Raw genomic sequence first — 56,823 nt, 5'->3', positions numbered from 1 at the left:
ATATAGCTCAGCCTGGAAGAAAGAGATTAAAAATCCGTTCTTCACATTTTTTATTTACACTGAAGGGCCTTTCATTTAAGGGTCTTACGATGTGTCGCTCTGGCCACATAGACACACAATAAAATCCCACTGGTGACCACTGAGGCCTCACATTGCTTGGCTACTTATCAGGCCAATGTAAACTTCACATTCAATAAAGTTGCTCGGCTTTTGAATACGCACCTGCTGAGGATTTTAAAATAACAATCGACACGACGTCACCTCAACTCTATTGAAAAAAGCAAAGATATATATTGTCTCCAGTACGGAGTCCATTTTTGTGCTGACCTCCTATGTCGTTAAACGAGAAAAGGCTACAAAAAAATGGACGCCACTGAGATTCAGTGATGAAGGCTGTTCGTCCTCTAGTGCCAAGACTGAAGAGATGGAAAAGGGGCGTGTTCTTACGGTAAGCCTTGTGGGTGTGACCAGGGGGCGGGGACATCGGGACAGGTGCGCAGTTCTCGCGAGAGGCGGTGACTGGAGCGGCCGGAGGAGGCGGGCAGCGCTCAGTGCGGGGTCTGGCGAGCGGCGAGAGAGGACGTCAGTGCGGAGAGATCACAGAGCAGGTACGTGCGCCGGAATAGTCCGCTCAGGGCTCGGCTGTCGGCTCCTCTGCTTCCTGTCACTGACTGCGGACACTTTATTGTTTGTTTACATTTTTACTCCCTGACACAGTGTAACAAAGGAGCAGCTGTGAGAGGGAAGGTGACCAGTGACTGACAGCAAGCAGGGGTATTAACAATGGGGATATAACGGGCCTCTTTCTGCAGGACCCCCAGTGTGTGTGTATACTGAGGGCATGCTGGGACTTGTGGTGTCACACTGCAGGTTAGGGGCTAATGCTCACTATATAACATGTCTACTATTTAAAGGGCCACACACCCTGCTGACTGCAAGCCGTTCACCACCTCCCCCGCCAATCACATCAGTGCGTGACGCAGGATGGAGGTATTCATGCCCCACGTGGCGGCACAGTGTGTACACCTGGTACCGTAATCGTGACGCGGCCTCACATACCTGCACCGTGACTCCGACCGCCCTGTGTAATCACTGACTGTATACACCTCCGGGCCACCACTACTGAGGTATATACCGTATACACCTCCGGGCCATCACTACTGCGGTATATACCGTATACACCTCCGGGCCATCACTACTGCACTATATACCGTATACACCTCCGGGCCATCACTACTACGGTATATACCGTATACACCTCCGGGCCATCACTACTACGGTATATACCGTATACACCTCCGGGCCACCACTACTGCACTATATACCGTATACACCTCCGGGCCACCACTACTGCACTATATACCGTATACACCTCCGGGCCACCACTACTGCGGTATATATCGTATACACCCCCGGGCCATCACTACTGCGGTATATACCGTATACACCTCCGGGCCACCACTACTGCACTATATACCGTATACACCTCCGGGCCATCACTACTGCGGTATATACCGTATACACCCCCGGGCCACCACTACTGCACTATATACCGTATACACCTCCGGGCCATCACTACTGCACTATATACCGTATACACCTCCGGGCCACCACTACTGCGGTATATACCGTATACACCTCCGGGCCATCACTACTGCACTATATACCGTATACACCTCCGGGCCACCACTACTGCGGTATATACCGTATACACCTCCGGGCCACCACTACTGCACTATATACCGTATACACCTCCGGGCCACCACTACTGCTGTATATACCGTATACACCTCCGGGCCATCACTACTGCGGTATATACCGTATACACCTCCGGGCCACCACTACTGCGGTATATATCGTATACACCTCCGGGCCACCACTACTGCACTATATACCGTATACACCTCCGGGCCGTCACTACTACGGTATATATCGTATACACCTCCGGGCCACCACTACTGCACTATATACCGTATACACCTCCGGGCCGTCACTACTGCGGTATATACCGTATACACCTCCGGGCCATCACTACTGCACTATATACCGTATACACCTCCGGGCCACCACTACTGCGGTATATACCGTATACACCTCCGGGCCACCACTACTGCACTATATACCGTATACACCTCCGGGCCATCACTACTGCACTATATACCGTATACACCTCCGGGCCACCACTACTGCACTATATACCGTATACACCTCCGGGCCACCACTACTGCACTATATATCGTATACACCTCCGGGCCATCACTACTGCGGTATATACCGTATACACCTCCGGGCCATCACTACTGCGGTATATACCGTATACACCTCCGGGCCACCACTACTGAGGTATATACCGTATACACCTCCGGGCCACCACTACTGCACTATATACCGTATACACCTCCGGGCCGTCACTACTACGGTATATATCGTATACACCTCCGGGCCACCACTACTGCACTATATACCGTATACACCTCCGGGCCGTCACTACTGCGGTATATACCGTATACACCTCCGGGCCATCACTACTGCACTATATACCGTATACACCTCCGGGCCACCACTACTGCGGTATATACCGTATACACCTCCGGGCCACCACTACTGCACTATATACCGTATACACCTCCGGGCCATCACTACTGCACTATATACCGTATACACCTCCGGGCCACCACTACTGCACTATATACCGTATACACCTCCGGGCCACCACTACTGCACTATATACCGTATACACCTCCGGGCCACCACTACTGCACTATATACCGTATACACCTCCGGGCCATCACTACTACACTATATACCGTATACACCTCCGGGCCACCACTACTGCGGTATATACCGTATACACCTCCGGGCCACCACTACTGCACTATATACCGTATACACCTCCGGGCCACCACTACTGCGGTATATACCGTATACACCCCCGGGCCATCACTACTGCGGTATATATCATATACACCTCCGGGCCACCACTACTGCACTATATACCGTATACACCTCCGGGCCACCACTACTGCAGTATATACCGTATACACCTCCGGGCCATCACTACTGCGGTATATACCGTATACACCTCCGGGCCACCACTACTGCGGTATATACCGTATACACCTCCGGGCCACCACTACTGCACTATATACCGTATACACCTCCGGGCCATCACTACTGCACTATATACCGTATACACCTCCGGGCCACCACTACTGCACTATATACCGTATACACCTCCGGGCCACCACTACTGCACTATATATCGTATACACCTCCGGGCCATCACTACTGCGGTATATACCGTATACACCTCCGGGCCATCACTACTGCGGTATATACCGTATACACCTCCGGGCCACCACTACTGAGGTATATACCGTATACACCTCCGGGCCACCACTACTGCACTATATACCGTATACACCTCCGGGCCGTCACTACTACGGTATATATCGTATACACCTCCGGGCCACCACTACTGCACTATATACCGTATACACCTCCGGGCCGTCACTACTGCGGTATATACCGTATACACCTCCGGGCCATCACTACTGAGGTATATACCGTATACACCTCCGGGCCACCACTACTGAGGTATATACCGTATACACCTCCGGGCCACCACTACTGCACTATATACCGTATACACCTCCGGGCCGTCACTACTACGGTATATATCGTATACACCTCCGGGCCACCACTACTGCACTATATACCGTATACACCTCCGGGCCGTCACTACTACGGTATATATCGTATACACCTCCGGGCCACCACTACTGCACTATATACCGTATACACCTCCGGGCCGTCACTACTGCGGTATATACCGTATACACCTCCGGGCCATCACTACTGCACTATATACCGTATACACCTCCGGGCCACCACTACTGCGGTATATACCGTATACACCTCCGGGCCACCACTACTGCTGTATATACCGTATACACCTCCGGGCCACCACTACTGAGGTATATATCGTATACACCTCCGGGCCATCACTACTGCACTATATACCGTATACACCTCCGGGCCACCACTACTGCGGTATATACCGTATACACCTCCGGGCCACCACTACTGCACTATATACCGTATACACCTCCGGGCCATCACTACTGCACTATATACCGTATACACCTCCGGGCCACCACTACTGCACTATATACCGTATACACCTCCGGGCCACCACTACTGCACTATATATCGTATACACCTCCGGGCCATCACTACTGCGGTATATACCGTATACACCTCCGGGCCATCACTACTGCGGTATATACCGTATACACCTCCGGGCCACCACTACTGAGGTATATACCGTATACACCTCCGGGCCACCACTACTGCACTATATACCGTATACACCTCCGGGCCGTCACTACTACGGTATATATCGTATACACCTCCGGGCCACCACTACTGCACTATATACCGTATACACCTCCGGGCCGTCACTACTGCGGTATATACCGTATACACCTCCGGGCCGTCACTACTGCACTATATACCGTATACACCTCCGGGCCACCACTACTGCGGTATATACCGTATACACCTCCGGGCCACCACTACTGCACTATATACCGTATACACCTCCGGGCCATCACTACTGCACTATATACCGTATACACCTCCGGGCCACCACTACTGCACTATATACCGTATACACCTCCGGGCCACCACTACTGCACTATATACCGTATACACCTCCGGGCCACCACTACTGCACTATATACCGTATACACCTCCGGGCCATCACTACTACACTATATACCGTATACACCTCCGGGCCACCACTACTGCGGTATATACCGTATACACCTCCGGGCCACCACTACTGCACTATATACCGTATACACCTCCGGGCCACCACTACTGCGGTATATACCGTATACACCCCCGGGCCATCACTACTGCGGTATATATCATATACACCTCCGGGCCACCACTACTGCACTATATACCGTATACACCTCCGGGCCACCACTACTGCAGTATATACCGTATACACCTCCGGGCCATCACTACTGCGGTATATACCGTATACACCTCCGGGCCACCACTACTGCGGTATATACCGTATACACCTCCGGGCCACCACTACTGCACTATATACCGTATACACCTCCGGGCCATCACTACTGCACTATATACCGTATACACCTCCGGGCCATCACTACTGCGGTATATACCGTATACACCTCCGGGCCACCACTACTGCGGTATATACCGTATACACCTCCGGGCCACCACTACTGCACTATATACCGTATACACCTCCGGGCCATCACCTGGGATAACGGGGTCTGCAGGTAACGACTGTTTTTAGTGACTCTCAGGCAGCACAATCCCCTGCCCCATCCTGTGTACACAGGTGTCAGACGAGGGCGAGGTGTAATAACGTAATACCGCAATCCACTGTCTGCTAAAACTCCACTCCACATCTGCAGTGTTAGGGTACCGTCACACAGTGGCATTTTGATCGCTACAACGGTACGATTCGTGACGTTCGAGCGATATAGTTACGATCTCGCTGTGTCTGACACGCTCCTGCGATCAGGGACCCCGCTGAGAATCGTACGTCGTAGCAGATCGTTTGAAACTTTCTTTCGTCATCTAGTGTCCCGCTGTGGCGGCATGATCGCATGGTGTAACATATATCGTATACGATGTGCGCATAGTAACCAACGGCTTCTACATCGCACATACGTCATGAAATTATCGCTCCAGCGTCGTACATTGCAAAGTGTGACCGCAGTCTACGACGCTGGAGCGATATTGTTACGATGCTGGAGCGTCACGGATCGTACCGTCGTAGCGATGAAAATGCCACTGTGAGAACCTGGAAATTATAGGCCAGTAAGTCTAACCTCTATTGTTGGTAAAATATTTGAAGGGTTTCTGAGGGATGTTATTCTGGATTATCTCAATGAGAATAACTGTTTAACTCCATATCAGCATGGGTTTATGAGAAATCGCTCCTGTCAAACCAATCTAATCAGTTTTTATGAAGAGGTAAGCTATAGACTGGACCACGGTGAGTCATTGGACGTGGTCTATCTCGATTTTTCCAAAGCGTTTGATACCGTGCCGCACAAGAGGTTGGTACACAAAATGAGAATGCTTGGTCTGGGGGAAAATGTGTGTAAATGGGTTAGTAACTGGCTTAGTGATAGAAAGCAGAGGGTGGTTATAAATGGTATAGTCTCTAACTGGGTCGCTGTGACCAGTGGGGACCGCAGGGGTCAGTATTGGGACCTGTTCTCTTCAACATATTCATTAATGATCTGGTAGAAGGTTTACACAGTAAAATATCGATATTTGCAGATGATACAAAACTATGTAAAGCAGTTAATACAAGAGAAGATAGTATTCTGCTACAGATGGATCTGGATAAGTTGGAAACTTGGGCTGAAAGGTGGCAGATGAGGTTTAACAATGATAAATGTAAGGTTATACACATGGGAAGAGGGAATCAATATCACCATTACACACTGAACGGGAAACAACTGGGTAAATCTGACAGGGAGAAGGACTTGGGGATCCTAGTTAATGATAAACTTACCTGGAGCAGCCAGTGCCAGGCAGCAGCTGCCAAGGCAAACAGGATCATGGGGTGCATTAAAAGAGGTCTGGATACACATGATGAGAGCATTATACTGCCTCTGTACAAATCCCTAGTTAGACCGCACATGGAGTACTGTGTCCAGTTTTGGGCACCGGTGCTCAGGAAGGATATAATGGAACTAGAGAGAGTACAAAGGAGGGCAACAAAATTAATAAAGGGGATGGGAGAACTACAATACCCAGATAGATTAGCGAAATTAGGATTATTTAGTCTAGAAAAAAGACGACTGAGGGGCGATCTAATAACCATGTATAAGTATATAAGGGGACAATACAAATATCTCGCTAAGGATCTGTTTATACCAAGGAAGGTGACGGGCACAAGGGGGCATTCTTTGCGTCTGGAGGAGAGAAGGTTTTTCCACCAACATAGAAGAGGATTCTTTACTGTTAGGGCAGTGAGAATCTGGAATTGCTTGCCTGAGGAGGTGGTGATGGCGAACTCAGTCGAGGGGTTCAAGAGAGGCCTGGATGTCTTCCTGGAGCAGAACAATATTGTATCATACAATTATTAGGTTCTGTAGAAGGACGTAGATCTGGGGATTTATTATGATGGAATATAGGCTGAACTGGATGGACAAATGTCTTTTTTCGGCCTTACTAACTATGTTACTATGTTACCCTTATAGTAGTTATATTCTTGTACATAGGGGGCAGTATTATAGTAGTTATATTCTTGTACATAGGGGGCAGTATTATAGTAGTTATATTTTTGTACATAGGAGCAGTATTATAGTAGTTATATTCCTGTACATAGGGGCAGTATTATAGTAGTTATATTCTTGTACATAGGGGGCAGTATTATAGTAGTTATATTCTTGTACATAGGGGGCAGTATTATAGTAGTTATATTCTCGTACATAGGAGCAGTATTATAGTAGTTATATTCTTGTATATAGGAGCAGTATTATAGTAGTTATATTCTTGTACATAGACGGCAGTATTATAGTAGTTATATTCTTGTACATAGGGGCAGTATTATAGTAGTTATATTCTTGTACATAGGAGCAGTATTATAGTAGTTATATTCTTGTATATAGAAGCAGTATTATAGTAGTTATATTCTTGTACATAGGGGCAGTATTATAGTAGTTATATTCTTGTACATAGGAGCAGTATTATAGTAGTTATATTCTTGTATATAGAAGCAGTATTATAGTAGTTATATTCTTGTACATAGGGGCAGTATTATAGTAGTTATATTCTTGTACATAGGGGCAGTATTATAGTAGTTATATTCTTGTACATAGGGGCAGTATTATAGTAGTTATATTCTTGTACATAGGGGGCAGTATTATAGTAGTTATATTCTTGTATATAGGAGCAGTATTATAGTAGTTATATTCTTGTATATAGGAGCAGTATTATAGTAGTTATATTCTTGTACATAGGAGCAGTATTATAGTAGTTATATTCTTGTACATAGGAGCAGTATTATAGTAGTTATATTCTTGTACATAGGGGCAGTATTATAGTAGTTATATTCTTGTACATAGGGGGCAGTATTATAGTAGTTATATTCTTGTACATAGGGGCAGTATTATAGTAGTTATATTCTTGTACATAGGAGCAGTATTATAGTAGTTATATTCTTGTACATAGGGGCAGTATTATAGTAGTTATATTCTTGTACATAGGGGCAGTATTATAGTAGTTATATTCTTGTACATAGGTACAGTATTATAGTAGTTATATTCTTGCACATAGGGGGCAGTATTATAGTAGATATATTCTTGTACATAGGTACAGTATTATAGTAGTTATATTCTTGTACATAGGGGCAGTATTATAGTAGTTATATTCTTGTACATAGGAGCAGTATTATAGTAGTTATATTCTTGTACATAGGGGCAGTATTATAGTAGTTATATTCTTGTACATAGGGGGCAGTATTATAGTAGTTATATTCTTGTACATAGGGGCAGTATTATAGTAGTTATATTCTTGTACATAGGAGCAGTATTATAGTAGTTATATTCTTGTACATAGGAGCAGTATTATAGTAGTTATATTCTTGTACATAGGGGCAGTATTATAGTAGTTATATTCTTGTACATAGGTACAGTATTATAGTAGTTATATTCTTGCACATAGGGGGCAGTATTATAGTAGATATATTCTTGTACATAGGTACAGTATTATAGTAGTTATATTCTTGTACATAGGGGCAGTATTATAGTAGTTATATTCTTGTACATAGGGGCAGTATTATAGTAGTTATATTCTTGTACATAGGGGCAGTATTATAGTAGTTATATTCTTGTACATAGGGGCAGTATTATAGTAGTTATATTCTTGTACATAGGTACAGTATTATAGTAGTTATATTCTTGTACATAGGGGCAGTATTATAGTAGTTATATTCTTGTACATAGGAGCAGTATTATAGTAGTTATATTCTTGTACATAGGGGCAGTATTATAGTAGTTATATTCTTGTACATAGGAGCAGTGTTATAGTAGTTATATTCCTGTACATAGGAGCAGTGTTATAGTAGTTATATTCTTGTACATAGGGGCAGTATTATAGTAGATATATTCTTGTACATAGGGACAGTATTATAGTAGTTATATTCTTGTACATAGGGGCAGTATTATAGTAGTTATATTCCTGTACATAGGAGCAGTGTTATAGTAGTTATATTCTTGTACATAGGGGCAGTATTATAGTAGATATATTCTTGTACATAGGGACAGTATTATAGTAGTTATATTCTTGTACATAGGGGCAGTATTATAGTAGGTATATTCTTGCACATAGGGGCAGTATTATAGTAGTTATAATCTTGCACATAGGGGCAGTATTATAGTAGTTATATTATTTGACATAAGGGCAGTATTATAGTATTTGGATGACTAGCATTGTGCTGCCTCCTGTATTACATGAGGTGCGGTGATATTCGGGTGCTGGTTCCTTCTGTGGTCTCCGTCCTGTTACACTGTGACGCTGGCCAGCAGTTGATGCTGTGATCACACAGTTCTGGGTTGGTCCTGGTTCATTCTTCTCTGTGCGCTCTGTTGGTCCAGGCACATGGGGGTCCTAGCCGTCCCGTCCCCCCACCCCACCCTCCCACCGGTGCTGCTGCCTGTGGGAACATTTCTCTCTGGGCGTCTTATATGAATGTTACGGTGTCTCTAGTTGCTGCCACTTTCGGGGTCTTCCGTCTCCTTTGCTGTGGGTGATCTTGCTGTGATTCCGGGGCAGAGGGTGGTCCGGGCAGGGACTGTATACGGGGGGATTACTGCTCCCACCGTCCTTATTACGTCGCTCCGCTGGGGATTTGCAGATTTCCTTTCTCGGTCGCTTTTTCCACTTTATTCATCAAATGACTAAAAATAGCTGCAAAGTAGACGAGGGGGCGGCCGAGGAAGCCCCCCGGAGCCACGTCATGTCTGGTGGGAGGACAATGCTGGGACTTGTAGTCCTGCAGTAGCTGCTGATGGGAGACTCCTGTACTTTCCTGGGCACTGTGTCTTCTCTGGTTCATGCTGGGAGTTGTTGTCCTACTCCACCAGTGTGGGGCGCTCTGCCAGCCCAGTCTGTGTAAGAGCGGCCATGGTGGTGGTCACCCAGCTTACTATATGTGGCTGCCCCCCACAGTGTAGAGCGGCCCCCGCAGGACACATGGACTTGTCACATACCGCACCTGGGTGTAAGAACCTGACCGCGGCTCTGAGGGGGCACAGGGGCTTCCTCCTGGAGCCGGAAACTAAAGACCCTTGGGGACCACTGTGGGCAGTGGCTGATACCAGAGAACAGTCGCTGGCAGTCAGGAGGAGATAGACAGCCCCTTACCATAGTGTTATGAGAGGGGGCGCGGGGGCATCTGCACTGCATTGGGGCCCCAGAGGGGCATGCTGGGAGTTGTAGTTGTGCAGCGGATGACCTTCTGGTACTAGGACCAAGGTTATTGACAGAAAGGCAGTGTAGCAATTGGTGGGCCTGTGCTTGTCGGGTGCCCCCTCTGGTGGACTGGTGTTGAGTCAGGTGCCCCCTCTGGTGGGCCGCTGCCGGGTCGGGTGCCTCCTCTTGGGTGGGCCGCTGCCGGGTCGGGTGCCTCCTCTGGTGGGCCGCTGCCGGGTCGGGTGCTCCCTCTTGGGTGGGCCGCTGCCGGGTCGGGTGCTCCCTCTTGGGTGGGCCGCTGCCGGGTCGGGTGCTCCCTCTTGGGTGGGCCGCTGCCGGGTCGGGTGCTCCCTCTCGGGTGGGCCGCTGCCGGGTCGGGTGCCTCCTCTTGGGTGGGCCGCTGCCGGGTCGGGTGCTCCCTCTCGGGTGGGCCGCTGCCGGGTCGGGTGCTCCCTCTCGGGTGGGCCGCTGCTGGGTCGGGTGCTCCCTCTCGGGTGGGCCGCTGCTGGGTCGGGTGCTCCCTCTTGGGTGGGCCGCTGCTGGGTCGGGTGCTCCCTCTTGGGTGGGCCGCTGCCGGGTCGGGTGCTCCCTCTTGGGTGGGCCGCTGCCGGGTCGGGTGCTCCCTCTTGGGTGGGCCGCTGCCGGGTCGGGTGCTCCCTCTTGGGTGGGCCGCTGCCGGGTCGGGTGCTCCCTCTTGGGTGGGCCGCTGCTGGGTCGGGTGGGCCGCTGCTGGGTCGGGTGCTCCCTCTCGGGTGGGCCGCTGCTGGGTCGGGTGCTCCCTCTTGGGTGGGCCGCTGCTGGGTCGGGTGCTCCCTCTTGGGTGGGCCGCTGCCGGGTCGGGTGCTCCCTCTTGGGTGGGCCGCTGCCGGGTCGGGTGCTCCCTCTTGGGTGGGCCGCTGCCGGGTCGGGTGCTCCCTCTTGGGTGGGCCGCTGCCGGGTCGGGTGCTCCCTCTTGGGTGGGCCGCTGCTGGGTCGGGTGGGCCGCTGCTGGGTCGGGTGCTCCCTCTTGGGTGGGCCGCTGCCGGGTCGGGTGCTCCCTTTCAGTGCCCCCGCTGGACATTTCCTCTTGTCGTAATCTTTTTTGTTTTGTTTTTTTTGTCTTTTCCAGCGCTCGTTACTATGGCAATGACCGCCACGAACGCCACCGCCTTCCCCATGAGTAATCACACCCGGGAGCGGGTGACCGTGGCCAAACTGACTCTAGAGACCTTCTACAGCAACCTGATCCTGCAGCACGAGGAGCGCGAGACCAGGTACCGGGGTCGTACCCTGCAGCACTACAACTCCCAGCATGCTCTAACAGCTGAAAGCTTCCAGGGCATGTTGGGAATTGTAGTTTGCAAACAGCTGAAGTCTGGTTGCGATGTAATAAATTGCTAATAGCCCGGAGCCGCTGGAATATAACGGAGATTCCCTTTCCAACAGGCAAAAGAAGTTGGAAATCGCCATGAACGAAGAGGGACTGGCAGACGATGATGTGAGTCTGCCCTCTGGTGCCAGGACTGAGAACTGCTCCCTCCATTAGTCCCATGTCGCCCTCTGGTGTCAGGACTGAGAACTGCTCCCTCCATTAGTCCCATGTCGCCCTCTGGTGTCAGGACTGAGAACTGCTCCCTCCATTAGTCCCATGTCGCCCTCTGGTGTCAGGACTGAGAACTGCTCCCTCCATTAGTCCCATGTCTGCCCTCTGGTGTCAGGACTGAGAACTGCTCCCTCCATTAGTCCCATGTCGCCCTCTGGTGTCAGGACTGAGAACTGCTCCCTCCATTAGTCCCATGTCTGCCCTCTGGTGTCAGGACTGAGAACTGCTCCCTCCATTAGTCTCATGTCGCCCTCTGGTGCCAGGACTGAGAACTGCTCCCTCCATTAGTCCCATGTCTGCCCTCTGGTGTCAGGACTGAGAACTGCTCCCTCCATTAGTCCCATGTCGCCCTCTGGTGTCAGGACTGAGAACTGCTCCCTCCATTAGTCTCATGTCTGCCCTCTGGTGCCAGGACTGAGAACTGCTCCCTCCATTAGTCCCATGTCTGCCCTCTGGTGTCAGGACTGAGAACTGCTCCCTCCATTAGTCCCATGTCGCCCTCTGGTGTCAGGACTGAGAACTGCTCCCTCCATTAGTCTCATGTCTGCCCTCTGGTGCCAGGACTGAGAACTGCTCCCTCCATTAGTCCCATGTCGCCCTCTGGTGTCAGGACTGAGAACTGCACCCTCCATTAGTCCCATGTCGCCCTCTGGTGTCAGGACTGAGAACTGCTCCCTCCATTAGTTTCATGTCGCCCTCTGGTGTCAGGACTGAGAACTGCTCCCTCCATTAGTCCCATGTCGCCCTCTGGTGTCAGGACTGAGAACTGCTCCCTCCATTAGTCCCATGTCGCCCTCTGGTGTCAGGACTGAGAACTGCTCCCTCCATTAGTCCCATGTCGCCCTCTGGTGTCAGGACTGAGAACTGCTCCCTCCATTAGTCCCATGTCGCCCTCTGGTGTCAGGACTGAGAACTGCTCCCTCCATTAGTTTCATGTCGCCCTCTGGTGTCAGGACTGAGAACTGCACCCTCCATTAGTCCCATGTCGCCCTCTGGTGTCAGGACTGAGAACTGCTCCCTCCATTAGTCCCATGTCGCCCTCTGGTGTCAGGACTGAGAACTGCTCCCTCCATTAGTCTCATGTCTGCCCTCTGGTGCCAGGACTGAAAACTGCTCCCTCCATTAGTCCCATGTCGCCCTCTGGTGTCAGGACTGAGAACTGCTCCCTCCATTAGTCTCATGTCGCCCTCTGGTGTCAGGACTGAGAACTGCACCCTCCATTAGTTTCATGTCTGCCCTCTGGTGCCAGGACTGAGAACTGCTCCCTCCATTAGTCTCATGTCGGCCTCTGGTGTCGGGACTGAGAACTGCTCCCTCCATTAGTCTCATGTCTGCCCTCTGGTGTCAGGACTGAGAACTGCTCCCTCCATTAGTCCCATGTCTGCCCTCTGGTGTCAGGACTGAGAACTGCTCCCTCCATTAGTCCCATGTCGCCCTCTGGTGTCAGGACTGAGAACTGCTCCCTCCATTAGTCCCATGTCTGCCCTCTGGTGTCAGGACTGGAAACTGCTCCCTCCATTAGTCTCATGTTGCCCTCTGATGTCAGGACTGGTGTCAGGACTGAGAACTGCTCCCTCCATTAGTCCCATGTCTGCCCTCTGGTGTCAGGACTGGAAACTGCTCCCTCCATTAGTCTCATGTTGCCCTCTGATGTCAGGACTGGTGCCAGGACTGAGAACTGCTCCCTCCATTAGTCCCATGTCTCCCCTTTGGTGTCAGGACTGAGAACTGCTCCCTCCATTAGTCCCATGTCGCCCTCTGGTGTCAGGACTGAGAACTGCTTCCTCCATTAGTCTCATGTCTGCCCTCTGGTGTCAGGACTGAGAACTGCTCCCTCCATTAGCCCCATGTCGCCCTCTGGTGTCAGGACTGAGAACTGCTCCCTCCATTAGTCTCATGTTGCCCTCTGGTGTCAGGACTGAGAACTGCTCCCTCCATTAGTCTCATGTTGCCCTCTGGTGTCAGGACTGAGAACTGCTCCCTCCATTAGTCTCATGTCTGCCCTCTGGTGTCAGGACTGAGAACTGCTCCCTCCATTAGTCTCATGTCTGCCCTCTGGTGTCAGGACTGAGAACTGCTCCCTCCATTAGTCTCATGTCTGCCCTCTGGTGTCAGGACTGAGAACTGCTCCCTCCATTAGTCCCATGTCTGCCCTCTGGTGTCAGGACTGAGAACTGCTCCCTCCATTAGTCTCATGTCGCCCTCTGGTTCCAGGACTGAGAACTGCTCCCTCCATTAGTCCCATGTCTGCCCTCTGGTGTCAGGACTGAGAACTGCTCCCTCCATTAGTCTCATGTCGCCCTCTGGTTCCAGGACTGAGAACTGCTCCCTCCATTAGTCTCATGTCGCCCTCTGGTGTCAGGACTGAGAACTGCTCCCTCCATTAGTCTCATGTCGCCCTCTGGTTTCAGGATTGAGAACTGCTCCCTCCATTAGTCTCATGTCGCCCTCTGGTGTCAGGACTGAGAACTGCTCCCTCCATTAATCTCATGTCGCCCTCTGGTTCCAGGACTGAGAACTGCTCCCTCCATTAGTCTCATGTCGCCCTCTGGTGTCAGGACTGAGAACTGCACCCTCCATTAGTCTCATGTCGCCCTCTGGTTTCAGGATTGAGAACTGCTCCCTCCATTAGTCCCATGTCTGCCCTCTGGTGTCAGGACTGAGAACTGCTCCCTCCATTAGTCTCATGTCTGCCCTCTGGTGTCAGGACTGAGAACTGCTCCCTCCATTAGTCCCATGTCGCCCTCTGGTTCCAGGACTGAGAACTGCTCCCTCCATTAGTCCCATGTCTGCCCTCTGGTGTCAGGACTGAGAACTGCTCCCTCCATTAGTCTCATGTCTGCCCTCTGGTGTCAGGACTGAGAACTGCTCCCTCCATTAGCCCCATGTCGCCCTCTGGTGTCAGGACTGAGAACTGCTCCCTCCATTAGTCCCATGTCGCCCTCTGGTGTCAGGACTGAGAACTGCTCCCTCCATTAGTCTCATGTTGCCCTCTGGTGTCAGGACTGAGAACTGCTCCCTCCATTAGTCTCATGTCGCCCTCTGGTGTCAGGACTGAGAACTGCTCCCTCCATTAGTCTCATGTTGCCCTCTGGTGTCAGGACTGAGAACTGCTCCCTCCATTAGTCTCATGTCGCCCTCTGGTGTCAGGACTGAGAACTGCTCCCTCCATTAGTCTCATGTCTGCCCTCTGGTGCCAGGACTGAGAACTGCTCCCTCCATTAGTCCCATGTCGCCCTCTGGTGTCAGGACTGAGAACTGCTCCCTCCATTAGTCTCATGTCGCCCTCTGGTGTCAGGACTGAGAACTGCTCCCTCCATTAGTCCCATGTCTGCCCTCTGGTGTCAGGACTGAGAACTGCTCCCTCCATTAGTCCCATGTCTCCCCTTTGGTGTCAGGACTGAGAACTGCTCCCTCCATTAGTCCCATGTCTGCCCTCTGGTGCCAGGACTGAGAACTGCTCCCTCCATTAGTCCCATGTCGCCCTCTGGTGTCAGGACTGAGAACTGCTCCCTCCATTAGTCTCATGTCGCCCTCTGGTGTCAGGACTGAGAACTGCTCCCTCCATTAGTTTCATGTCTGCCCTCTGGTGTCAGGACTGAGAACTGCTCCCTCCATTAGTCCCATGTCGCCCTCTGGTGTCAGGACTGAGAACTGCTCCCTCCATTAGTCTCATGTCGCCCTCTGGTTCCAGGACTGAGAACTGCTCCCTCCATTAGTCTCATGTCGCCCTCTGGTGTCAGGACTGAGAACTGCTCCCTCCATTAGTCTCATGTCGCCCTCTGGTTTCAGGATTGAGAACTGCTCCCTCCATTAGTCCCATGTCGCCCTCTGGTTCCAGGACTGAGAACTAGAGTTGAGCGACCTTGACCTTTTTAGAGTCGAGCCGGGTTTTGCGAAACCCGACTATGTCCAAAGTCGGGTCGAGTGAAATCGGCCGATTATGACGTAAAGTCGGGATCGACCGAAACACGAAACCCAATGCAAGTCAATGGGGCAGCATAGTCGGCAGTGAGTGGGGGCCAGGAAAACACCTAGAGTGGCCATTTTAATGTCAAAACCATCCATTCTTCTTAATGAAGCTTGTCAAGCGTAATTTACCTTATAATAATTGGAAGGCATTTGAAATTGGGGGTCATTTGGCTAAAGTTGTGGGGGGTAGGGCTGGTTCAAGTAATTAGTGGGCCCAGGAAATCTGGACCACGTCACGGCAGTGGAGCAGGGAGAGGTAAGTATTTCAACTTTGCAAGTGCTGTGAACCTGAGCAAGCAGGGGGGGCCCACTCGTTGGCATTGGCACTGGCACAGGGCCCCTCAAAGTACAGCGGTGTGTTTGCACGGCGGGGGCGCCTCCCACCGGCAGCAACACTTTTGCGTACTATGAGAGGCCCTGTGCCAGTGACGTCGCCAACTAGTATTCCTCCCCCCACCTGATGAAGGAACCTGCACTTTCATCTGCACCTTCCTCTTTGTCCCCGTGTAAGGTGGTATGGTATGCGGGAAGAGCAACCTGACTTTCAGCAGGGTCACAATGTTGTTGTGTAGCGTGCACGGGGAATGTTGCGTTATGGGTCAATGTACCAGCAGACTCATCTATCACTGGCTGGGCAATGGGCACGATGAAGTGGAAACACAGATATAGGCCCAAAGAAGAAAGTGGGCTAAATGCAGTTCAAAATTGGTAACACAGGAATAACCAGGGGGCATTGCAGTGGAGGACAACTGGAATGAGAGGCTGACACAGAGAGTAGGGCCAAATCAGTAAGTAGTCGAAATGCAGTTCAAAATTGGCAACCGTAGTAAACAGGCGGCACAGCTTTGTTCAGTGGAGGAGAACAGCAAGGAGTGGCAGACACCGATAGTAGGCCCCAAACCAACTAGTACGCCAAATGCAGTTGTTCCATTTAACCACAATTTAATGAGAGCCTGAAGATAGAAGCTCAGGAAAGGCAACCTGGGGAACACCTTGGAGTGTAACACACCATCTCTCTCCACCCCATACCCATTTTGTATGGCCTAATGCAGTGTACTTTTCTACAACTACTAAACGAGAGTCGGAAGACCGAAGCAATGGCAAGGAAACCTGGGGAACACCTTAGAGTGTAACACACCCTCTCTCTACACCCCATACCCAATTTGAAGGCCTAATGCAGTGTAGTTTCCAAGAACTACTAAACGAGAGCCGGAAGATCGAAGCTCAGGAAAGGCAACCTGGGGAACACCTTGGAGTGTAACACACCCTCTCGCTACACCCCATACCCAATTTGAAGGCCTAATGCAGCGTAGTTTCCAACAACTACTAAACGAGAGCCGGAAGATCGAAGCTCAGGAAAGGCAACCTGGGGAACACCTTGGAGTGTAACAAACCCTCTCTCTACACCCCATACCCAATTTGTAGGCCTAATGCAGCGTAGTTTCCGACAACTACTAAACGAGAGCATGAAGATCGAAGCTCAGGAAAGGCAACCTGGGGAACACCTTGGAGTGTAACACACCCTCTCTCTACACCCCATACCCAATTTGTAGGCCTAATGCAGCGTAGTTTCCGACAACTACTAAACGAGAGCCGGAATATCGAAGCTCAGGAAAGGCAACCTGGGGAACACCTTGGAGTGTAACACACCCTCTCTCTACGCCCCATACCCAATTTGTAGGCCTAATGCAGCGTAGTTTCCGACAACTACTAAACGAGAGCCGGAATATCGAAGCTCAGGAAAGGCAACCTGGGGAACACCTTGGAGTGTAACACACCCTCTCTCTACACCCCATACCCAATTTGAAGGCCTAATGCAGTGTAGTTTCCAAGAACTACTAAACGAGAGCCGGAAGATCGAAGCTCAGGAAAGGCAACCTGGGGAACACCTTGGAGTGTAACACACCCTCTCGCTACACCCCATACCCAATTTGAAGGCCTAATGCAGCGTAGTTTCCAACAACTACTAAACGAGAGCCGGGGGGGGGCGTGGCTATGTAAGCCAAGAGAGAAGACGCACCTTTTGGAGGCTCCCATTATCCTGATCTGAATCCGGCCATTTATCCCCCTGAACTGCAGCTGCACCGGCTGAGGCGGTGCTCTGAAAGCTCGGGAGACCGGCGACCCCCCCGGGTGGCGGCGGTGGAACGCTGGAGAGCCGATATCTGTGGCGGCCTGGAGGAGCGGCGAGGTCCCTGGGCTGCGGCGGCCATCTTTAAGCGCGGCTCCGACGGGCGGGACGCAGTGCCGGCGGCGGCTGAAGCCGGGTGGATCCCCCGGGGGGCACGGCAGGCACTTACATACAGCGGGGACGCTGTGGAACATCGAGGAGCAGGAGACAGGTGCCGGGTCTGGAGCGGCGGGCGGGCCCTGGGAGACGGCGGCCATTACCACAGCGCACTCTCCAGCAGCAAGGAGAGAGGCGCTATATAGCAAGACTGCGGTGCATTCAGGAGGTGAGCTACCGGCCTGAAACACTAAAAGGGGCAGAGCGGTGTGCGCCCTGGAAAATTGGGCCCTGCACTCCCCTTATCAAAACCCCTGCTTGCACCATTACTTTGGAGGGATCGTTCCCCCCTCCCTGCTGTTCTTCCTGGGGAACTGTGGCTGCTCTGGGACACAGTGCCTGGGCAAACTCCTAAATTGATACATTTGCAGATATCTGAGACTCTTTGCTTGGTTTGCTGCCTCTCGGGGGTGCATCCCGGTGTTTGGCCCTGTCCGGTCTGCTAGTGGAGAATAGACTGCCATAATAATAAATTTGGTCATTTGGTGGGGATCTTCTGCCAATCACCATGCATCATCCTAAAGGAGCGGGGGCTGCTGACAAGTTGAGGAAATATGCCAGAGAAGATGCCCCAGATAATACACGCTCTCTCAGAAATAATCCCACGCAGAGTCAACGCAAAAATCGTCTTTCTGACTAAACGAGAGCCGGAAGATCGAAGCTCAGGAAAGGCAACCTGGGGAACACCTTGGAGTGGAACACACCATCTCTCTACACCCCATACCCAATTTGAAGGCCTAATGCAGAGTAGTTTCCAAGAACTACTAAACGAGAGCCGGAAGATCGAAGCTCAGGAAAGGCAACCTGGGGAACACCTTGGAGTGTAACACAACGTCTCTCTACACGACGGAAGGGCTGATTCTTAGGAAGGAAGGCTGTTGGAAATAAGCATTGCGCGTCCGAGGGTGATTATATTCTTATTAGGTATATACTCACCCTCGGACGCGCCCTGCTTCTTTATTTGGAATGAATGTTTATTTGCAATGTGGTGTTGACTTTCTCTATTATTTTGGTAATTAATGATTTTATTATTTTCATTATTTTGCATCTTCTCGGCAATAATATAAAGAAGACGCGACAGGACAACACTCGGTGGATGCCATATGTGTGTTTTCAATTTAAAAAAACTTTCAGTTAACTACTTGCAGGAGAAAGTAATTGTAGCTGGTGGCCATTTTTAGTACTGTACCAGATTTTAGTTGTGTGTTTGTTTTTAATGTTAAAATGTCTGCATTTGATATCTCACCAGTATTTTCTTTTTTATAAGCAAAATACTTATTTTTATATTTTCTGATGTTGGTTCCAGGGGTACACGGCCAGCAGTGCCCTGGTCAGTGTAGTAGTAGTTGAAAGAATGGACCGCAGACAGGCATCGAAGGCCTAAAATAATAACACATGGCTGTAGGCAATTTTAAATTGGTTCCAGGGGTACACGGACAGCAGTGGTGTGGTCAGTGGAGGCCTAGTGGAAGGAGTGACCGCAGACAGGCATCGAAGGCCTAAAATAATAACACATGGCTGTAGGCAATTTTAAATTGGTTCCAGGGGTACACGGGCAGCAGTGACCTGGTCAGTGTAGTAGTAGTTGAAAGAATGGACCGCAGACAGGCATCGAAGGCCTAAAATAAAAAAATTGGGCTGGCTGTAGGCAATTTTAAATTGGTTCCAGGGGTACACGGGCAGCAGTGGTGTGGTCAGTGGAGGCCTAGTGGAAGGAGTGACCGCAGACAGGCATCGAAGGCCTAAAATAATAACACATGGCTGTAGGCAATTTTAAATTGGTTCCAGGGGTACACGGACAGCAGTGGTGTGGTCAGTGGAGGCCTAGTGGAAGGAGTGACCGCAGACAGGCATCGAAGGCCTAAAATAATAACACATGGCTGTAGGCAATTTTAAATTGGTTCCAGGGGTACACGGACAGCAGTGACCTGGTCAGTGTAGTAGTAGTTGAAAGAATGGACCGCAGACAGGCATCGAAGGCCTAAAATAAAAAAATTGGGCTGGCTGTAGGCAATTTTAAATTGGTTCCAGGGGTACACGGACAGCAGTGGTGTGGTCAGTGGAGGCCTAGTGGAAGGAGTGACCGCAGACAGGCATCGAAGGCCTAAAATAATAACACATGGCTGTAGGCAATTTTAAATTGGTTCCAGGGGTACACGGACAGCAGTGACCTGGTCAGTGTAGTAGTAGTTGAAAGAATGGACCGCAGACAGGCATCGAAGGCCTAAAATAAAAAAATTGGGCTGGCTGTAGGCAATTTTAAATTGGTTCCAGGGGTACACGGGCAGCAGTGGTGTGGTCAGTGGAGGCCTAGTGGAAGGAGTGACCGCAGACAGGCATCGAAGGCCTAAAATAATAACACATGGCTGTAGGCAATTTTAATTTGGTTCCAGGGGTACACGGACAGCAGTGGTGTGGTCAGTGGAGGCCTAGTGGAAGGAGTGACCGCAGACAGGCATCGAAGGCCTAAAATAATAACACATGGCTGTAGGCAATTTTAAATTGGTTCCAGGGGTACACGGGCAGCAGTGACCTGGTCAGTGTAGTAGTAGTTGAAAAAATGGACCGCAGACAGGCATCGAATGCCTAAAATAATAACACATGGCTGTAGGCAATTTTAAATTGGTTCCAGGGGTACACGGGCAGCAGTGACCTGGTCAGTGTAGTAGTAGTTGAAAGAATGGACCGCAGACAGGCATCGAAGGCCTAAAATAAAAAAATTGGGCTGGCTGTAGGCAATTTTAAATTGGTTCCAGGGGTACACGGACAGCAGTGGTGTGGTCAGTGGAGGCCTAGTGGAAGGAGTGACCGCAGACAGGCATCGAAGGCCTAAAATAATAACACATGGCTGTAGGCAATTTTAAATTGGTTCCAGGGGTACACGGACAGCAGTGGTGTGGTCAGTGGAGGCCTAGTGGAAGGAGTGACCGCAGACAGGCATCGAAGGCCTAAAATAATAACACATGGCTGTAGGCACTTTTAAATTGGTTCCAGGGGTACACGGGCAGCAGTGGTCTGGTCAGTGGAAGTCTAGTGGAAGGAGTGACCGCAGACAGGCTTCGAAGGCCTAACATAACAAAATTGGGCTGGCTGTAGGCACTTTAAATTGGTTCCAGGGGTACATGGGCAGCAGTGTATGGTCAGTGGAAGTCTAGTGGAAGGAGTGACGGCAGACAGTCTTCGAAGGCCTAACATAACAAAATTGGGCTGACTGTAGGCACTTTTAAATTGGTTCCAGGGTAACACGGCCAGCAGTGGCCTGGTCAGTGTAGTAGTTGTAGAAAGAAGGGACTGCAGACAGGCTTCGAAGGCCTAACATAACAAAAATGTCAAAACAATGGTATTGTCAGTGCCAGGCATTGAAGGATGTCAGCGGCTAGACTACACATTGGTGAAGCTGTGAGAGATAATTTTGCTAGTGGTAGAGCACTGTTTGAGCTGGGGGGGGGAACTGTCTTGTGGCCGGCGGTACAGGCACAGGGCCCCTCATATTACAACGGTGTGTCTGACGTTGGGTGCGCACCACCACCGCCAGAGACACTTTATTGTACTATGAGGGACCCAGTGGCAGTGCCGTCGACCAAAAGCGGCCACACCCACCTCTTCAGACAAACAGCACTCTCAAGGGTCCAAGCGCAAAGTGGCGATAGCACGGCCCCGTGTGGGGAGTTTGGCCATTTCGTGAGGTGGAAACATGTCGTATGCTGGACAATCAGGTGAAGAAAATTACGAGATTGGAAAAGTCATTCAGAAAAGTCCACAGGCAAGACCTTTTCATAGGAAAGCTAGGTGTCAGCCGGGCAGGGTGGGGCAAAAGATTTTGAAATCCAGTTGTGGTTCATTTTAATGAAGGTTAGATCATCTACATTTTGGGTAGCCAGACGAGTCCTTTTTTCTGTTAGTATTGAACCTGCAGCACTGAATACTCTTTCTGATAGGACACTAGCTGCCGGGCAAGCAAGCTCCTGCAATGCATATTCTGCCAATTCTGGCCAGGTGTCTAATTTGGATGCCCAGTAATCAAATGGGAATGACGGTTGAGGGAGAACGTCGATAAGGGATGAAAAATAGTTTGTAACCATACTGGACAAATGTTGTCTCCTGTCACTTTGAATTGATGCTGCAGTACCTGTCCTGTCTGCGGTCATAGAAAAATCACTCCACAACCTGGTCAGAAAACCCCTCTGTCCAACGCCACTTCTGATTTCTGCCCCTCTAACACCTCTGGTCTGCTGGCCCCTGGAGCTCGTGTGAGAACGATCACGGGCGCTGTGTGCAGGGAATGCCAGAAGCAAACGGTCAACAAGAGTTGATTGTTTTGTTGCTAATATTAGTTCCAAGTTCTCATGTGGCATAATATTTTGCAATTTGCCTTTATAGCGAGGATCAAGGAGGCAGGCCAACCAGTAATCGTCATCGTTCATCATTTTTGTAATGCGTATGTCCCTTTTGAGGATACGCAAGGCATAATCCGCCATGTGGGCCAAAGTTCCCGTTGTCAAATCTGCGGTTGTGCTTGGTTGAGGGGCAGTTGCAGGCAAATCTACGTCACTTGTGTCCCTCAAAAAACCAGAACCCGGCCTTGCCACGCCACCAATTTCCCGTGCCCCCGGGAAAGCTTCCTCATTAAAAATATACTCATCCCCATCATCCTCCTCATCCTCCACCTCCTCTTCGCCCGGTACCTCGTCATGTACACTGCCCTGACCAGACAATCGCTGACTGTCATCAAGGCTTTCCTCTTCCTCTGGTGCAGACGCCTGATCCTTTATGTGCGTCAAACTTTGCATCAGCAGACGCATTAGGGGGATGCTCATGCTTATTATGGCGTTGTCTGCACTAACCAGCCGTGTGCATTCCTCAAAACACTGAAGGACTTGACACATGTCTTGAATCTTCGACCACTGCACACCTGACAACTCCATGTCTGCCATCCTACTGCCTGCCCGTGTATGTGTATCCTCCCACAAAAACATAACAGCCCGCCTCTGTTCGCACAGTCTCTGAAGCATGTGCAGTGTTGAGTTCCACCTTGTTGCAACGTCTATGATTAGGCGATGCTGGGGAAGGTTCAAAGAACGCTGATAGGTCTGCATACGGCTGGAGTGTACAGGCGAACGGCGGATATGTGAGCAAAGTCCACGCACTTTGAGGAGCAGGTCGGATAACCCCGGATAACTTTTCAGGAAGCACTGCACCACCAGGTTTAAGGTGTGAGCCAGGCAAGGAATGTGTTTCAGTTGGGAAAGGGAGATGGCAGCCATGAAATTCCTTCCGTTATCACTCACTACCTTGCCTGCCTCAAGATCTACAGTGCCCAGCCACGACTGCGTTTCTTGCTGCAAGAACTCGGACAGAACTTCCGCGGTGTGTCTATTGTCGCCCAAACACTTCATAGCCAATACAGCCTGCTGACGTATGCCAGTAGCTGCCCCATAATGGGAGACCTGGTGTGCAACAGTGGCAGGTGCGGATGGAGTGTTTGTGCGACTGCGGTCTGTGGACGAGCTCTTGCTTCTGCAGGAGGACGAGGAGGAGGAGGGGGTGCGAACGGCTACAGACAACTGTTTACTAGACCGTGGGCTAGGCAGAACTGTCCCAAACTTGCTGTCCCCTGTGGACCCTGAATCCACCACATTTACCCAGTGTGCCGTGATGGACACGTAACGTCCCTGGCCATGCCTACTGGTCCATGCATCTGTTGTCAGGTGCACCTTTGTGCTCACAGATTGCCTGAGTGCATGGACGATGCGCTCTTTAACATGCTGGTGGAGGGCTGGGATGGCTTTTCTGGAAAAAAAGTGTCGACTGGGTAGCTCGTAGCGTGGTACAGCGTAGTCCATCAGGTCTTTGAAAGCTTCGCTTTCAACTAACCGGTAGGGCATCATCTCTAACGAGATTAGTCTAGCTATGTGGGCGTTCAAACCCTGTGTACGCGGATGCGAGGCTAAGTATTTCCTTTTTCTAACCATAGTCTCATGTAGGGTGAGCTGGACTGGAGAGCTGGAGATCGTGGAACTAGCGGGGGTGCCGGTGGACATGGCAGACTGAGAGACGGTGGGAGATGGTATTGTTGCCGCCGGTGCCCTAGATGCAGTGTTTCCTACTACGAAACTGGTGATTCCCTGACCCTGACTGCTTTGGCCTGGCAAAGATACCTGCACAGATACAGCAGGTGGTGCGCTAAATGGTGGTCCTACACTGCCGGAAGGGATGTTGCGTTGATGACTAGCTTCATTGGCCGAGGGTGCAACAACCTTAAGGGACGTTTGGTAGTTAGTCCAAGCTTTCAAATGCATGGTGGTTAAATGTCTATGCATGCAACTAGTATTGAGACTTTTCAGATTCTGACCTCTGCTTAAGGAAGTAGAACATTTTTGACAGATGACTTTGCGCTGATCAATTGGATGTTGTTTAAAAAAATGCCAGACTGCACTCTTTCTAGCATCGGATACCTTTTCAGGCATTGCAGACTGAGCTTTAACCGGATGGCCACGCTGTCCTCCACCAGGTTTTGGCTTTGCCACGCGTTTTGGGCAAGATACGGGCCCGGCAGATGGAACCTGTGGCGATGTTGATGCCTGCTGCGGCCCCTCCTCCTCCTCTGCTTCAGAACTGCTGCCGCCTGCACCCTGTTCCCCCAATGGCTGCCAATCGGGGTCAAGAACTGGGTCATCTAATAACTCTTCTTGTACCTCCTGCGCAACTTCGTCTGTGTCACCGTGTCGGTCGGTGGTATAGCGTTCGTGATGGGGCAACATAGTCTCATCAGGGTCTGATTCTTGATCAGCACCCTGCGAGGGCAATGTTGTGGTCTGAGTCAAAGGACCAGCATAGTAGTCTGGCTGTGGCTGTGCGTCAGTGCACTCCATGTCAGATTCAATTTGTAATGGGCATGGACTGTTAACTGCTTCACTTTCTAAGCCAGGGACGGTATGTGTAAAGAGCTCCATGGAGTAACCCGTTGTGTCGCCTGCTGCATTCTTCTCTGTTGTTGTTTTTGCTGAAGAGGACAAGGAAGTGACTTGTCCCTGACCGTGAACATCCACTAACGACGCGCTGCTTTTACTTTTACCAGTTTCACGAGATGAGGCAAAAGAGCTAGAGGCTGAGTCAGCAAGATAAGCCAAAACTTGCTCTTGCTGCTCCGGCTTTAAAAGCGGTTTTCCTAATCCCAGAAAAGGGAGCGTTCGAGGCCTTGTGTAGCCGGACGACGAACCTGGCTCCACAGCTCCAGACTTAGGTGCAATATTTTTTCCCCCACGACCACCTGATGCTCCACCACTACCACTACCCTCATTACCAGCTGACAATGAACGCCCCCGGCCACGACCTCTTCCACTAGACTTCCTCATTGTTTTAGAAACGTTACCAAACTAACGGTATTTGTTGCAGTCACACAACTTACACGGTGAGCTATAACTTCAGTATGATTTAGCTACCCCTTTACAGGTTGGTGAGACCACAGCGAAAATCAGGCCCAATGTTACACACTCTTTTTTTGGTGGCTGCAAATTAGAGAGATGCCCCACACGCAGGACTGTCACTGAAGCACAAATGTTAATATTAATGTCACACTATTATTTTTTTTTTATTTTTATTTTTTTCAGGAACACTTTAGAAACCCCCCAAAAAAAAAAAAATAGATTTTTGCAGGGAGAATTTAGAAAACAAATGTAACAAACTATATGCTTTCTATGGGCCACTGAGTGAGAGATGACGCACACAGGAATCAGGAGTGGCACACAAGCCCAGAGGCCAATATTTTTCTACCAATGATTGATGGAGTTATTTTCTCTGGTAGATTTTGGAACCCAAATCAAGGAAAAAAAATGTAGGCTTTCTATGGACCACAATTGGAGAGAGAGAGAGAGAGAGATGGCACACCCAGGAGTCAAGACTGGCACACAAGCAGAAAGGCCAATATTAATCTCCCACTGTTTTTTTTTTGTTTTTGTTTTTTTTTTTTTTTTCAGGGAGACTTTAGAAAAAAAAAATAATAAAAAAAATATGATTTTATCAGGAAGAATTTAGAAACCAAATAAAATAAAATGATTTTTTCAGGGAGAATTTATAAAACAAATAAAAACAAAAATAGGCGTTCTATGGCCCACTGACTGAGAGATGACGCACACAGGAGTCAGGAGTGGCACACAAACCCAGAGGCCAATATTTTTCTACCAATGATTGATGTAGTTATTTTCTCTGGTAGATTTTAGAACCCAAATCAAGGAAAAAAAATATAGGCTTTCTATGGACCACAATTGGAGAGAGAGAGAGAGAGAGAGAGAGAGATGGCACACCCAGGAGTCAAGACTGGCACACAAGCAGAAAGGCCAATATTAATCTCCCACTGTTTTTTTTGGTTGTTTTTTTTTTTTTTTTTTTTCAGGGAGACTTTAGAAAAAAAAATAATAAAAAAAATATGATTTTATCAGGAAGAATTTAGAAACCAAATAAAATAAAATGATTTTTTCAGGGAGAATTTATAAAACAAATAAAACCAAAAATAGGCGTTCTATGGCCCACTGACTGAGAGATGACGCACCCAGGAGTCAAGACTGGCACACAAGCAGAAAGGCCAATATTAATCTCCCACTGTTTTTTTTGGTTGTTTTTTTTTTTTTTTTTTTCAGGGAGACTTTAGAAAAAAAAATAATAAAAAAAATATGATTTTATCAGGAAGAATTTAGAAACCAAATAAAATAAAATGATTTTTTCAGGGAGAATTTATAAAACAAATAAAACCAAAAATAGGCGTTCTATGGCCCACTGACTGAGAGATGACGCACCCAGGAGTCAAGACTGGCACACAAGCAGAAAGGCCAATATTAATCTCCCACTGTTTTTTTTTTTTTTTTTCAGGGAGACTTTAGAAAAAAAAATAATAAAAAAAATATGATTTTATCAGGAAGAATTTAGAAACCAAATAAAATAAAATGATTTTTTCAGGGAGAATTTAGAAAACAAATAAAACCAAAAATAGGCGTTCTATGGCCCACTGACTGAGAGATGACGCACACAGGAGTCAGGAGTGGCACACAAACCCAGAGGCCAATATTTTTCTACCAATGATTGATGTAGTTATTTTCTCTGGTAGATTTTAGAACCCAAATCAAGGAAAAAAAATATAGGCTTTCTATGGACCACAATTGGAGAGAGAGAGAGAGAGAGAGAGAGAGATGGCACACCCAGGAGTCAAGACTGGCACACAAGCAGAAAGGCCAATATTAATCTCCCACTGTTTTTTTGGTTGTTTTTTTTTTTTTTTTTTCAGGGAGACTTTAGAAATAAAAATAATAAAAAAAATATGATTTTATCAGGAAGAATTTAGAAACCAAATAAAATAAAATGATTTTTTCAGGGAGAATTTAGAAAACAAATAAAACCAAAAATATGCGTTCTATGGCCCACTGACTGAGAGAGAGAGAGAGATGGAACGCTTAGTACTGGCACACAAGCCCAAAGGGCAATATTAATCTCCCTTTTTTTTTCCAGGGAGAATTTCTGAAACCCAAAAAAAAAATAAAATAGGCTTTCTATGGCCCACTATTTGTGAGAGAGATGGGACGCTCAGGACTGGCACAGATGGCACGCTCAGGACTGGCACAGAAGCCCAGAGGCCAATATTAATCTCCCTTTTTTTCTGGGAGAATTTATAAAACCAAAAAAATATTTAAATAGGCTTTCTATGGCCCACTATTTGTGAGAGAGATGGCACGCTCAGGACTGGCACAGATGGCACGCTCACAACTGGCACACAAGCCCAGAGGCCAATATTAATCTCCCTTTTTTCAGGGAGAATTTCTAAAACCCAAAAAAAAAATAAAATAGGCTTTCTATGGCCCACTATTTGTGAGAGAGATGGGACGCTCAGGACTGGCACAGATGGCACGCTCAGGACTGGCACAGAAGCCCAGAGGCCAATATTAATCTCCCTTTTTTTCTGGGAGAATTTATAAAACCAAAAAAATATTTAAATAGGCTTTCTATGGCCCACTATTTGTGAGAGAGATGGCACGCTCAGGACTGGCACAGATGGCACGCTCACAACTGGCACACAAGCCCAGAGGCCAATATTAATCTCCCTTTTTTCAGGGAAAATTGATAAAACAAAAAAAAAAATTAAATAGGCTTTCTATGGCCCACTATTTGTGAGAGAGATGGCACGCTCAGGGCTGGCTGGCACAGATGGCACGCTCAGGACTGGCACACAAGCCCAGAGGCCAATATTAATCCCTTTTTTTCTGGGAGAATTTATAAAACCAAAAAAATATTTAAATAGGCTTTCTATGGCCCACTATTTGTGAGAGAGATGGCACGCTCAGGACTGGCACAGATGGCACGCTCACAACTGGCACACAAGCCCAGAGGCCAATATTAATCTCCCTTTTTTCAGGGAAAATTTATAAAACAAAAAAAAAAATTAAATAGGCTTTCTATGGCCCACTATTTGTGAGAGAGATGGCACGCTCAGGGCTGGCACAGATGGCACGCTCAGGACTGGCACACAAGCCCAGAGGCCAATATTAATCTCCCTTTTTTTCAGGGAGAATTTATAAAACCAAAAAAAAAAATAAAATAGGCTTTCTATGGCCCACTTTTTGTGAGAGAGATGGCACACTCAGGACTGGCACACAAGCCCAAAGGCCAATATTAATCTCCCACTGTATTTTTATCAGGGAGAATTTATACACCCCACAAAAAAAAATACAGAAAAATGAAAAGGCTTTCTATGGCCCACTATGTGAGAGAGATGGCACACACAGGGATGGCACTCTAGCAGAAATGCCAAATTGCCAATCTTAATCTCCCACCAAAAAAAAAAAAAAAAACAGGGAATGTCCTACAATTACTATCTCCCTGCCTGCAGTAATCTCAGCCAGGTATGGCAGGCAGCAATAAGGAGTGGACTGATGCACAAATGAAATAAAAAGTGTGGACAAACAAAAAAGATAGCTGTGCAGAAAGGAAGGAACAAGAGGATTTGTGCTTTGAAAAAAGCAGTTGGTTTGCACAGCGGCGTACACACAGCAATGCAGCTATCAGGGAGCCTTCTAGGGCAGCCCAATGAGCTACAGCGCTGAGGGGAAAAAAAAAAAAAAAAAAACTTCCACTGTCCCTGCACACCGAGGGTGGTGTTGGACAGTGCAAATCGCTGCAGCACAAGCGGTTTGGTGGTTAATGGACCCTGCCTAACGCTATCCCTGCTTCTGACAAAGCGGCAGCAACCTCTCCCTAAGCTCAGATCAGCAGCAGTAAGATGGCGGTCGGCGGGAACGCCTCTTTATAGCCCCTGTGACGTCGCAGACAGCAAGCCAATCACTGCAATGCCCTTCTCTAAGATGGTGGGGACCAGGACCTATGTCATCACGCTGCCCACACTCTGCGTTTACCTTCATTGGCTGAGAAATGGCGCTTTTCGCGTCATTGAAACGCGACTTTGGCGCGAAAGTCGCGTACCGCATGGCCGACCCCGCACAGGGGTCGGATCGGGTTTCATGAAACCCCGACTTAGCCAAAAGTCGGCGACTTTTGAAAATGTTCGACCCGTTTCGCTCAACCCTACTGAGAACTGCTCCCTCCATTAGTCCCATGTCTGCCCTCTGGTGTCAGGACTGAGAACTGCTCCCTCCATTAGTCTCATGTCTGCCCTCTGGTGTCAGGACTGAGAACTGCTCCCTCCATTAGCCCCATGTCGCCCTCTGGTGTCAGGACTGAGAACTGCTCCCTCCATTAGTCCCATGTCGCCCTCTGGTGTCAGGACTGAGAACTGCTCCCTCCATTAGTCTCATGTTGCCCTCTGGTGTCAGGACTGAGAACTGCTCCCTCCATTAGTCTCATGTCGCCCTCTGGTGTCAGGACTGAGAACTGCTCCCTCCATTAGTCTCATGTTGCCCTCTGGTGTCAGGACTGAGAACTGCTCCCTCCATTAGTCTCATGTTGCCCTCTGGTGTCAGGACTGAGAACTGCTCCCTCCATTAGTCTCATGTCGCCCTCTGGTGTCAGGACTGAGAACTGCTCCCTCCATTAGTCTCATGTCGCCCTCTGGTGTCAGGACTGAGAACTGCTCCCTCCATTAGTCTCATGTCTGCCCTCTGGTGTCAGGACTGAGAACTGCTCCCTCCATTAGTCTCATGTCTGCCCTCTGGTGCCAGGACTGAGAACTGCTCCCTCCATTAGTCCCATGTCGCCCTCTGGTGTCAGGACTGAGAACTGCTCCCTCCATTAGTCTCATGTACCCCTCTGGTGTCAGGACTGAGAACTGCTCCCTCCATTAGTCCCATGTCTGCCCTCTGGTGTCAGGACTGAGAACTGCTCCCTCCATTAGTCCCATGTCTCCCCTTTGGTGTCAGGACTGAGAACTGCTCCCTCCATTAGTCCCATGTCTGCCCTCTGGTGCCAGGACTGAGAACTGCTCCCTCCATTAGTCCCATGTCGCCCTCTGGTGTCAGGACTGAGAACTGCTCCCTCCATTAGTCTCATGTCGCCCTCTGGTGTCAGGACTGAGAACTGCTCCCTCCATTAGTTTCATGTCTGCCCTCTGGTGTCAGGACTGAGAACTGCTCCCTCCATTAGTCCCATGTCGCCCTCTGGTGCCAGGACTGAGAACTGCTCCCTCCATTAGTCCCATGTCGCCCTCTGGTGTCAGGACTGAGAACTGCTCCCTCCATTAGTCTCATGTCGCCCTCTGGTGTCAGGACTTAGAACTGCTCCCTCCATTAGTCCCATGTCTCCCCTTTGGTGTCAGGACTGAGAACTGCTCCCTCCATTAGTCCCATGTCTCCCCTTTGGTGTCAGGACTGAGAACTGCTCCCTCCATTAGTCCCATGTCGCCCTCTGGTGCCAGGACTGAGAACTGCTCCCTCCATTAGTCCCATGTCTGCCCTCTGGTGTCAGGACTGAGAACTGCTCCCTCCATTAGTCTCATGTCGCCCTCTGGTGTCAGGACTGAGAACTGCTCCCTCCATTAGTCTCATGTCGCCCTCTGGTGTCAGGACTGAGAACTGCTCCCTCCATTAGTCCCATGTCTGCCCTCTGGTGTCAGGACTGAGAACTGCTCCCTCCATTAGTCCCATGTCGCCCTCTGGTGTCAGGATTGAGAACTGCTCCCTCCATTAGTCCCATGTCGCCCTCTGGTGTCAGGACTGAGAACTGCTCCCTCCATTAGTCCCATGTCGCCCTCTGGTGTCAGGATTGAGAACTGCTCCCTCCATTAGTCTCATGTCGCCCCCTGGTGTCAGGATTGAGAACTGCTCCCTCCATTAGTCTCATGTCGCCCTCTGGTGTCAGGACTGAGAACTGCTCCCTCCATTAGTCTCATGTCGCCCCCTGGTGTCAGGACTGAGAACTGCTCCCTCCATTAGTCTCATGTCGCCCTCTGGTGTCAGGACTGGAAACTGCTCCCTCCATTAGTCTCATGTCGCCCTCTGGTGTCAGGACTGAGAACTGCTCCTTTCACTTAAATTGTGATTAATTTCTGCAGAAAAGGCTGCGGCGGTCTCAGCACGCACGGAAGGAGACTGAATTCCTGCGCCTGAAGAGGACCAGGCTGGGCCTGGATGACTTTGAGTCTCTGAAGGTTATCGGGAGAGGAGCCTTCGGGGAGGTGCGTCCAGTAATAGAGCTCCGGCCGTTCACTAGTGATCGCGCATGGGGAAAGTAATATTCTCCCATTGTAGGTGCGACTTGTTCAGAAGAAGGACACGGGACACATCTATGCAATGAAGATCCTCAGGAAAGCCGACATGTTGGAGAAGGAGCAGGTGAAGCACGGCGGGGTCTATAGGTCACTGCTGTCCGTTACTGTGGGATTTGTCTACAGTCATTACCTGATCCTGAACAAGTCACAGTCTCCTCATCCCCCATAGGTGGCGCACATCCGAGCCGAGAGAGACATCCTGGTGGAAGCCGACGGGGCCTGGGTGGTGAAAATGTTCTACAGCTTCCAGGACAAAAGTAACCTGTATCTGATCATGGAGTTCTTACCTGGAGGTAGTGTCCTCAATTACATCCTGCATTATCCTCCAGAGCTGCACTCACTATTCTGCTGGTGCAGTCACTGTGTACATACATTACATTACTGCTCCTGAGTTACATCCTGTATTATACCTCAGAGCTGCGCTCACTATTCTGCTGGTGCAGTCACTGTGTACATACATTACATTACTGATCCTGAGTTACATCCTGTATTATACTCCAGAGCTGCACTCACTATTCTGCTGGTGCAGTCACTGTGTACATACATTACATTACTGCTCCTGAGTTACATCCTGTATTATACCCCAGAGCTGCGCTCACTATTCTGCTGGTGCAGTCACTGTGTACATACATACATTACTGATCCTGAGTTACATCCTGTATTATACCCCAGAGCTGCACTCACTATTCTGCTGGTGCAGTCACTGTGTACATGCATTACATTACTGATCCTGAGTTACCTCCTGTATTATACTCCAGAGCTGCACTCACTATTCTGCTGGTGCAGTCACTGTGTACATACATTACATTACTGATCCTCAGTTACCTCCTGTATTATACCCCAGAGCTGCACTCACTATTCTGCTGGTGCAGTCACTGTGCACATACATTACATTACTGATCCTGAGTTACATCCTGTATTATACCTCAGAGCTGCGCTCACTATTCTGCTGGTGCAGTCACTGTGTACATACATTACATTACTGATCCTGAGTTACATCCTGTATTATACTCCAGAGCTGCACTCACTATTCTGCTGGTGCAGTCACTGTGTACATACATTACATTACTGCTCCTGAGTTACATCCTGTATTATACCCCAGAGCTGCGCTCACTATTCTGCTGGTGCAGTCACTGTGTACATACATCACATTACTGATCCTGAGTTACATCCTGTATTATACCCCAGAGCTGCGCTCACTATTCTGCTGGTGCAGTCACTGTGTACATACATTACATTACTGATCCTGAGCTACATCCTGTATTATACCCCAGAGCTGCACTCACTATTCTGCTGGTGCAGTCACTGTGTACATACATCACATTACTGATCCTGAGTTACATCCTGTATTATACCCCAGAGCTGCGCTCACTATTCTGCTGGTGCAGTCACTGTGTACATACATTACATTACTGATCCTGAGCTACATCCTGTATTATACCCCAGAGCTGCACTCACTATTCTGCTGGTGCAGTCACTGTGTACATACATTACATTACTGATCCTGAGTTACCTCCTGTATTATACCCCAGAGCTGCGCTCACTATTCTGCTCTGCGGTGTGTAGGTGACATGATGACGCTGCTGATGAAGAAGGACACGCTGTCGGAGGAGGAGACGCAGTTCTACATTGCAGAGACTGTTTTGGCCATTGATGCCATTCACCAGTTGGGCTTCATCCACCGAGACATCAAGCCGGACAATCTCCTGCTGGACGCGAAGGTGAGATCCGGTGCAGCCGCAGCTTTACTATCGCACACTGTAATCTCGCCCTTGTGCTAAACTCCAGCATTCCTATCTAACATCATAGGTAATAAGCTATTGCTCGCTGTAATCTACCGCTACAGTTGGGGGGAGCTGTTATGTATTGTGGAGACCTCCAACGCTTCTCCTACTTGCAGGGTCACGTCAAGCTCTCAGATTTTGGGCTCTGCACAGGCCTGAAAAAAGCTCATCGGACCGAATTCTACCGGAATCTCAGCCACAATCCGCCCAGCGACTTCTGTAAGTACTAGGATGTAACACACTGATACACAGCTCCAGATCTCCAGCTCAGGAACAGCTATGTGCAATCTGTCTGCCAACAGCCACCAGTAGAGGAAGCTCACTGCCTGATTTATAATGAACCGTATACAAGGAGCTCCCCCTAGTGGTGGCTGCAGACAGGATCTTATCATTATCTCTGTATACAGGGAGCTCCCCCTAGTGGTGGCTGCAGACAGAATCTTATCATGTATCTCTGTATACAGGGAGCTCCCCCTAGTGGTGACTGCAGACAGAATCTTATCATGTATCTCTGTATACAGGGAGCTCCCCCTAGTGGTGGCTGCAGACAGGATCTTATCATGTATCTCTGTATACAGGGAGCTCCCCCTAGTGGTGGCTGCAGACAGGATCTTATCATGTATCTCTGTATACAGGGAGCTCCCCCTAGTGGTGGCTGCAGACAGGATCTTATCATGTATCTCTGTATACAGGGAGCTCCCCCTAGTGGTGACTGCAGACAGGATCTTATCATGTATCTCTGTATACAGGGAGCTCCCCCTAGTGGTGGCTGCAGACAACGTATTATCATGTATCTCTGTATACAGGGAGGTCCCCCTAGTGGTGGCTGCAGACAGAATCTTATCATGTATCTCTGTATACAGGGAGCTCCCCCTAGTGGTGGCTGCAGACAGGATCTTATCATGTATCTCTGTATACAGGGAGCTCCCCCTAGTGGTGGCTGCAGACAGGACCTTATCATGTATCTCTGTATACAGGGAGCTCCTCCTAGTGGTGGCTGCAGACAGGATCTTATCATGTATCTCTGTATACAGGGAGCTCCCCCTAGTGGTGGCTGCAGACAGGATCTTATCATGTATCTCTATATACAGGGAGCTCCCCCTAGTGGTGGCTGCAGACAGGATCTTATCATGTATCTCTGTATACAGGGAGCTCCCCCTAGTGGTGGCTGCAGACAGGATCTTATCATGTATCTCTGTATACAGGGGGCTCCCCCTAGTGGTGGCTGCAGACAGGATGTTATAATGTATCTCTGTATACAGGGAGCTCCCCCTAGTGGTGGCTGCAGACAGGATCATCTTATGTATCTCTGTATACAGGGAGCTCCCCCTAGTGGAGGCTGCAGACAGGATCTTATCATGTATCTCTGTATACAGGGAGCTCCCCCTAGTGGTGACTGCAGACAGGATCTTATCATGTATCTCTGTATACAGGGAGCTCCCCCTAGTGGTGGCTGCAGACAGGATCATCTTATGTATCTCTGTATACAGGGAGCTCCCCCTAGTGGAGGCTGCAGACAGGATCTTATCATGTATCTCTGTATACAGGGAGCTCCCCCTAGTGGAGGCTGCAGACAGGATCTTATCATGTATCTCTGTATACAGGGAGCTCCCCCTAGTGGTGACTGCAGACAGGATCTTATCATGTATCTCTGTATACAGGGAGCTCCCCCTAGTGGTGGCTGCAGACAGGATGTTATAATGTATCTCTGTATACAAGGAGCTCCCCCTAGTGGTGGCTGCAGACAGGATCATCTTATGTATCTCTGTATACAGGGAGCTCCCCCTAGTGGTGGCTGCAGACAGGTTCCTATCATGTATCTCTGTATACAGGGAGCTCCCCCTAGTGGTGGCTGCAGACAGGATCTTATCATGTATCTCTGTATACAGGGAGCTCCCCCTAGTGGTGAATGCAGACAGGATCTTATCATGTATCTCTGTATACAGGGAGCTCCCCCTAGTGGTGGCTGCAGACAGGATCTTATCATGTATCTCTGTATACAGGGAGCTCCCCCTAGTGGTGGCTGCAGACACTCTATCAGATATACTGAGCTGCAATCAGTATAAAGTTAGATGAAAATTAATTTGTTTTCTGTAAACTTCTTTATTTTTCAGCTTTTCAGAATATGAACTCAAAGAGGAAAGCAGAGACTTGGAAGAAGAATCGTCGGCAGCTGGTAGGTCGCTCTCATACTTTGCTGTGGACACGTTACTGGACGTGTGTCGCTGTTCCTCGGTCTCCTGGGTTTTGTAGTGCTGCTGTGGATGGGATGCAGCAGAGACCACCAGATGTCGGACCCCCAATGTTTGACAGTTACGGTGTGATGTCCTTTGTGTTTGCACACAGGCCTATTCTACGGTCGGGACCCCTGACTACATCGCTCCGGAGGTCTTCATGCAGACGGGATACAACAAGCTGTGTGATTGGTGGTCTCTCGGGGTCATTATGTACGAGATGCTGATAGGTACGGACCCCCCATAATTTACTACTGAGGTGTGACGAGACCCCTCCTGTCGTGTTGAGCTGTCACTATAACCCGTGCGCTCATCAGTGTTTCGCCTCCCGCAGGATATCCTCCGTTCTGCTCGGAGACTCCCCAAGAGACATATCGGAAAGTGATGACCTGGAAAGAGACCCTCGTGTTCCCTCCGGAGGTGCCGATCTCCGAAAAGGCCAAAGACTTAATCCTCAGGTGCGGGTGAAGCCGTAAGCGCCGGGACCGCGGACCCTCCGTGATTGCTGGCGCCATCCCAGGATACATAGTTAATACACTGAAGGAATTAGGACTTGTCTGCCCCCAATATTACAGCCTTTATTTTTCTCCAAACAGGTTTTGCAATGACGCGGACAACCGAATTGGTGCAATTGGAGTAGAGGAAATAAAAACTCATCCGTTTTTCGAATGTGTGGACTGGGGACATATCAGGTACAAGGGATCTGCCACTAGACATCTGCAGCCACCACTAGGGGGAGCTCCCTGTATACAGAGATACATAAGATCCTGTCTGCAGTCACCACTAGGGGGAGCTCCCTGTATACAGAGATACATGATAAGATCCTGTCTGCAGTCACCACTAGGGGGAGCTCCCTGTATACAGAAATACATGATAAGATCCTGTCTGCAGCCACCACTAGGGGGAGCTCCCTGTATACAGAGATACATGATAGGAACCTGTCTGCAGTCACCACTAGGGGGAGCTCCCTGTATACAGAGATACATGATAAGATCCTGTCTGCAGCCACCACTAGGGGGAGCACCCTGTATACAGAGATACATGATAGGAACCTGTCTGCAGCCACCACTAGGGGGAGCTCCCTGTATACAGATACATGATAAGATCCTGCCTGCAGCCACCACTAGGGGGAGCTCCCTGTATACAGAGATACATGATAAGATCCTGCCTGCAGCCACCACTAGGGGGAGCTCCCTGTATACAGAGATACATAAGATCCTGTCTGCAGTCACCACTAGGGGGAGCTCCCTGTATACAGAGATACATGATAAGATCCTGTCTGCAGCCACCACTAGGGGGAGCACCCTGTATACAGAGATACATGATAGGAACCTGTCTGCAGCCACCACTAGGGGGAGCTCCCTGTATACAGATACATGATAAGATCCTGCCTGCAGCCACCACTAGGGGGAGCTCCCTGTATACAGAGATACATGATAAGATCCTGTCTGCAGTCACCACTAGGGGAAGCTCCCTGTATACAGAGATACATGATAAGATCCTGTCTGCAGCCACCACTAGGGGGAGCTCCCTGTATACAGAGATACATGATAAGATCCAGTCTGCAGTCACCACTAGGGGGAGCTCCCTGTATACAGAGATACATGATAAGATCCTGTCTGCAGCCACCACTAGGGGGAGCTCCCTGTATACAGAGATACATGATAAGATCCAGTCTGCAGTCACCACTAGGGGGAGCTCCCTGTATACAGAGATACATGATAAGATCCTGTCTGCAGTCACCACTAGGGGAAGCTCCCTGTATACAGAGATACATAAGATCCTGTCTGCAGCCACCACTAGGGGGAGCTCCCTGTATACAGAGATACATAAGATCCTGTCTGCAGCCACCACTAGGGGGAGCTCCCTGTATACAGAGATACATGATAAGATCCTGTCTGCAGCCACCACTAGGGGGAGCTCCCTGTATACAGAGATACATGATAAGATCCTGTCTGCAGTCACCACTAGGGGAGCTCCCTGTATACAGAGATACATGATAAGATCCTGTCTGCAGTCACCACTAGGGGGAGCTCCCTGTATACAGAGATACATGATAAGATCCTGTCTGCAGTCACCACTAGGGGGAGCTCCCTGTATACAGAGATACATAAGATCCTGTCTGCAGCCACCACTAGGGGGAACTCCCTGTATACAGAGATACATGATAAGATCCTGTCTGCAGCCTCCACTAGGGGGAGCTCCCTGTATACAGAGATACATGATAAGATCCTGTCTGCAGCCACCACTAGGGGGAGCTCCCTGTATACAGAGATACATGATAAGATCCTGTCTGCAGCCTCCACTAGGGGGAGCTCCCTGTATACAGAGATACATGATAAGATCCTGTCTGCAGCCACCACTAGGAGGAGCTCCCTGTATACAGAGATACATGATAAGATCCTGTCTGCAGTCACCACTAGGGGGAGCTCCCTGTATACAGAGATACATGATAAGATCCTGTCTGCAGTCACCACTAGGGGGAGCTCCCTGTATACAGAGATACATGATAAGATCCTGTCTGCAGCCACCACTAGGGGGAACTCCCTGTATACAGAGATACATGATAAGATCCTGTCTGCAGCCTCCACTAGGGGGAGCTCCCTGTATACAGAGATACATGATAAGATCCTGTCTGCAGCCACCACTAGGAGGAGCTCCCTGTATACAGAGATACATGATAAGATCCTGTCTGCAGTCACCACTAGGGGGAGCTCCCTGTATACAGAGATACATGATAAGATCCTGTCTGCAGTCACCACTAGGGGGAGCTCCCTGTATACAGAGATACATGATAAGATCCTGTCTGCAGCCACCACTAGGGGGAGCTCCCTGTATACAGAGATACATGATAAGATCCTGTCTGCAGCCACCACTAGGGGGAGATCCCTGTATACAGAGATTCATGATAAGATCCTGTCTGCAGTCACCACTAGGGGGAGCTCCCTGTATACAGAGATACATGATAAGATCCTGTCTGCAGCCACCACTAGGGGGAGCTCCCTGTATACAGAGATACATGATAAGATCCTGTCTGCAGCCACCACTAGGGGGAGCTCCCTGTATACAGAGATACATGATAAGATCCTGTCTGCAGCCACCACTAGGGGGAGATCCCTGTATACAGAGATACATGATAAGATCCTGTCTGCAGCCACCACTAGGGGGAGCTCCCTGTATACAGAGATACATGATAAGATCCTGTCTGCAGCCACCACTAGGGGGACCTCCCTGTATACAGAGATACATGATAAGATCCTGTCTGCAGCCACCACTAGGGGGAGCTCCCTGTATATAGAGATACATGATAAGATCCTGTCTGCTCTCTCTATATACAGTTGTATACATTTCTCACGTTGTCATGTTGAGTCTTTTGTGTTTTCCTGATACAGGGAAAGACCAGCAGCGATTAACATTGAAATAAAGAGCATTGACGACACGTCCAACTTTGATGAATTCCCAGAATCGGATATTTTGCAGCCAGGTAAGTGTAAGTATGATCCACTCCGTGCATTTCTGTAGTGAAAATAAGTGACTTTTTTGCGCTCGTGTACCCCATTAAAGCTTTTGTCTGGGAATAACTTATTGAAGGCTCTCTTTGCCCGCCGCCTCCTCTCCCTCGCTCTTGCCTCCTCTCTCTCGCCTCCTCTCCCTCTCTCTCGCCTCCTCTCCCTCTCTCCCTCTCCCTCGCCTCTTCTCCCTCGCCTCCTCTCCCTCGCCTCCTCTCCCTCGCCTCTTCTCCCTCGCCTCTTCTCCCTCGCCTCTTCTCCCTCGCCTCCTCTCCCTCTCCTCCTCTCCCTCTCCTCCTCTCCCTCTCCTCCTCTCCCTCGCCTCCTCTCCCTCGCCTCCTCTCCCTCGCCTCCTCTCCCTCGCCTCCTCTCCCTCGCCTCCTCTCCCTCGCCTCCGCCGCTCTCTCGCCTCCGCCTCTCCCTCGCTCTCTCGCCTCCGCCTCTCCCTCGCTCTCTCGCCTCCGCCTCTCCCTCGCTCTCTCGCCTCCGCCTCTCCCTCGCTCTCTCGCCTCCGCCTCTCCCTCGCTCTCTCGCCTCCGCCGCTCTCTCGCCTCCGCCTCTCCCTCGCTCTCTCGCCTCCGCCTCTCCCTCGCTCTCTCGCCTTCTCTCTCTCTCGCCTCCTCCCCCTCCCTCGCTCTCTCTCGCCTCCTCTCTCTCTCGCCTCCTCTCTCTCTCACCTCCTCTCCCTCCCTCTCTCTCTCGCCTCCTCTCCCTCCCTCGCCTCCTCTCCCTCCCTCGCTCTCTCTCGCCTCTTCTCCCTCCCTCGCTCTCTCTCGCCTCTTCTCCCTCCCTCGCTCTCTCTCGCCTCCTCTCCCTCCCTCGCTCTCTCTCTCACCTCCTCTCCCTCCCTCGCTCTCTCTCGCCTCTTCTCCCTCCCTCGCTCTCTCTCGCCTCCTCTCCCTCCCTCGCTCTCTCGCCTCTTCTCCCTCCCTCGCTCTCTCTCGCCTCCTCTCCCTCCCTCGCTCTCTCTCGCCTCCTCTCCGTCCCTCGCTCTCTCTCGCCTCCTCTCCCTCCCTCGCTCTCTCTCGCCTCCTCTCCCTCCCTCGCTCTCTCTCGCCTCCTCTCCCTCCCTCGCTCTCTCTCGCCTCTTCTCCCTCCCTCGCTCTCTCTCGCCTCCTCTCCCTCCCTCGCTCTCTCTCGCCTCCTCTCCCTCCCTCGCTCTCTCTCGCCTCTTCTCCCTCCCTCGCTCTCTCTCGCCTCCTCTCCCTCCCTCGCTCTCTCTCGCCTCTTCTCCCTCCCTCGCTCTCTCTCGCCTCCTCTCCCTCCCTCGCTCTCTCTCGCCTCTTCTCCCTCTCTCGCCTCCTCTCCCTCCCTTGCTCTCTCTTTTTAATTTGCACTTTTCTTTTGTTTATTTTAGTGCCAAACACGACGGAGCCTGACTACAAATCCAAGGACTGGGTTTTCCTGAATTACACCTACAAGCGCTTCGAGGGTCTGACGCAGCGCGGCTCCATCCCGTCCTACATGAAGTCTGGGAAGCTATGAGATGTCTGCTGCTTTTTTGACTTCAGCTGAGAATGAGAAAAAATATAACAAAAAAGATTGTCTGGTATCTGCCAAAGTCGGACTCGGTCGGCACGAACTGCGCAGGAGCGACAGACGCCAAGGAAATCCTGCAGGCCCTGGATTTCTCGCATGATGGCCGCGCGCCCGGATCCTTCCTTTCCCTCCTTTTTGTATTTAGGAACAAAGGAGGGGCTTAAATTGTTATGCAATCACCGCGGGGGTCATTTTTTAAACTTTTTCTTTATTGCCATTTTTTTGCACTGTGAGACCCCAGAGCTGCAATCTGCTGCCGATCACTGTCACTGCGGGATCTGACGACGACCGTCCCATGACGGGATTACCGGGATGATGGCGATTGTAGGGGCTGTGTTTTGTTTTAAAGGGGCAGCTGCCGGTCGGTGGAGAAAACCATGAATTTTATTGTTACTACTATTTTTATTTTTTTTTTGTACATTTTTAATTTTATGATTATTTATTCTATGGTGTCTGGTTCGTATTTAATCTTCATTTCTTTTCCTCTGTCGGGGGTCCGGCGTCCTTCTAATGTTCGTTACCGACCTCCAGATGGAAGAGGCTGTGTCTAATAATGGATGAAAAAGTAGAAAAAAAGCAATATACATTAAAATATTTGATCCGTATCAGCTCTGTATTGTCTAATTTATCTGAGGGTTTGTTACAGTTGTATTCACGCTCAGGGGTTGGCAAACTGCAGCACTACAGTTCTTGCAAAACTACAACTCCCAGCATGCCCCGGCAGTGGAAGCAAAATAAAAGACCGCTGCGAAAGAGATGAATATTCACTGCACTCCTTACATAGATTTATACAGCCACCACTAGGGGGAGCTCACTACATACATATTTATATATACAGCCACCTCTAGAGGGAGCTCACTACATACAGATTTATATATACAGCCACCACTAGAGGGAGCTCACTACATACAGATTATACAGCCACCACTAGGGGGAGCTCACTACATACAGATTAATATATACAGCCACCACTAGAGGGAGCTCACTACATACAGATTTCTATATACAGACACCACTAGAGAGAGCTCACTACATACAGATTTATATATACAGTCACCACTAGAGGGAGCTCACTACATACAGATTTATATATACAGTCACCACTAGAGGGAGCTCACTACATACAGATTTATATATACAGCCACCACTAGAGGGAGCTCACTACATACAGATTATACAGCCACCACTAGGGGGAGCTCACTACATACAGATTAATATATACAGCCACCACTAGAGGGAGCTCACTACATACAGATTTCTATATACAGACACCACTAGAGGGAGCTCACTGCATACAGATTTATACATACAGCCACCTCTAGAGGGAGCTCACTACATACAGATTTATATATACAGCCACCTCTAGAGGGAGCTCACTACATACAGATTATACAGCCACCACTAGAGGGAGCTCACTACATACAGATTTATATATACAGCCACCACTAGAGGGAGCTCACTACATACAGATTTATATATACAGCCACCACTAGGGGGAGCTCACTACATACAGATTTATATATACAGCCACCACTAGAGGGAGCTCACTACATACAGATTTATATATACAGCCACCACTAGAGGGAGCTCACTACATACAGATTATACAGTCACCACTAGAGGGAGCTCACTACATATAGATTTATATATACAGCCACCACTAGAGGGAGCTCACTACATACAGATTTATATATACAGCCACCACTAGAGGAAGCTCACTACATACAGATTATACAGTCACCACTAGAGGGAGCTCACTGCATACAGATTTATACAGTCACCACTAGGGGGAGCTCACTACATACAGATTATACAGTCACCACTAGAGGGAGCCCACTACATACAGATTTACACAGCCATCACTAGGAGCCTGTAGTCTGTGGAGGAAGGTGCTGTTCTGTTTGCTCCAGGAGAGTCACCAGTTTTTCACCCAGGAATCCCCCCCCTCTCTGACCCAGGAAAGAGAGGGGTGTAGTGGATGGACTGTGGGGCTGAGTCCCCGTCTCCCACCCCTCGGTCTAGGCCGGCGAGGGGTGGGAGCTCATTGCTACCGGCAAAGAGGGTCACCAGATCCGGCAAGGCCCAGAACATGGTGGAGCCCAGGAAGACCCAGGAGGGCTGCAAAGCCCCTAAGGCTGAGGCGAGGGCCACTGCGGTGTCTCCTCCCGGAGGTGAGCGGAGTACTCGCAGAGGTGCAGCGGTGCCGAAGGATTGGGGCACTAGGGCCGCACGGGAGCCGGTTGACAGCTATGCCTCCCGTGTCCATGCGTACCTCAGCGAGCATAAGGAGGCTGGGAAGACCCTCAGGGGACTCCGGGAGGAGATGAAGGAGGTGAGGCAAGCTGCAGACAGAGCCTCCCGCACAGAGAAGTCTGCCCTAACAGCCAGGATATCCAGCCTGGGGATATGCATTGAGGGCATGGAAGCCCGGAGAGCGGCGATATTGAATAACAGCGGGCCCTTCCGGGAAAAGCTGGAGAATGACGACCGATTCCACAACATGGCTGCTTCAAAGGAGCCAGAGGGGTCTCGGCGTCCGACCCAGGTGGAGGAGGTGGACCATGAGGAGATGGAGGAGGCACCGTACCCACCTGGGGGCTTGGTAAGTGATCTCCAGGCCACACACAGCGGGATAGATCCAGTGCAGGTCCCACTCCCATCAGACCATAGTATTTCAGAGGATGATGGGGGTGATGCGGATGATAGCAGCAGCGAGAACAGCAGCAGTGGGGGTTGCCTCGTCTTGCAGCAGATCCGTCAGCTAGAGTCCCCAGTAAATTATGCCCACCTGAAGTTTGGGGATGAGGTCTGCGGGGACGAGGCAACCGGGAGGGGGAAAAAGAAAAGAAAAAAAAAGGAAGAAAACATCGGAGGAGAGGTTGGTGTTTGTCCCCCTTCCTGGGACCCCCCGATCCCGCTGTGTGGAGCCCGCTACCCACCCCGGCCCGGGACCTGCAGTGGGTCCGGTGCGAGGGAGCGGGGAGAGTACAAGTCATATGGCGCAGGTCGCCGTCTCTGCTGGCGGTAGCAGAGGGGGCGAGAGTGTGCATGGTCTGGAGAGTGGCCCTGTGGCGGGCAGTAATAAAACCTGTGGAGGTGTCCAGGCCCGATCCTCTGTGGAAACGGGGGAAGGCCTGGTGCCTGCTGCACCCGCTGACGCTCGGGGGGTAGGGGCTGTGGGTACCTTGCCGGTGGTCACCGCTCCCCGCAGTGTTGGCGGTGCGCTGTCAGCCGGGGCCGCATCATCGGCGGCGTGTGCTGTGGTGTCGGGGTCCCCCACATGCAGATCCGATGCTGGGTCAAAGTCCGGGACCCCGGCACCGGTTATCAACTCGGATGCAGCTGTAATGGCTGCGGTAATGCATACTACATACAGATTATACAGTCACCACTAGAGGGAGCTCACTACATGCAGATTTATATATACAGCCACCACTAGAGGGAGCTCACTACATACAGATTATACAGTCACCACTAGAGGGAGCTCACTACATACAGATTATACAGTCACCACTAGAGGGAGCTCACTACATACAGATTTATACAGTCACCACTAGAGGGAGCTCACTACATACAGATTTATATATACAGCCACTACTAGAGGGAGCTCACTACATACAGATTTATACAGTCACCACTAGAGGGAGCTCACTACATACAGATTTATATATATATATATATACAGCCACCACTAGAGGGAGCTCACTACATACAGATTTATATATATATACAGCCACCACTAGAGGGAGCTCACTATATACAGATTTATATATACAGTCACCACTAGAGGGAGCTCACTACATACAGATTAATATATACAGCCACCACTAGAGGGAGCTCACTACATACAGATTTATATATACAGCCACCACTAGAGGAAGCTCACTGCATACAGATTTATATATATATATACAGCCACCACTAGAGGGAGCTCACTATATACAGATTTATATATACAGTCACCACTAGAGGGAGCTCACTACATACAGATTTATATATACAGCCACCACTAGAGGGAGCTCACTACACACAGATTTATATATACAGCGACCACTAGAGGGAGCCACACTACATGCAGATTTATACAGCCACCACTAGAGGGAGCTCACTACATACAGATTATACAGCCACCACTAGAGGGAGCTCACTACATACAGATTTATATATACAGCCACTACTAGAAGGAGCTCACTACATACAGATTTATACAGCCACCACTAGAAGGAGCTCACTACATACAGATTTATACAGCCACCACTAGAGGGAGCTCACTACATACAGATTTATATATACAGCCACTACTAGAAGGAGCTCACTACATACAGATTTATACAGCCACCACTAGAAGGAGCTCACTACATACAGATTTATACAGCCACCACTAGAAGGAGCTCACTACATGCAGATTTATACAGCCACCACTAGAAGGAGCTCACTACATGCAGATTTATATATACAGCCACCACTAGAGGGAGCTCACTACATACAGATTATACAGTCACCACTAGAGGGAGCTCACTACATACAGATTATACAGTCACCACTAGAGGGAGCTCACTACATACAGATTTATACAGTCACCACTAGAGGGAGCTCACTACATACAGATTATACAGTCACCACTAGGGGGAGCTCACTACATACAGATTTATATATACAGCCACTACTAGAGGGAGCTCACTACATACAGATTTATATATACAGCGACCACTAGAGGGAGCTCACTACATACAGACATATATACAGTCACCACTAGAGGGAGCTCACTACATACAGATTTATATATACAGCCACCACTAGAGGGAGCTCACTACATACAGATTTATATATACAGCCACCACTAGAGGGAGCTCACTACACACAGATTTATACAGCCACCACTAGAGGGAGCTCACTACACACAGATTTATATATATACAGCCACCACTAGAGGGAGCTCACTACACACAGATTTATATATACAGCCACCACTAGAGGGAGCTCACTACATACAGACATATATACAGTCACCACTAGAGGGAGCTCACTACATACAGATTTATATATACAGCCACCACTAGAGGGAGCTCACTACATACAGATTTATATATACAGCCACCACTAGAGGGAGCTCACTACATACAGATTTATATATACAGCCACCACTAGAGGGAGCTCACTACATACAGATTTATATATATATATATATATATATATATATATATACAGCCACCACTAGAGGGAGCTCACTACATACAGATTTATATATACAGCCACCACTAGAGGGAGCTCACTACATACAGATTTATATATACAGCCACTACTAGAAGGAGCTCACTACATACAGATTTATATATACAGCCACTACTAGAAGGAGCTCACTACATACAGATTACACAGCCACCACTAGAGGGAGCTCACTACATACAGATTTATATATACAGCCACCACTAGAGGGAGCTCACTACATACAGATTTATATATATATATATATATATATATATATATATATATATATATATATATATATATACAGCCACCACTAGAGGGAGCTCACTACATACAGATTTATATATACAGCCACCACTAGAGGGAGCACACTACATACAGATTTATATATACAGCCACTACTAGAAGGAGCTCACTACATACAGATTACACAGCCACCACTAGGGGGAGCTCACTACATATACCCACCAAGGACAACATTGTTAAGCAGTTTGTATGTTCTCATCGGCTTTGTGTGATTTTCCTCCCACATACCAACACACTGAGCCTTGACAGTGATGTCTGTAAAGCGCTGCGGATAATGTTGGCGATATACAGGTCCTTCTCAAAAAATTAGCATATAGTGTTAAATTTCATTATTTACCATAATGTAATGATTACAATTAAACTTTCATATATTATAGATTCATTATCCACCAACTGAAATTTGTCAGGTCTTTTATTGTTTTAATACTGATGATTTTGGCATACAACTCCTGATAACCCAAAAAACCTGTCTCAATAAATTAGCATATCAAGAAAAGGTTCTCTAAACGACCTATTACCCTAATCTTCTGAATCAACTAATTAACTCTAAACACATGCAAAAGATACCTGAGGCTTTTATAAACTCCCTGCCTGGTTCATTACTCAAAACCCCCATCATGGGTAAGACTAGCGACCTGACAGATGTCAAGAAGGCCATCATTGACACCCTCAAGCAAGAGGGTAAGACCCAGAAAGAAATTTCTCAACAAATAGGCTGTTCCCAGAGTGCTGTATCAAGGCACCTCAATGGTAAGTCTGTTGGAAGGAAACAATGTGGCAGAAAACGCTGTACAACGAGAAGAGGAGACCGGACCCTGAGGAAGATTGTGGAGAAGGAGCGATTCCAGACCTTGGGGAACCTGAGGAAGCAGTGGACTGAGTCTGGTGTGGAAACATCCAGAGCCACCGTGCACAGGCGTGTGCAGGAAATGGGCTACAGGTGCCGCATTCCCCAGGTAAAGCCACTTTTGAACCATAAACAGCGGCAGAGGCGCCTGACCTGGGCTACAGAGAAGCAGCACTGGACTGTTGCTAAGTGGTCCCAAGTACTTTTTTCTGATGAAAGCAAATTTTGCATGTCATTCGGAAATCAAGGTGCCAGAGTCTGGAGGAAGACTGGGGAGAAGGAAATGCCAAAATGCCTGAAGTCCAGTGTCAAGTACTCACAGTCAGTGATGGTGTGGGGTGCCATGTCAGCTGCTGGTGTTGGTCCACTGTGTTTCATCAAGGGCAGGGTCAATGCAGCTAGCTATCAGGAGATTTTGGAGCACTTCATGCTTCCATCGGCTGAAATGCTTTATGGAGATGAAGATTTCATTTTTCAGCACGACCTGGCACCTGCTCACAGTGCCAAAACCACTGGTAAATGGTTTACTGACCATGGTATTACTGTGCTCAATTGGCCTGCCAACTCTCCTGACCTGAACCCCATAGAGAATCTGTGGGATATTGTGAAGAGAAAGTTGAGAGACGCAAGACCCAACACTGTGGATGAGCTTAAGGCCGCTATTGAAGCATCCTGGGCCTCCATAACATCTCAGCAGTGTCACAGGCTGATTGCCTCCATGCCACGCCGCATTGAAGCAGTCATTTCTGCCAAAGGATTCCCCACCAAGTATTGAGTGCATAACTGAACATTATTATTTGTTGTTTTTTTGTTTGTTATTAAAAAACACTTTTATTTGATTGGATGGGTGAAATATGCTAATTTATTGAGACAGGTTTTTTGGGTTATCAGGAGTTGTATGCCAAAATCATCAGTATTAAAACAATAAAAGACCTGACAAATTTCAGTTGGTGGATAATGAATCTATAATATATGAAAGTTTAATTGTAATCATTACATTATGGTAAATAATGAAATTTAACACTATATGCTAATTTTTTTAGAAGGACCTGTACAAGTGAGTCAAATAAGGAGTTCTATGTACAGTATTGATCTCTGTGAACGCTGTATACACTCTTGTGTTGTGAGCTCCCTCTAGTGGTGTCCGCAGATAGGCTTGGTCATTGTTTCCTCCCACTGCAGACTCTATAGCATCTCCGTACCCTGCGCTTTGGCAGATGGCCTGCAGTCATCAGTGTCCTTTCTCCCGCCCTGTACCCAGCGAGGGCTGTGGATGCTCATTTTAGCCAAATATGTGATTTCAGCCGTTCCGTGACGGCATTCATGCAATAACCCCAACTAGTACTAATAAAGATGTTTGTAGGGACTCTATAGCGACAGGGTCTGTTCCGCAGGATTGGCGCATAGCAAATGTGGTGTCAATATTCAAAAAGGGCTCTAAAAGTGAACCTGGAAATTATAGGCCAGTAAGTCTAACCTCTATTGTTGGTAAAATATTTGAAGGGTTTCTGAGGGATGTTATTCTGGATTATCTCAATGAGAATAACTGTTTAACTCCATATCAGCATGGGTTTATGAGAAAACGCTCCTGTCAAACCAATCTAATCAGTTTTTATGAAGAGGTAAGCTATAGGCTGGACCACGGTGAGTCATTGGACGTGGTATATCTCGATTTTTCCAAAGCGTTTGATACCGTGCCGCACAAGAGGTTGGTACACAAAATGAGAATGCTTGGTCTGGGGGAAAATGTGTGTAAATGGGTTAGTAACTGGCTTAGTGATAGAAAGCAGAGGGTGGTTATAAATGGTATAGTCTCTAACTGGGTCGCTGTGACCAGTGGGGTACCGCAGGGGTCAGTATTGGGACCTGTTCTCTTCAACATATTCATTAATGATCTGGTAGAAGGTTTACACAGTAAAATATCGATATTTGCAGATGATACAAAACTATGTAAAGCAGTTAATACAAGAGAAGATAGTATTCTGCTACAGATGGATCTGGATAAGTTGGAAACTTGGGCTGAAAGGTGGCAGATGAGGTTTAACAATGATAAATGTAAGGTTATACACATGGGAAGAAGGAATCAATATCACCATTACACACTGAACGGGAAACCACTGGGTAAATCTGACAGGGAGAAGGACTTGGGGATCCTAGTTAATGATAAACTTACCTGGAGCAGCCAGTGCCAGGCAGCAGCTGCCAAGGCAAACAGGATCATGGGGTGCATTAAAAGAGGTCTGGATACACATGATGAGAGCATTATACTGCCTCTGTACAAATCCCTAGTTAGACCGCACATGGAGTACTGTGTCCAGTTTTGGGCACCGGTGCTCAGGAAGGATATAATGGAACTAGAGAGAGTACAAAGGAGGGCAACAAAATTAATAAAGGGGATGGGAGAACTACAATACCCAGATAGATTAGCGAAATTAGGATTATTTAGTCTAGAAAAAAGACGACTGAGGGACGATCTAATAACCATGTATAAGTATATAAGGGGACAATACAAATATCTCGCTGAGGATCTGTTTATACCAAGGAAGGTGACGGGCACAAGGGGGCATTCTTTGCGTCTGGAGGAGAGAAGGTTTTTCCACCAACATAGAAGAGGATTCTTTACTGTTAGGGCAGTGAGAATCTGGAATTGCTTGCCTGAGGAGGTGGTGATGGCGAACTCAGTCGAGGGGTTCAAGAGAGGCCTGGATGTCTTCCTGGAGCAGAACAATATTGTATCATACAATTATTAGGTTCTGTAGAAGGACGTAGATCTGGGTATTTATTATCATGGAATATAGGCTGAACTGGATGGACAAATGTCTTTTTTTCGGCCTTACTATGTTACTATGTTACTATGTTACTATGTTACTATGTTTTCTGATAACGGCGTGGTGTCTTCTCTGGTCAGTCTGTAACCTCCACTAGAGGGCGCCGTGGCAGCACTCATCTTCAGACAGACATGGTGGGGTGATGGCTCGTGTGCGATCACTCGCCGGCCCGGCTCACAATATCCTCAGGCCTCCTGTACAGCATCTGCCATGTATAACTCACATATGTCATGGTGCCAATCACGAGATCTTGCCGCAGAGTAAGGGTGGGGTCGGCTCCAGGTTCTGCAGAAAGGGATTGGCATCATTAATATTCCTAAACCTTACTCTCGTGCTTCGCCCGGACTCGCATCAGTTCTGCCTGGCATCTATATGTACATAGTGCGTGACCCTCCGCAGCAAAGGGTGGAGACCGTCACCAGAAGAGTAGGATATAAGAGAAACCGAGAATTATGTACAGAGCAGCAGACTAGCCTACATTATCCTCCAGAGCTGAACTCACTATTCTGCTGGTGCAGTCACTGTGTACATACATTACATTACTGATCCTGAGTTACATGCTGTATTATACTCCAGAGCTGCACTTACTACTCTGCTGGTGCAGTCACTGTGTACATACATTACATTACTGATCCTGACTTACCTCCTGTATTATACTCCAGAGCTGCACTCACTATTCTGCTGGTGCAGTCAGTGTACATACATTACATTACTGATCCTGAGTTACATCCTGTATTATACTCCAGAGCTGCACTTACTACTCTGCTGGTGCAGTCACTGTGTACATACATTACATTACTGATCCTGAGTTACATCCTGTATTATACCCCAGAGCTGCACTCACTATTCTGCTGGTGCAGTCAGTGTACATACATTACATTACTGATCCTGAGTTACATCCTGTATTATACTCCAGAGCTGCACTCACTATTCTGCTGGTGCAGTCACTGTGCACATACATTACATTACTGATCCTGAGTTACATCCTGTATTATACCCCAGAGCTGCACTCACTATTCTGCTGGTGCAGTCAGTGTACATACATTACTGATCCTGAGTTACCTCCTGTATTATACTCCAGAGCTGCACTCACTATTCTGCTGGTGCAGTCACTGTGTACATACATTACATTACTGATCCTGAGTTATATCCTGTATTATACTCCAGAGCTGCACTCACTATTCTGCTGGTGCAGTCACTGTGTACATTCATTACTGATCCTGAGTTATATCCTGTATTATACTCCAGAGCTGCACTCACTATTCTGCTGGTGCAATCACTGTGTACATACATTACATTACTGATCCTGAGTTACATCCTGTATTATACTCCAGAGCTGCACTCACTATTCTGCTGGTGCAATCACTGTGTACATACATTACATTACTGATCCTGAGTTACATCCTGTATTATACTTCAGAGCTGCACTCACTATTCTGCTGGTGCAGTCACTGTGTACATATATTACATTACTGATCCTGAGTTACATCCTGTATTATACCCCAGAGCTGCACTCACTATTCTGCTGGTGCAGTCACTGTGTACATACATTACATTACTGATCCTGAGTTACATCCTGTATTATACCCCAGAGCTGCACTCACTATTCTGCTGGTGCAGTCACTGTGTACATACATTACATTACTGATCCTGAGTTACATCCTGTATTATACTCCAGAGCTGCACTCACTATTCTGCTGGTGCAGTCACTGTGCACATACATTACATTACTGATCCTGAGTTACATCCTGTATTATACCCCAGAGCTGCACTCACTATTCTGCTGGTGCAGTCAGTGTACATACATTACATTACTGATCCTGAGTTATATCCTGTATTATACTCCAGAGCTGCACTCACTATTCTGCTGGTGCAGTCACTGTGTACATACATTACTGATCCTGAGTTATATCCTGTATTATACTCCAGAGCTGCACTCACTATTCTGCTGGTGCAATCACTGTGTACATACATTACATTACTGATCCTGAGTTACATCCTGTATTACACTCCAGAGCTGCACTCACTATTCTGCTGGTGTAATCACTGTGTACATACATTACATTACTGATCCTGAGTTACATCCTGTATTATACTTCAGAGATGCACTCACTATTCTGCTGGTGCAGTCACTGTGTACATGCATTACATTACTGATCCTGAGTTACATCCTGTATTATACTCCAGAGCTGCACTCACTATTCTGCTGGTGCAGTCACTGTGTACATACATTACATTACTGATCCTGAGTTATATCCTGTATTATACTCCAGAGCTGCACTCACTATTCTGCTGGTGCAATCACTGTGTACATACATTACATTACTGATCCTGAGTTACATCCTGTATTATACTTCAGAGCTGCACTCACTATTCTGCTGGTGCAGTCACTGTGTACATGCATTACATTACTGATCCTGAGTTACATCCTGTATTATACTTCAAGCTGCACTCACTATTCTGCTGGTGCAGTCACTGTGTACATACATTACTGATCCTGAGTTACATCCTGTATTATACTCCAGAGCTGCACTCACTATTCTGTTGGTGCAGTCACTGTGTACATACATTACATTACTGATCCTGAGTTATATCCTGTATTATACTCCAGAGCTGCACTCACTATTCTGCTGGTGCAATCACTGTGTACATACATTACATTACTGATCCTGAGTTACATCCTGTATTACACTCCAGAGCTGCACTCACTATTCTGCTGGTGCAATCACTGTGTACATACATTACATTACTGATCCTGAGTTACATCCTGTATTATACTTCAGAGATGCACTCACTATTCTGCTGGTGCAGTCACTGTGTACATGCATTACATTACTGATCCTGAGTTACATCCTGTATTATACTCCAGAGCTGCACTCACTATTCTGCTGGTGCAGTCACTGTGTACATACATTACATTACTGATCCTGAGTTATATCCTGTATTATACTCCAGAGCTGCACTCACTATTCTGCTGGTGCAATCACTGTGTACATACATTACATTACTGATCCTGAGTTACATCCTGTATTATACTTCAGAGCTGCACTCACTATTCTGCTGGTGCAGTCACTGTGTACATGCATTACATTACTGATCCTGAGTTACATCCTGTATTATACTTCAAGCTGCACTCACTATTCTGCTGGTGCAGTCACTGTGTACATACATTACATTACTGATCCTGAGTTACCTCCTGTATTATACCCCAGAGCTGCACTCACTATTCTGCTGGTGCAGTCACTGTGTACATACATTACATTACTGATCCTGAGTTACATCCTGTATTATACCCCAGAGCTGCACTCACTATTCTGCCGGTGCAGTCACTGTGTACATACATTACTGATCCGGAGTTACATCCTGTATTATACCCCAGAGCTGCACTCACTATTCTGCTGGTGCAGTCACTGTGTACATACATTACATTACTGATCCTGAGTTACCTCCTGTATTATACTCCAGAGCTGCACTCACTATTCTGCTGGTGCAGTCACTATGTACATACATTACATTACTGATCCTGAGTTACATCCTGTATTATACTCCAGAGCTGCACTCACTATTCTGCTGGTGCAGTCACTGTGTACATACATTACTGATCCTGAGTTACATCCTGTATTATACTCCAGAGCTGCACTCTCTATTCTGTTGGTGCAGTCACTGTGTACATAAATTACATTACTGATCCTGAGTTACATCCTGTATTATACTCCAGAGCTGCACTCACTATTCTGCTGGTGCAGTCACTGTGTACATACATTACATTACTGATCCTGAGTTACCTCCTGTATTATACCCCAGAGCTGCACTCACTATCCTGCTGGTGCAGTCACTGTGTACATACATTACATTACTGATCCTGAGTTACATCCTGTATTATACCCCAGAGCTGCACTCACTATTCTGCCGGTGCAGTCACTGTGTACATACATTACTGATCCGGAGTTACATCCTGTATTACACCCCAGAGCTGCACTCACTATTCTGCTGGTGCAGTCACTGTGTACATACATTACATTACTGATCCTGAGTTACCTCCTGTATTATACTCCAGAGCTGCACTCACTATTCTGCTGGTGCAGTCACTATGTACATACATTACATTACTGATCCTGAGTTACATCCTGTATTATACTCCAGAGCTGCACTCACTATTCTGCTGGTGCAGTCACTGTGTACATACATTACATTACTGATCCTGAGTTACATCCTGTATTATACTCCAGAGCTGCACTCACTATTCTGCTGGTGCAATCACTGTGTACATACATTACGTTACTGATCCTGAGTTACATCCTGTATTATACTTCAGAGATGCACTCACTATTCTGCTGGTGCAGTCACTGTGTACATGCATTACATTACTGATCCTGAGTTACATCCTGTATTATACTCCAGAGCTGCACTCACTATTCTGCTGGTGCAGTCACTGTGTACATACATTACATTACTGATCCTGAGTTATATCCTGTATTATACTCCAGAGCTGCACTCACTATTCTGCTGGTGCAATCACTGTGTACATACATTACATTACTGATCCTGAGCTACATCCTGTATTATACTTCAGAGCTGCACTCACTATTCTGCTGGTGCAGTCACTGTGTACATGCATTACATTACTGATCCTGAGTTACATCCTGTATTATACTTCAAGCTGCACTCACTATTCTGCTGGTGCAGTCACTGTGTACATACATTACTGATCCTGAGTTACATCCTGTATTATACTCCAGAGCTGCACTCACTATTCTGTTGGTGCAGTCACAGTGTACATACATTACATTACTGATCCTGAGTTATATCCTGTATTATACTCCAGAGCTGCACTCACTATTCTGCTGGTGCAATCACTGTGTACATACATTACATTACTGATCCTGAGTTACATCCTGTATTACACTCCAGAGCTGCACTCACTATTCTGCTGGTGCAATCACTGTGTACATACATTACATTACTGATCCTGAGTTACATCCTGTATTATACTTCAGAGATGCACTCACTATTCTGCTGGTGCAGTCACTGTGTACATGCATTACATTACTGATCCTGAGTTACATCCTGTATTATACTCCAGAGCTGCACTCACTATTCTGCTGGTGCAGTCACTGTGTACATACATTACATTACTGATCCTGAGTTATATCCTGTATTATACTCCAGAGCTGCACTCACTATTCTGCTGGTGCAATCACTGTGTACATACATTACATTACTGATCCTGAGTTACATCCTGTATTATACTTCAGAGCTGCACTCACTATTCTGCTGGTGCAGTCACTGTGTACATGCATTACATTACTGATCCTGAGTTACATCCTGTATTATACTTCAAGCTGCACTCACTATTCTGCTGGTGCAGTCACTGTGTACATACATTACTGATCCTGAGTTACATCCTGTATTATACTCCAGAGCTGCACTCACTATTCTGTTGGTGCAGTCACTGTGTACATAAATTACATTACTGATCCTGAGTTACATCCTGTATTATACTCCAGAGCTGCACTCACTATTCTGCTGGTGCAGTCACTGTGTACATACATTACATTACTGATCCTGAGTTACCTCCTGTATTATACCCCAGAGCTGCACTCACTATTCTGCTGGTGCAATCACTGTGTACATACATTACATTACTGATCCTGAGTTACATCCTGTATTATACTTCAGAGCTGCACTCACTATTCTGCTGGTGCAGTCACTGTGTACATGCATTACATTACTGATCCTGAGTTACATCCTGTATTATACTTCAAGCTGCACTCACTATTCTGCTGGTGCAGTCACTGTGTACATACATTACTGATCCTGAGTTACATCCTGTATTATACTCCAGAGCTGCACTCACTGTTCTGTTGGTGCAGTCACTGTGTACATAAATTACATTACTGATCCTGAGTTACATCCTGTATTATACTCCAGAGCTGCACTCACTATTCTGCTGGTGCAGTCACTGTGTACATACATTACATTACTGATCCTGAGTTACCTCCTGTATTATACCCCAGAGCTGCACTCACTATTCTGCTGGTGCAGTCACTGTGTACATACATTACATTACTGATCCTGAGTTACATCCTGTATTATACCCCAGAGCTGCACTCACTATTCTGCCGGTGCAGTCACTGTGTACATACATTACTGATCCGGAGTTACATCCTGTATTATACCCCAGAGCTGCACTCACTATTCTGCTGGTGCAGTCACTGTGTACATACATTACATTACTGATCCTGAGTTACCTCCTGTATTATACTCCAGAGCTGCACTCACTATTCTGCTGGTGCAGTCACTATGTACATACATTACATTACTGATCCTGAGTTACATCCTGTATTATACTCCAGAGCTGCACTCACTATTCTGCTGGTGCAGTCACTGTGTACATACATTACATTACTGATCCTGTGTTACTTCCTGTATTATACCCCAGAGCTGCACTCACTATTCTGCTGGTGCAGTCACTGTGTAGATACATTACATTACTGATCCTGAGTTACCTCCTGTATTATACCCCAGAGCTGCACTCACTATTCT

At 48.2% G+C, this 56,823-nt stretch overlaps 1 protein-coding gene across 2 annotated transcripts; it reads left to right on the top strand.

Annotated features, from left to right (window-relative positions):
• The first annotated feature begins 480 nt into the window (after nt 1-480).
• Nucleotides 481-41,693, top strand: STK38L (serine/threonine kinase 38 like). Of its 2 annotated transcripts, none has more exons than XM_069763065.1 (14): nt 481-608; nt 11,588-11,732; nt 11,905-11,956; nt 31,807-31,929; nt 32,003-32,086; nt 32,192-32,315; nt 33,589-33,743; nt 33,923-34,025; nt 35,921-35,982; nt 36,153-36,270; nt 36,375-36,498; nt 36,637-36,732; nt 39,433-39,524; nt 40,907-41,693. In XM_069763065.1, exons 2-14 carry the CDS (start codon nt 11,599-11,601, stop codon nt 41,032-41,034), a joined length of 1,395 nt encoding a protein of 464 aa, XP_069619166.1. In that variant the 5' UTR covers nt 481-608; nt 11,588-11,598; the 3' UTR covers nt 41,035-41,693. The 2 variants fall into 2 exon arrangements, with proteins under 2 accessions (XP_069619166.1, XP_069619167.1); XM_069763066.1 differs by having other exon boundaries at nt 523-608; nt 39,433-39,530.
• Nucleotides 41,694-56,823: the final 15,130 nt, after the last annotated feature.

Source organism: Ranitomeya imitator, chromosome 4 (assembly GCF_032444005.1).
Source record: "Ranitomeya imitator isolate aRanImi1 chromosome 4, aRanImi1.pri, whole genome shotgun sequence".
NCBI lineage: Eukaryota > Metazoa > Chordata > Amphibia > Anura > Dendrobatidae > Ranitomeya > Ranitomeya imitator.
Note: the sequence above shows the minus strand (reverse complement) of the source record. Positions and strands in the feature narration are given on the sequence as shown.

Coding starts and splice junctions, on each gene's coding strand:
- STK38L (XM_069763066.1), top strand. CDS start 11,599: ATGGCAATGACCGCCACGAACGCCACCGCCTTCCCCATGAGTAATCAC. Junction 34,026..35,920: donor CAATCCGCCCAGCGACTTCT/GTAAGTACTAGG, acceptor TTTATTTTTCAG/CTTTTCAGAATATGAACTCA. Junction 39,531..40,906: donor TATTTTGCAGCCAGGTAAGT/GTAAGTATGATC, acceptor TGTTTATTTTAG/TGCCAAACACGACGGAGCCT.